At 31.9% G+C, this 51,983-nt stretch overlaps 7 protein-coding genes across 15 annotated transcripts; 3 read left to right on the forward strand and 4 right to left on the reverse strand.

The window, feature by feature from the left end:
- The first annotated feature begins 746 nt into the window (after window positions 1–746).
- Window positions 747–3,836, forward strand: Vgat (vesicular GABA transporter). The gene is made up of 4 exons (XM_076905954.1): window positions 747–1,132; window positions 1,780–2,083; window positions 2,251–2,383; window positions 2,472–3,836. The coding sequence occupies exons 2-4, from the start codon at window positions 1,797–1,799 to the stop codon at window positions 3,654–3,656; spliced, it is 1,605 nt and encodes a 534-aa protein (XP_076762069.1). The 5' UTR covers window positions 747–1,132; window positions 1,780–1,796; the 3' UTR covers window positions 3,657–3,836.
- Window positions 3,837–11,086: 7,250 nt separating this feature from the next.
- On the reverse strand, window positions 11,087–13,390 carry Edem1 (ER degradation-enhancing alpha-mannosidase-like protein 2). Its single transcript, XM_076906016.1, has one exon. It carries the CDS (start codon window positions 13,196–13,198, stop codon window positions 11,126–11,128), a length of 2,073 nt encoding a protein of 690 aa, XP_076762131.1. The 5' UTR covers window positions 13,199–13,390; the 3' UTR covers window positions 11,087–11,125.
- Window positions 13,391–14,169: 779 nt separating this feature from the next.
- Window positions 14,170–19,809, forward strand: Phtf (putative homeodomain transcription factor). 3 transcript variants are annotated; one of them, XM_076906013.1, is made up of 17 exons: window positions 14,170–14,299; window positions 14,388–14,527; window positions 14,662–14,873; window positions 14,969–15,155; window positions 15,354–15,490; window positions 15,805–15,907; window positions 16,001–16,219; window positions 16,598–16,662; window positions 16,819–16,988; window positions 17,208–17,344; window positions 17,460–17,769; window positions 17,840–18,068; window positions 18,140–18,235; window positions 18,321–18,464; window positions 18,543–18,638; window positions 18,719–18,870; window positions 19,785–19,809. In XM_076906013.1, exons 1-16 carry the CDS (start codon window positions 14,274–14,276, stop codon window positions 18,866–18,868), a joined length of 2,421 nt encoding a protein of 806 aa, XP_076762128.1. In that variant the 5' UTR covers window positions 14,170–14,273; the 3' UTR covers window positions 18,869–18,870; window positions 19,785–19,809. The 3 variants fall into 3 exon arrangements, with proteins under 3 accessions (XP_076762128.1, XP_076762127.1, XP_076762129.1); XM_076906012.1 differs by lacking the exon at window positions 19,785–19,809 and adding an exon at window positions 19,181–19,298; XM_076906014.1 differs by lacking the exon at window positions 19,785–19,809 and having other exon boundaries at window positions 18,719–18,875.
- A 1,310-nt stretch (window positions 19,810–21,119) lies between these two features.
- Pasha (microprocessor complex subunit partner of drosha) lies at window positions 21,120–26,458 on the forward strand. Of its 3 annotated transcripts, none has more exons than XM_076905953.1 (7): window positions 21,120–21,254; window positions 22,360–22,780; window positions 23,319–23,402; window positions 23,547–23,931; window positions 24,154–24,431; window positions 24,604–25,040; window positions 25,169–26,458. In XM_076905953.1, exons 2-7 carry the CDS (start codon window positions 22,378–22,380, stop codon window positions 25,499–25,501), a joined length of 1,920 nt encoding a protein of 639 aa, XP_076762068.1. In that variant the 5' UTR covers window positions 21,120–21,254; window positions 22,360–22,377; the 3' UTR covers window positions 25,502–26,458. The 3 variants fall into 3 exon arrangements, with proteins under 3 accessions (XP_076762068.1, XP_076762067.1, XP_076762066.1); XM_076905952.1 differs by lacking the exon at window positions 21,120–21,254 and adding an exon at window positions 21,758–21,963; XM_076905951.1 differs by lacking the exon at window positions 21,120–21,254 and having other exon boundaries at window positions 22,232–22,780.
- Window positions 26,459–26,694: 236 nt separating this feature from the next.
- Window positions 26,695–33,375, reverse strand: Rilpl (Rab interacting lysosomal protein like). Of its 4 annotated transcripts, none has more exons than XM_076905981.1 (7): window positions 33,247–33,375; window positions 32,085–32,438; window positions 31,783–31,924; window positions 31,569–31,696; window positions 30,307–30,677; window positions 30,004–30,099; window positions 26,695–26,992 (listed from the first exon to the last, which is right to left on the reverse strand). In XM_076905981.1, the coding sequence occupies exons 2-7, from the start codon at window positions 32,397–32,399 to the stop codon at window positions 26,893–26,895; spliced, it is 1,152 nt and encodes a 383-aa protein (XP_076762096.1). In that variant the 5' UTR covers window positions 32,400–32,438; window positions 33,247–33,375; the 3' UTR covers window positions 26,695–26,892. The 4 variants fall into 4 exon arrangements, with proteins under 4 accessions (XP_076762096.1, XP_076762097.1, XP_076762095.1 ...); XM_076905982.1 differs by lacking the exon at window positions 26,695–26,992 and adding an exon at window positions 29,377–29,941 and having other exon boundaries at window positions 31,569–31,687; window positions 31,804–31,924; XM_076905980.1 differs by lacking the exon at window positions 26,695–26,992 and adding an exon at window positions 29,377–29,941 and having other exon boundaries at window positions 31,804–31,924.
- Window positions 33,376–36,476: 3,101 nt separating this feature from the next.
- Window positions 36,477–45,394, reverse strand: LOC143429593 (FHIP family protein AGAP011705). 2 transcript variants are annotated; one of them, XM_076905262.1, is made up of 12 exons: window positions 44,923–45,394; window positions 44,576–44,787; window positions 43,727–43,978; window positions 43,312–43,462; window positions 42,934–43,179; window positions 41,912–41,959; window positions 40,353–40,520; window positions 38,971–40,254; window positions 38,689–38,887; window positions 38,161–38,317; window positions 37,897–38,062; window positions 36,477–37,813 (listed from the first exon to the last, which is right to left on the reverse strand). In XM_076905262.1, the coding sequence occupies exons 1-11, from the start codon at window positions 45,070–45,072 to the stop codon at window positions 37,900–37,902; spliced, it is 3,030 nt and encodes a 1,009-aa protein (XP_076761377.1). In that variant the 5' UTR covers window positions 45,073–45,394; the 3' UTR covers window positions 36,477–37,813; window positions 37,897–37,899. The 2 variants fall into 2 exon arrangements, with proteins under 2 accessions (XP_076761377.1, XP_076761378.1); XM_076905263.1 differs by lacking the exon at window positions 41,912–41,959.
- Window positions 45,395–48,643: 3,249 nt separating this feature from the next.
- LOC143429614 (glucose dehydrogenase [FAD, quinone]-like) lies at window positions 48,644–51,439 on the reverse strand. The gene is made up of 6 exons (XM_076905291.1): window positions 51,077–51,439; window positions 50,417–50,852; window positions 49,889–50,268; window positions 49,671–49,741; window positions 49,260–49,536; window positions 48,644–49,015 (listed from the first exon to the last, which is right to left on the reverse strand). Exons 1-6 carry the CDS (start codon window positions 51,437–51,439, stop codon window positions 48,644–48,646), a joined length of 1,899 nt encoding a protein of 632 aa, XP_076761406.1.
- Between the last annotated feature and the right edge of the window lie 544 nt (window positions 51,440–51,983).

Below are 51,983 nucleotides of genomic sequence, written 5' to 3' on the forward strand. Positions count from 1 at the left end.
ATAAATGCATAAGTACGTATCAAAATGTAAATCGTGTTTCACTAACATCCGTTATATTATATTGCATGATAAATGTTATCATTGATATGTTCACATTCTTCGTTACGTATACGTTGATTATCAAAGCTATTATTTCATGTGCGATACAGCAAATATGAAAATATACATCTAAAATTTTTTATTCTTACAATCTATAGATTGTGCGCAATCTTTTACAACAATCGTTTAAATATGCAAAAAAATAATTTCGTTAATATGTACATATATTTAGATAAAAATAGAAATGACCATAATTCCTAGTAATTACTCGTTTTACGAAGTGTTACGTCTAGTTTATTGTACTATTAAGAAGTATTTAGGTAAAACCTAACAAGTGATGAAAAATAAGAATAAGAAAAGCAACGATTGCAAAGCAAAAAATCCTTTCACAAAATTCGCATTTCGTTTCGAAAATTTCAAATGAACAAATATTTTCTTGCGAGTTTCTAGGTCAGTCTCGTCTTATCAAATGCATCCCCTAGAATAACTTTCAAGTCGATCTTCTTAAATACCACCGACCTTTTAACACGAGAGATGCTTAGCTACCTAACAAGCATAAAATCGATTCAGATTTTAGTATATATCAGCAATATTAGTTACTGTTAGTAGTGTTAATTTAGTTACTAATCTTGTCCCTTTAATTCGTCTTATGTAGGGAGACCCGAGTTTTAACTACAGTACTGAAGTGTCGAGAGATGCCTCATGGACCACATCGATCGAGGCTTGCGCGTTCGAGGGATGCTGGCCATATTCTTCTGATCCAACCCCTGACACGCCAACCCCGTAGTCTATGTCGCGATTAAGGGCTCGCGATTAGGGACTGGACGATCGCGGTAGACCGTAGACGACCATGTGGTGTCGTAGTCCACGTAGTTAGACGGTTTCGACCCTTTATTTTAAAACTATTTTCATTCTCCGGACCCGTTGCTTCGGATCCTTTTTAGTTTAAGCCTTCCGCACGGCCTGGGCAAAGAAACCGAAAAACCAAAAGAAAAATCACGAAACGGGTCTCGCGCTGGAGGAAGTTATCCTTGCTGTTGGAATCGTTCGAAGACCGCTAAATTTCCGGGGTGAATTCTGTTCGTCGTACTTGGTAAGTGAAACAAGAAATTTCGTCTCCACTTGGGACTTAAACGCATAAGAAGTTAGAGATGAGTGTCCGTAAAGGGCACGTCTGACGCTTGCTGTTTATGAAAAGCTTCGGAAAGGATTGAATCGATATAAAATTTTGTGGAAAATTTGTTAGAAGATTTGTTTTGTTAATCTTGGGATTGAATTGCACGTGTGTGAAGAACTAACTTTTGCTAAACATTAAATGGAATGCAATTGTGTCGTGTTATATCTATGTACATATATCTAACCGTTCTTTTCACTTGAGCGATTAAAATGACCTGTACAGACTAGGTCAGGTCTTTTGCTATAATTGCTATTATTATTGAATATAGGTTGATTGAAAAACTGTTCAAGGAACAGTGTAAATGTTCTGAAAAAAGTAGAATCGCTAGGAAAATTGCTGAGAGATGAATGCCATAAATTAATTAAACGATAAAAAAGTTATTATTTAATATTAATTAATATAAATTTAATATTATTTAATATAAATTTGTATCCTTTTCATATGATAATTTAAGAAAAAAAAGAGAAATGTAAATAATTCTATAACAGCCATTTGAAAAGGATACACGATCGTGATTATGTAAACTTTAACAGGTATTTCAAAAGCAATTTATCTACTTGCAGAAGCAACGAATTAATCAATGGCCAATTTTCGTGGATTCTACATACCATCCTTAGGAGCAACAATCAACGTTGCCTGGGAAACATTGAAAGCCAAATGGCCGGAAAACAGCCCCTGTATGGAACTTATTCGTGGCAATGGCCCAGGTCGGCAACAAGCTCCAGGGCAAAGTGGGCAAGGACAGTTCAAATCATTCGAAGAAGGTCATGATAATACAGAAATGATGACTATGAACGGAGATCAAGCATATCGGGACCAGAACAACGTAGCCATTGCCGAGGACTCCTTCAGCTATCAAAGAAACGGGTAGAGAAATCACGCTGGAATAGATTAAACACAAATATAATTAATTCTATCGCATTGTTAACCTTCAGTCTATGAATGGAACATGATTAGATAATAATAACATAGAGCATACTTTTAATATCGTTACAAACGTTATACTTTTCTTACTATGTATAATTTAATTCCAGGGACAAAATTAGAACAGGCAGCGTTACTAGCGGTGAATTTAGTGAATACGACGAGGGTGGTGGCGAATTTGGTGGTTCAGGAGTGAAAATAAATGAATGGCAAGCCGCGTGGAACGTTACAAATGCAATACAGGTGGTTATTATTTGACAACGAACTTTTGTTTCCGAAACACACGGTGGTGTGTATGTAGAAACAAACGATTCATTTATTTTACTTTCAGGGTATGTTTATCGTCTCGTTGCCATTCGCCGTATTGCGAGGCGGTTACTGGGCTATCGCTGCTATGATTGGTATAGCGCATATCTGTTGCTATACCGGCAAGATACTCGTTGAATGTTTGTACGAACTGGACACCACCACTGGCCAACGTGTACGCGTACGGGACTCGTACGTGGCCATCGCGAAAGAATGCTTTGGGCCGACATGGGGCGTTAGAGCGGTGAATATTGCCCAGATCATCGAATTACTCATGACGTGCATCCTGTACGTGGTGGTCTGCGGCGACCTCATGATAGGTACGTTCCCCGAAGGCGCGATCGACACTAGGAGCTGGATGATGCTGGTCGGGATATTTTTATTGCCTCTCGGTTTTCTCAAGTCTCTGCAGCACGTCTCGGTGCTTAGCTTTTGGTGCACGATGTCCCATTTATTCATAAACGCTATCATCGTCGGGTACTGCATTCTGGAAATCGGCGACTGGGGTTGGTCGAAGGTGAAGTGGACGATCGACCTAGAGAACTTCCCTATCTCCCTTGGCGTGATCGTATTCAGCTACACCTCGCAGATATTTTTACCCACGTTGGAGGGCAATCTGATCGATCGGTCGAAGTTCGACTGGATGTTGAATTGGAGCCACATAGCAGCTGCCGCGTTCAAGTCCCTGTTCGGCTGGATCTGCTTCCTGACGTTTCAGAACGACACGCAGCAGGTGATCACGAATAATTTACATTCGGCAGGTTTCAAGGGCTTGGTGAACTTTTGCCTGGTTATAAAGGCTGTGCTCTCCTATCCCTTGCCCTATTACGCAGCCTGCGAGCTTCTCGAGAGAGCGTTCTTCAGGGGTAGGCCTAAAACCATCTTCCCAACGATATGGACCGTAGATCGCGAGCTGAAAGTCTGGGGCCTCGCCTGGCGGGTTGGCGTGATCGTTTTTACCATTCTTATGGCGATTTTCATTCCTCATTTCAGTATCCTAATGGGCTTCATCGGCTCCTTCACTGGTACAATGCTGTCGTTCATATGGCCGTGTTATTTTCATCTGAAATTGAAAAGGAACTCCATGGAATGGAGCGCGGTGGCATACGACTGCTTCGTGATTTTCCTCGGAGTGTTGTTCGGTGTGATCGGTGTTTACGATTCGGGCTCTGCCTTGATCAACGCCTTTGAGATTGGTTTGCCGTTTTGAATAGTCAGAGGCTTGTTCGTTCGGCACCCTCAATCTTCGTTTGTCTTCCAGAGGAACAGCAATATTGTCGCGTGTAGATATTTACATCACTGCTCAAGGGAACCATCGAGTTGCAGCTTACGCCGATTATGTAATTTCTTATGTTCACGTTAGATCGGTGACTCACTCAGGTTGATTCACTACTGCATAACTTTATCGCAGTATATATATTTATCGCAATACGATACGCATGTATCGTATGTACCACTGTACAGAACTCGTATTGCTTGTAGCGGCTACACTGGCGATATCCTTCTCTTATTGCATTCCCTTGAGAACACAAGCGTAACCGAACAACGCGATGGTAGCGTCTACATTTCTTTTGCTGGTTTCGGACATTTTCAACGGTAATCGTACAAAAAACGGTATTAATTACGGTCGCGTGTCGTCGCTTAGGATGGTTTCACAGAAAACTATGTGTATCCCCTCGCTCGTTCGAAAAGGCGTGATACACAGATTCGTTTGATCGAAAGCTATAAAAAAGGTTCGAGACGTTTTGAGATTGTATATTTATATTCAACCAGAACTCACACATATCTAGCAAATGATCTATTTAAGGCGTGAAAATCGTAGATGAAAGAAAAAGATAAAAAAAAAAAGAAAAAAAGAGGATTTACTCGCGTGCATTTCGGCTTCGACATTATGTCCTACGTCTTCAATTTCCCCGTAACCGAGAGATCGTTGATATTCAGGGGCTTTCTAGGCAACATCTAGACTGTTTAGAGCGCATTAAACGTGACAATATCTTGTTAGTTGTAAGTGATCGATGTCTTCCAGAATAATTGTATAAGCGAGCAACACACGGTGAAATATTGTACGTATAAGTTAACTACTGTTATGCAGATTTCGGGATTTTATAATCGCATATTGGGGATCTTGTAATTTCTATCAATACGTTGAGTACACGCCGCGCCGAGGAGGCGTTCGGTGTTGTTGGAATTTACAATTAGATGTATTTAGGAGGTGCAACCAGCAACAGGAGGGACAGCGATTGTTTCTTATCACGGTTACTTCAGGATTCTTAGCTGCCAACACGTTATATACTAACAAGTTAGCTTGCTCTAACGTCTCCTCGTTGTGCAAGCGATTGCAAATATGTAACCAGTTATGTACGGATGAGTACAATTAGTTATATAATCCAACGTCTTCCAAGGCCTCTCACAGGTTACATAGATCACACGTTAGTTTAAGCAATATGAATGTAGCTGAAGCATTAGTATCACAGAAGCTGTGAGATGTTCTCAGATTTTTTATCATTTTTATTTAAGTGTCACATATACGCATTAACTTTCACTGTATAAATTGGTTGATTGTTTTTCGGTTCGCACTGGGTAAGAAAATGTATTTGCACGTCGTAAGTACATTTTGTTTTGCTAATTATTTACCAGTGTTAAGTATCAGGGAATTTTTTTTATTTTAATTAATTCAAGTGAAACGTAGGAGGACTTATTTGAAAGAAACTGCAAGATTGTAAGAGCGAAGGTAAATATGAAAAACCGACAGTAATCAAAATCATGTACATGGATGTTTCAAAGAAGATTAATCACTGTTATTTATCAGTAATCATAGTTAACTTATCCACTTTCTTTTTCTTCTCTATTGCAAAAGATAAGTATGCACAAATACTTTTGTGTCAATTGTAGATTTTACTGTTAATTTAATTCAAAAACGATATAATGTTTTTACGATGATAGAGGCTAGGTGATTTTTAGCACAGGTTGATTACTTTTAAATTCTATCGATTACAAATGAAACATTTAACTAATTTCAATTTTTGTACTTGTGTCCCGATTCTTCTGAAGCAACAATGTACGTACGTGTGTGAGACAAAATCGTTGTAATTGGTGAAACTATCGTGTGCGACTATAAACAAAAATGTGATGTGGAAATTATATTAAATATCATTATTATGAAATTAAATTTAAAATATCATTAAGGCGATATTAGTATTAGTTAAGAGAATTTCAAGAGTTCCATTCATTCTGAATCGATTAATGTCAGCTTTCTCATCGTAGGTTACCATTCTTTTAGCTATAGGTCAAAGATAAGAAAAGTAAACTTAAAGAACATCTCACAGTCGCAAAAATGCGTTATTTAAATGAGATACGATAATATTTATAAAACAAGTCTTCCCATGATGTCTTCCACGATGATAATAATAATAATAATAATAATTAACGTAACACGGTCTATTGATCGGAAGAAATCTTTGTCAATGATATTAAACGTTATATTGAGAGTTATAGAAGTTAAGCGTTAATTGTTAAGGCTACGATCAAATTTAACGTATAAGTAAAATCATTCGCATATCATTTGAACTGTATAGTTTTATCCTTTCTTGGGAAATCGTTCTCTATTTTGACACAATCAAACCTAGGTAAAGCGGTAAATTGAACACGATATGTTGCCTTGTTATCTCGAGAAATAAAAGATACTAAAAGTCGCCAGAATATACAATACGAATCTTTTATTTTACAACAGAGATTTGATTATAATCGCCGACCAAATGGAACATTAGAGAAAATTAGACAGAATTTAATGCGCGTGAATATGCGATTACAATTACAGAACGATGTTTTTAATAGGAACGATGAAATTGGGAAATGGTTTGAATAATTGTCATTTTTATTGTGATTGTAACACTCTGCGAACATCCTGCGGAAATGGCAAGTGATAAGTTCCATAAATATAAGGTGCTTATACATATGTATCATTGTCTTCCGTTAAATCGCGAGATATAATAGAACATATTGTTTTCTCTTTCTTTTTTTCCCTGTGTTCATCGCAATATTGTTCGAAACTACGAACAAGCATCAGAATTCTTTGAATTTAATTTAATGAGGAAGAGAAAGAAAAAAAAGAAAGAGGGAAAAGAGGGGCGTAGTCTGACGGTATGCAATTTATAGTAGAAAAGATATGAAATGATTAATGAGTGGTCTTTAAAAGATTACTGATCAAAATTTGAGCCAGTCTGAAGTGGAATTGATCTGCTCCATAAAAGTTAATCATCTTCTTTTTGTAATATTAAGTACTAACCGTACAATTGTACAGAAATCGGAGTTGATCAGTTCGACTTTCGAGTGGCCCATTTTTAAGATCTTTAAAGCAAACAATCGAGTAACGTACGTTTAGTACGGGGCAACAGAAATCTTCATTCGTTCCTCCAGTTTTGGATAATGTAAAATATTGGTGTAAAATTGATTGGTAAAAAGTAAGTAGAAGGTGTATGATAATTAGACATGTCAAATGTTATTATTTCATTTCATTTTCAGTTATCATTGTCTAACAACATCAGATAATAGTCGTGCGTAATAATTTGTAAATTATTATATGATTATTTATTATTTAATATCTCGATATTTATATCTGTATATTATACATTACTTCATAACTGTCTATAAAGTAGTTTCGCGTAAAAGCGCGAAGCTTTCGTGACATGTCGAGAACAACCTCATTAATGTTGTAGTTAAGTATAAATCGTATAGATATTACAAAACAATGTAAAATGGGCTTCTATGCGTATATATATAAATTCTATACCTACACGTGTACAATATGTAATTTATATATATACATATATATAATATATATATATATAAAATGTGACAAATGAAAATACATTATCAAAATTTTACACACCTGCTATTTGCTTTCACGTCCAACTCTTACAATTTTCTAATAGCCCTTATAAAAAGGAAGGAATTCTTTGATTTTAATTTTCTCTTCTCTGCAGAGGAAGATCGTTTAACTGTGAGTTTCTAGATGAAACATACAGTTTTGTCTATTGTATCTCATAAACCTGGATTACTCGTAAAACTACTTTATTAATGACTTAATATAAAAATTTCAACTATTTGCAGTAGAATAGATTATATACTGCATTTATTACAAATATTTTACAATACTGTTATCGTATATCCAGCTGTGACTCAACGTATATCATCCACGTCTTGTTTACCATGAGTTAATTTTATTAAAACGTATAAATTGAAAAAAATGCTCTCATGTCAATTTTAGATCACAACGAAAATGATAATCAATTTCATTGACAGTGTTACGACGTGAAATCTCCGTTTATCGCAACGTTTTATATTCTTACTGTCACCTCTCAAAAACTGCACTTTCTCTATGCAAAAAAAGTATCTGAAATTCATCAAGATGTGACTCCGTTATGCTCTGAATATTCTTTGTCGCTACATAAGCGGTTCGTTCTATTCAGAAATGTCATTATATTTACGACTATTGCGATGAATCTATTGGTAAGTTTGCAAATTGTTAACATTGATAATACTATTTTTTAAATATCAATTATAATATTTTTTTTAGATAATCGCCTATCTATTTTACTTTTACAATTTAATAATTCTTTTGAACGCGGAAAATGATACGGGGAAAACATCCGTACACGATAATGCTGCAAATGTTGGTAAGATCAAAGACAGTATTGTTCACGTAATGTTGTAATACAAATAGTATAAAAATACTGTACATTGGGTTAAACATACAAAATAATTTAAAAATCTTATTTTTTTACATTTTTTGTATATAAGTTCAACTATTATAGTCCATAAATTATTCGTTTCCAGAGTAACTATCTACCGCGTTGAACTTAAACGATTTAATATTTTTTATTAAACGTGTTTCGTTCAAAGTTAAGCCATATACACTTAATACATTTTTTAACATATCCAAATTTTATCATCTCCAGACGATGTGCCTCGTGTAAAAATAAAAGTATTTCGAGGCCCGAGCAAAGAAGAAGATGGAGAACAATACGCTACGTGGGGATTTTGGATAAAACAACCAGCCGCAATGAAATTAGCACGTTAAATATCACTTTGCAACTATACATATATTGAAAATTCTATGTTCATTTCTTTTCGATAAAATGTAATAATCTAACTATATATGAACCTATTAATTATAAAGATATTCGTAAAGAAAAATTGTGAATTAAATCTATCTACAATTATAATACCTAAATATATATATTGTAATATATATGCACTTTAATTACGACTTCAAGTTGCGTAAAAATGTGAAGGAATTACAGGAAATATGATATCTCGAAAATATTGAATAAGAAGTATTCTATCAATGCATGTTTATTATAATGTTAATATACATTGCTTGTCTTCTATTGTTCGTGCTGGAAATACGTGTTTACTTTTTGTACAATGGGTTATTTGGGTTAAGCTGGTTGCCATGATTATCCAAATCTGCCTTCGTTCCTGCACCATGATAGCCCGCTTGGTGACCCGGTCCACTTCTTCCGTGGTTTGGGTTCATTTGGTTACTTCTGTTGTCTTTACCTGCTTTATCCATCTGAATAACAAGTAAAAAATTATAATCATATATATTAGAATGTGCATACGTAATTTATTGTCCAAATCTTGTATAGATTTATGCTTTTATCTTATTTATTTATTTTTTATCCTATTTATTAGGTTTATGGAAAGAAACTTTTTAATAATCAAGAAGAAAACTAATTAGAAATACCAAGAAAATGAAAAAGAAACACCCGTTTTTCCATACAAATTAAATCCGTCAGGGTTCAGATGTCCACAGACATGAGTACTGACAGACGTTTTGGTAGTTCTTTCCCTACATTTATAGTTACTAAAAGAACCATATATATTTCTTTAATTCGTCAGAAAAAATTTTCAAAACTATAGTATCGAAGATATCTGAGGTGCTAATAGTTACTGTCCCACCCTGTATAGATATAAGTACGAATAAAAAATCTATTTCAATGTCTACGTAGATTTACTTTTATGAATGATTCCTTGTTTCGAATCTTAAAATAAAAATTCACTTTCACATATGATAATTAATTAAACTTGAATATTTTAATCTTGTCGACAAGATACAACTCAAAAATTTGCAAAAATAAGAACATATTCAATGGTATATTATATGATAAAAAGTGAAGAACAATTTACAGTTTATTGAAGCTATATACACATTTTTGCAGAGGTCAGATGTTGTTTTAATCAAATTAAATAATTTGTTCCACGCTCTTAAAGATGTTTCAAATAAAATGCAAATCAATGAAAAGAAAAATTTACTTTACTTACGTCGGCTATTCTGAAGAGTGGCAAATTGTTCTCTGCGAATACGTTTTCGTGCTTTGACACAATATGATCAAAGTAGATCGAGTGCTGCATTTATATATCCTGAGAAGAGCCGATGCACTGTACTTTGATCGAAGCATGCGCAAATTACGACTTCCCTAAAGGAAGGGAGTTCCCAGAAAAAGATGTAGGGGATTTCTATGGATGCTTAATTTAAACTTACCGTTAATAAGCTGCCGGAGTTGAATTAATCGGTGCCTTCTGTAGATAACTGATCAATGTTTTTCAATAATATTTTATTAACAAAATGAATATTTCTACAAAGAAAAGATAAATAGGCGTCTTATACATGCATGCATTCGAATGTTAAATTTTGTTGATTTTAATACTAATAGCAATATTAATTGAAAAATGACCCTCATATATATCTTAACTTAAATTGGTTCATTTTAGGTTAAATTATTTTTATTTATGATTTCAAATTAGAGTGTAATACTACTTTTGTTAATATTTATACAGTGCATGTAACATGTAAAAAAATAATGCTTTTTAATATTTTTACTGTTGGCAAGACGATTTGTATTGAATCTCAATGATTTTGACATGACTATAATGGGTGCCAACAGTTTCAAGCCAGTGATTGTCCAATAGGGTTTGGTTCTATTTAGTGATACTATTTCTCATTGGTTAATTGCATAAGTTACGTTAGGATCTAGTACGTTTATGACGTTACTCATACATTAGAAACTACGATAAAAATTATATTTTAGTAGATATGGTAAGATGTAATGCGAATTACAGTAATGCCAATTTATGAGCACTAAATTCTTTTCAAAATTACTAAACTGTATTACATACTTCTTTTTTTTGTTAAGGTTATTACCTGAATGACACAGAAGTGGGAGGATTCAGTTTATTTTACATGAATAACACAGAAGTGGGAGGATTCAGTTTATTTTACAATGCAACGCGCAGTCTTGCTTCATGCTAACATAACAAAATAAATAATACTTCATTTACTAACAGAATAGTAGGAGCAAATATTTCATTTTATATTACAATTTATATTTCTTTCAAATGCTTTTATTGTAACAGTATTTATAATTTTAATTGTAAAAAATGACAAGTTTATTTTACTTCTTAGAATAATGTTTTATATTTTAATTTTAAATAAATATATTTTAATAATTTTAAATAAAATATTAAAATATAGTGACTACATTGGCCACATTATCAGCAATTATAAATTAATAACAAGTCTTAACTTAGCCTGTGTCATAAATTTGGTTTAAAACCTGTATATGCGCACGGATAATGAATATGCACTTTTCATTTGTAACATTATATTAAATAACATTAAAAAAATTCTCCTATAATTGATATACGTTGCAGGAATGATTGAGATTGACAAGATAATAGTTGATAATTTAATCTTGCAGAATCATTTGTAGGGTATAAATTTCTTTTCCTAATGTTCTCAAATAATATTTGTGGTTCAAACCTTGATTTTGTACTAATTTGTTTAACAAACGATTCTGTGTTATTTCTTGTAGTAGGGGTAGAATAATGTCCCTCTGAAGTAGTGTAGGTTTCATATGTGTCAATATTTTCACTGTCATCCGCTTTATAAATTTCTGAAGGTGGTGCAACAACTTGCACTTTCAAGGGCTCTGTATCTGGACTAGAGTTTAGTTTATTCCCTTCTTCATCTATTTTTATAGTTTCATCTGTTTTATCATTTGTAGGTGGTATAGGATTGACTGAGTTTTTATTGATACTCTGCTCTATGTTATTTATAAAAATTTGTCTCATTTCAGACAATTTTACAATTTCAATTGGTTCCTTATCACCCTGTTCATTTTCAATACTTTTTTGTTGTTGCACATTGTGCTCCATAGTCTCCTTTTCTTTTTGATGATTAACAGGAATAAATTTCCATAATTTTGCCTTCTGATCTGAAAATAAATTCTGACTTCTATGACAGCAGTATAGTGCTCCAGGATCTATAGGATGTGCCTCTGTATTAAAAATATATCCACCTGCATCTACAATACATTGACCCCATTGAGTTTCAATAATTTCTCCTTTCTGTCCAGAATTATGAATAAAATTATCAGGGTCAAAGAGAAGATAAAGATATTTAGTTGTTTCTGCCAAAAAGAATGATTCCATTCTATCAGCCTTGCGGTGGTCTCTAACATCATTGATAGTTGCATAACCACATGTAGTTTTAGCACTGTGTTGTAAACTTTTTAATATGTCTACTCCTACTTGAATCAAATAGGGATCTCCTGTTGCTCTGTATAAGTACATAACTGACTCGATGAGCTCTGGCCTTAATGGATATCCTTCTCTGTTAGTACCTGCTTCGGCTTGTGGAATGTTATAAAATTCTGGTGTGAATCCAAATTGTTTCCAAACACGGTGATAATTGTGCAATGATTTCATAGCATCACCAACTTCACCAAACAGGCTTAATACACCAGGCCAATAAGCATCCAAAGATTGAAATACTGGCAAAGTTACTTGACCTTTGGTCATAGAGACCCACAAATGCCAATCTTCTCTGCGAATATACTTCTCAATGGCAGCCTTATGTTCATGGAAAATTGTTGCTAGTAGTGGATCTTGGAATAACAAAGTGCCTTTTGCTAGATACTCAAAATAGGAATCAACACCTGCGCCAATTCCAGAATCCTGAGCTGTCCAATGACCTGTTAGCACATCTACATGGTTACCCACTAATCCAATGTTTGATTTGTAATAGTGTAATGCTTTAATAGCATTCATAGCTACTTCCTCATATAATGGATCCCCAGTTAATCTGGACAATGTTCCAAATTCTAATAAAAATGTACCTATGCCAGCAGTACATGTGATACTCGTTTCACCATCAGGTACTCCATATTTCAAATTAACAGTACCATATGGCATTCCAGTCGGAGTGTCGAAGGCTGCTATCAAACGTTTAGCCATATCTTCCGCAAGGCGCAACAGTGGACCATTGCAAGGCCATCCTGGCTCCAAATCCATACCTGCTTTACGCGACAACAGATGAGCGCTAAGTAATCCTCCAACTACTCTTATGTTGGTCTCAAATACAGATACATTAATGTTAGCCTCGAAGTTTACTCTGGCACTTATAATTTCTGCCACACGTCGGAATTCAGAAAAATTGCCCATTACAGCAAGCGTGTCCAAAGCGTCAATAAGTGTTAGTGAGAAACTACCCCATGTATCGAATCCGTCGCAACTTAACGACCGTAACTCGTCATAGGGGTAAGCATATGTTAAATAACTCGAATAAGCATGATCAAACATAGATCGCACTTCCTCTCTCAGAGCAATTAAATCTTTTTTCTCGTACTCACGCAATCCGCTTACCCACGATAAAAGGCCAAAATATAACCACACATGGAAAAGGAACATTTTGTTGAAGATCTCGTAAATATATGCTCGTAATTTTTAATTAACTGAAATTTTACTAATTACTGAATAAATGTATGTAAAAGTAAAATGATTCTTTTTTAAATGCCGTATTACAACAATGTCAAACATTTTTTTAAAATCAATGTCCGTATGGTACAATACATGGTAACCCGTTCTCATTTATTGTACGTATACCTATGGACCATACCTACATATGTTCATTTATGTTCTTTGAAAAATGTTCAGAAATACGTGTGACTAACTTTTAAAAGGTTTGTCCATATACTATCTAAAAAAAAGTATATTCAAAATAAAATATTTCTATTAAATTTAATCTTCGTACCACTTTGACTAAACTTTATTTTAGGGTAGACTAGGGAAAAATTGTAACAATATAAAATAGAGATACTAAGCTAACAATTGTGAAATAAAAATACTTAATTCTCTCGTTGGAATTTTAGGAATGTACTATGAAATATGAAGTCAGATATAATTCATTGCCTTCGCACAAACTTATTTCATAGAGAGTAAAGAAATGATTAAATTCGACAACCAATGAAAACAATTATTTCCAGTTAATTGTTACAAGATTGGTTATTTCAATATGTTTTATAATATTGTTTGAGAAGAAATATATATGATTATGTGACAGTTTTATACACAACGAACAAATTTAATATAATAAGTATTGCATCAGTGATAATTCGTTCGTGTTCCTTTAAAGATTTATAAATTAGAATCGATGATAATCATTCTATAATTGATTAACGTTATTATTGATGAGCCTCGTATGTCTTATAGGTGTCTTTTGAACACTTTAATTCCAGGCAATGGCGTAAAATTATTGAATGCGTCGTGACATTCCCATTTTATGTTCCCCGCACGGTGGAATATCTTGACTGAAAACGTTACTTGTACATAACGTTTATTATATATTATGGGAGCAATATTTACTTTAAATCTATTAACAAAAGTATACGGAAAATCATCTTCCGTTTGTACGAACATTGTCGATTATTGGTTAAAATTAAAAATTAATAGTCATTCTGTACGACTGCGATAGCGATCGACAAAAATGAAACTGAACGAGCTCGTTTATTGGTAAGAAAGCTTACACTTCGAGGATCACGCTTAAATAAAAATCAACGCTATACGTGAACTTAATATGTGCACGATCTTAATATTTTAGGTATCAGAAGAAGATTGGTACTTATGACAAGCAACAATGGGAAAAAACTGTGGAACAACATATTCTTGGAGGTTTTACACATGTTCCAATGAGAACTGCAAAATTAAAAACAGAACTCATTGATGTAGATCTTGTTCGAGGTAATTAGTATGTTAAGGATATTCTGTTATAATTTATTCATATAAAATTATTTGGTTTCACAATATTTACTCTTATAATTGTTTAACATTCTATTTTATAATTATTTAATCTTATATAATATTAATGCATGCAGGTTCTTCTTTCCCAAAAGCCAAGCCAAAGCATGGGTTGTCAACAGTAGCTTGCTTGGCGCTTCAACGTCTATTATTTCTTCCCTTATATAGAAAATGGTGGATACAACAGACTAGTTTAAAAATTTTTACTTTATTTTTATTACTCTATAGTTTGCAATTGATGAATATGTGTGTATATTTTTGTCATATGGTCAAGGACAATGAAAGTGATGTATGAATTATTTATTAGTATTACAAATATATGTATATAATGCACATATACACGGGTGTACATGTAAATACATATGATAAAATATATATTTACAGATTGTGGCAATGTCAGAAGTACTAGTACCTGCCATTATGATGTTGATATTATGCATTGTTCATTCACACATTGTGTCAACTCATTCAGGGCCAACAGTACCTGATGGGCAAAATAAGCAAAAAACGATCAGACGTTTACGACACACTAGATGTCGGTTAGGTAAATCTAGAACGAGACAAAATTTACGTAAGTACTTTAGTATCATTTGGTATAATTATAGATGGTTTAACAATAATCCTATTTTAAAACAATGTATATATATTAATATCATGCCATAGCTATTATGAATAAACTGAAGAGCTTATAATGATCATTTGTTTTAGTTTATATTTAATATATATTTGGACATAATATTTATTTGTACATAACATATATATTTTATAGGATTGCATGACGATTCTAAATCATCTCAAGATACAGCATCAGAGAAAGCTAGTACAGTAAGTGATGAAGTACTAACATCTGTAAGATTTGCTAAAAAAGTTATAATTGAAAATTCCTTAACTGTTAGTCGGTCACAGGTAATTATGATTTATTATTTAAAAGGCAACCCTTCTACATAGCTGATTTATATTTTGTTATATGAAAACTGTGTTATAAGAAATTACTTACACCATAACAAATTACTATTTATTTTATAATATAAAAACTTTGTTAGTAGGAATTAATTATTATTAAAATTATTTAGACCTGTGTTAATCTCAACGCTGAAACTGAGTTCTTACACCGTTTGCCATGTTATAAGAGAATACTTCATTGTTTGGGAGCGGGGGTTGCCTACTTAAAAAACTAGCTTTGCAATCATACAAAAATATACTATACTTTACTTTTACAGGAATTTGTGACTGCTAAAGTACCCTGTGATAGTGAGCCAACAAATGTGGCTGTGAACAATCCTCTTCCCATGAGTGAAGCTTCAGCTAGTCATACTCAATCAAGTTAATACATTATATACTGTACTAAAATTTTCTGTATTATTGTTTGTTACATGTTTTTGTTTAAATGCAAAACTATACTTTTTCCTGTTACAGACAATGTTCCAGATCAAAATATAAAAAATGTACATCAAGATGATGATGGATTTGAAAGCTTGAATGGAAATGTATCCAGTGATAATGATAAAAGTGCTACACGAGTAACGGTGGATAAACTTCAACAGAAAAGAGATGGATTACTTAAAGACAATGAAGAACGTGTTCTTTGGTTGGAAGATTCTACTAGTCAACAAAGTTTGCAACCAAAGTTTTCAGGTTTGATTTGCAACAAATTTTATTGAAACACTTTATACACTAAATTTAGTATATAATACATGATGTAAAATAATATATAGAATGTTCCGTGCTATAAGAGAAATACGGCAGAGGTGTACTGAAAATGGATAAGTATAGAATTTCCAAGATAGTACAGGGTATTCTGTATATTAATTTAGAATAATATATTTTTATATTCACTAGAATTTCTTATAATTTTCTGACTCTTTTTGACTTTTGTTACTATTTAAGAGCATATTTATTTTACAAGTACTTGGAAATTTATTACTTGTTTTGAACTGCTAACACGCTTTAATCTTTGTTGGAAAGGTAAAATGGCCTATTAGCTAAAATGATTGTCTTCCACTTTCCACGCAGCACCTGAATTGTTGAAGGCAGAAGACAATTCTTCGAATAGTGAACCAGAAACTTCTAATAAAGTGGTATGTATTTTTGTTTCTTTTTTAGTGTATGTAATTTAGCCCTCACATTAACGCATTTATTTCTTAATTTTCCTGTAATTCTTCTCATCATATTGAATAATTATTCCATTTCTGAAGAAATATGAATGTATTCAAATGTTGAGTTATTATTTGAAGGATAAAGAACACTGTCTCATGGGAATGCAATCAAGAGAAAGCAGACAACAATGTGAAAGTGAAGAAGAAGGAGAATGTGAAGAGACAGTTACAAATCATTTAACAGAAGCTACAACATCTGCCACAGAATGGATGGGAGTAACAACAAACAGTGATGAATGTAGCTACAGGTGAAAACTTAAATAGTGTCTTGAGAATAATATTTTGCCATTAGAAACTGTAAGATCAGAGGAAAAAACGATGAAAGTCTAGTATTTATTATTCTCTAAAAAGGAACAAAGCTTCATTTCTAATGCCAATGATTATTACTATAACTCTCTGTTTTATAATAAATATTTATTGAAGTATACATGCACGCGCTTTCTAAAGTACGAAAAATATTTTTATAGTTCAGAACTTGAAGAATCTGATTTACATAGTGAAACTAATAAAAATTATGGAGAGTTTGTGGAACATCCCTTTTCTTGGGAATTTGAGTTACCACCTTCTATAATGCTTAGCTCTAATTGTGCTTCGTACGATCGTGGTAATGTATATTAAATCATATATTAATTATGTAAAATATGTATAATAAGTACAATGTGATGTATAGCCTAAAATTTGTTTAAAAAATAATAATTAAGGGTTTTAACGCATTGTAGTATCATGTACTATATGGACACGACGTGATATAAAAAAGGCTGAACTAACGGTGCTGGACATCAGTTCGGCTATAATCGCTAGAGTAGAATCCATGCCTGAGAGTATGAATTACTTTTATGGAGGCCTAATGCTTAGCGTGGTACTATCTTTAATACCATCTATTAAACGTTTAAGTGACCATGTTGGCGTGGACAATAGTAACAATGCAACCAGTTCCTTAATACCAAATGACTTAACTTACGTCAATTTGGAAACATATAGCGATATTTTATGTAAAGTTATAGATTTGGCATTTGGAACAACTTTATGGTAAATAAAAAAAATACAAACCGCTATATAAAATGTTGAGGAGATTTAATTAAGATAATTTTGATTCCAGGGAACGCATAGTAGTTCTTATATCAGCATTTGAGAGACTTATATTGTCCTGTTTATTATTTTTTCTATTAGCAGTCGCAGAACGTACTTATAAGCAAAGACTTTTGTACGCAAAATTATTTTCACATTTAACATCATCAAGACGTGCAAGGAAATCTGATTTACCGCACTTTCGCTTAAATAAAGTACGCAACATAAAATTGTGGTTAAGTGTTAGGTCTTATTTAAAGGTAAACTGAAATATGCATGCTTTTACTTTTATTATTTAATTATTTGAATAACAAAACTTTCACGGTTATAGAGAAGAGGACCGCAACGTTCCGTAGATGTAATTGTGTCAGCAGTATTCATTGTTACCTTATTATTGTTATCATTTGTTAGCTTGGAGTTAATTAAGGTAAAGAAATAAAAGAGTATATAGAAAATATTACAATGATTTTTAAGCATTTTATATATATATATCAATATTTATGATGTTGCAGGATCTTGAAAGTTTGCATTCCCGATATAATGTTGAAGCATTGTTTTGGAGTTTTTCTCTTGGAATATTTATATTACGTTTTATGACATTGGGTACAAAAATTAATAAAAAATATAGAAACCTTTCTGTTCTGATAACTGAACAGGTAATTTCAGTAAAATAAATTTTACATTTCAAATGTATATTTACATGTTGAAATTTTTCCATTTTTTTTAATTTTTAGATTAATTTATATTTACAAATAGAGCAAAAACCACATAAAAAAGAAGAGCTTATGGTAGCAAATAATGTACTGAAATTAGCAGCAGATTTGATAAAGGTAATACAACGGATTATATTCCCATCATTTTATTTGTAAAGCAAAATAATTGGCCCGAATAATTTATATGTATTTAACAGGAACTTGAATGCCCATTCAAAATATCCGGTTTATCAGCTAACCCTTATTTATATACAATTACAAAAGTGGTATTATTATCTGCTTTGTCAGGTGTGCTTTCAGAATTACTTGGGTTTAAACTTAAGTTGCATAAAATAAAAATCAAATAAAGGTAAAGAGATATTGATATTACATATTTATTTCCGTATAGCTACCTCATGATGTTAAATAATTATTAAAAATGATAGTTTTGTAATTATCCATTATAATATTCTATAGTAGTATTCTGAGTGACGTTTAAAAAATACTAGTTTTTCATTTTTTCATAGTTTATGAATACATATGCATACATATTACATATTACTATTATATTTCTTATAATTATTAGAAATTGTATGTTTTATAGTACCAAGTTGAACTACTAAATTGTTTTTATTTATTGTGGATAAAATGTAATAAAGGTTTACTTGCAACTGTTTCAGCAAATTTTATGTTGCACATTAGGGATTCAAAAAAAGCCGATTTTATAAATCGATCTGGATAAAGATCTAATATAAAAAAAAACCAATGTGCAAGAAATTGACTTTCGGTTTCGGTAAAAGCCAGTATAAATAATAATATATATATACAGGATCTTTATGTACATAATTCTCTTGTACTGGTTATAAAAATTATATATAAAACTGTAGTCCATTTACAGATAGAACAGTAATTATATTAATTTGTTATTAAATTTATTTGTTACTTTAAACAGTGAAAATGTAAATGTATAAGAAAACCGACTAAGAAAACAATTTTTTAGACTGACAAAGATATTTTTTTTTAATGAATTCGACTTTTTTTGAACATACGATCAAAAATTAATGCAAAAAATCGGTTGGAAATTGATATTCCTATCGTGCGAACATATTTTATTAAAGTATCAAGTATTGAAATTATATATAACTCGTATGGAAATGATTTTTATTTTTTGGATTGTTCTACAACCTATGATACTAATAATATAATTAAGATATAATTGTTAATGAAATTTAAAAAGTAAACAAGGTACATATTTCTCAGAATATTGAACTATTATGTAAATAGAACACTGTAAATATTTCTGCACACAGTGCTTTAAATGGAATTCTTGCACAATCACAAATGTGCTCTAAAGGTGAAGTATATGTATTACTTAAAATGAACCACATTTTTCTTTATAAATCTATCGCATGTGAACGATAACAATGTATACAATAATTGTGATTTTTCTTTAGATATATTTAGAGGGTTTTATATAAGCAATATGTTATAACGTGAAAAAGGGGAATAATACCTATGCGAAGAAATCATATAACTATACCTGAGTTAATTTTAAAATGATTTTAAGTGTATTCATGAATGTGAAATAAAATAAAAACAATAAAATATACACTCCCTCTCTTCCATCATTTTTTTTTAATTATATAGAATAATGGAATTACCCCGACAACACAACTTTGCCACTTTAAAAGCACTGTGATGTTACTTGCGTCGCGTGACATTATTATTTACTACATATTGTGCAATTTTAATAGGAAAAGAACTTTTAAACCTTGTCACAGTGCTCTTACTATGACAAAGTTGTGTTGTCGGCATGTATACAATATTTTCATTGTAATTTATTGTATATTTCCCGCTTTAGAGGTAAGAGAGAAAGAAAGATGCTATAAGAAAGAGTGAGATAGATGATGGTGATCCTACTCTAAAACCTCTGGCGCCATCTCTGTGAAAAATGCTTTGTGGAAAGTACTGAAACTAATGCCTGACCAGTTTCAGCGTTTCTCTAAGTGATGGCGCTAGTAGTTTTTCAGCAATTTGCTGTTGTTAATTATGTGCGAGCAGTTTGAGCATTTTTCACAGAGATGGCGCCAGGATTCTAGAGTAGGGTCTTACAGCATCTTTTTCTCTTTTACTTCTGAAGCGGTAAATATACAATAAATTACAATAAAAGTACTAAAATATACAATAAATTACAATAAAACTATTGAAATATAGAAAATTGATGAATGAACGGCATTGGCAGGCGATATCAGCAGTGGAATAGCACTGTGTGCTGTTCTGATGCATTTTGATACGTGTAATCCTGGGGATACCTATTTGAGGTGTTATGTGATTTGCTGTGTTGTCTGGGTAATTATTAAGGGTGTAATAAATATTTTTGGAGGCAGAGTGATGCTATTGAGATAAGTGTTCACATGAACTTTATAGAACATTTTTGATTTGAAAAGGTGGAGAAAAATATTTGATTAACTTTTCTAGATGTAAATAAAGGATTTATAAAATTTATAAAACTTTTATGTCGAAAATATGATCAACACTGAATATGCTGCAGAAATTGGACAAGATTGTATAGGTTCCCTAATGCAACAGAAGATGGCGTTTGATATTTCTTTATATATTTACCAGCCATTATGAAAGTTGCCATTCTATTGTGTTATTGCGTGAACAGAATTGAAATTCTCAATAAAATGAATAATTTTATTTTAAATAATCAAGTGGTTATAATTATCTGTTCTAAATAAAACCGATACAAGAGTCTTGTCTCTGATTAGAAATTTAAAAAAATTTTCAGTTAACAAAAAGTATTTAAGACAAATCGTACCTAACCAAGCATTACTAACTTAATCGTCTCTCAGTGAATTAGTGTGTTTATAATTTACAAAATATAAATAAAGGTATTATTATGGAGTTGTACGAAATTAATGATAATGTATTATGATATCGATTTACAACTATATATTTAAATGTAAAAGTCACATGTATTTGCTGCTATTTTTTATATAAAAACTAAATTTTCCACAGTTCTTATTATCATATTTATAAATGACATTGAGGAAAAAACGCAATAATTATTCATGTGACTATCTCATTTTTTCAGACAATTTTAAACAAATTTATATTTTGAATAAAATCATTTAACATGCACTCAAAATTTTTTAGCTCATAATAAGAATACGACTTAGACAGTTAAAAACTTATAGAATAACATATTAAATGTTATTAGCTTTAAAACTTTTACATAACTATGATACTTTCATGGACATTGTAGCTTAAGTTAATTTAATTGCGAGGTAACTTTCACACGTTACTTTAATATACTTAATTCTTTTTTTTTTTATCATCAAGTTGCCGTCAATCAGTTCGGACTAGTAACAGGTTCAATTTTTCAATGTTGTTCCTGTCTAGTTTCGGAGTCGACCAACGTGTGTGTCAACTACGTTCTGCAATATTCTGACAATGCAATGTATTATTTATATGAATATGTACTTATGGATATATATGTATATATATAATAGGCCCCAAACTGCTAACACTAATGCAAATGTCCAATTTTCGTTGCCACCTTTAAAGTGGTTTCAAATTGATTGGACTTTGGCCCATTGGTGAAAGTGGTGTGGCCATGCGACGCGCTGTATATTATTTAATCCATGGGTTATTATGTATACAGAGTTTGCGTTTACATTCGAACAATTGAAAAAAAAACTTTTGTCGTATGACATTAAAAAGAAAAATTACTCACTCGTTACTGTATATCAAGTTAACTACTCGGTCGAATGCGAACATTTACTTAGGCAAAGCATGCGTTGTAACTATAATTGTATACGTTATTGGTTGATTAGACCTTACAGTATTTTAACAGATCTTTGTTGTACATATAATGGACACGGATAAAGAAGTTCCTGAAGAAATCCCCGAATCAAGTGCGACTTCTCGATATGAAAATATGAGCGAAACAATTTTAAATAATCAACAGAGCATATCGGAGATAAATGCTGATAATCAAAGTAGAATGTCTGATAAAAGTCATTACAGTGATGCAATGGAGGAAGAGACTGCATCTATCGATGATACAAATATATATAATGGTTCTACCACTGAAAACAGTATTATGGAATGTAATACAGACAGTATTGCTGCTACTGATGATTTGAGACAGTTTGACGTTTTGGATGATTTAGAACGTCATCCTGATCAGAACTGTTCCGATATGGATTCTGATACCAATGAAAGTATGGATTCTGATGTACCTGATGAAGAAATTGAAGCCATGCTTGAAGAAGGTAAATTTTAATATTATGAAGCGATAATTGATCATTGTAATACATTTCTTTTTTTTGTATGCTGTTTACAAGGTAAAGTATAAGAAATATTCATAAAGTAATATAATTTGTATTAACTTGAACAAAATTTAGAAAATATATTTAAAGCTTACATGTTTATGGTCCAGTGTAAAAATGTACTCTTGTACATTCAAAGTACTTTGTACATTGTATTATTAACATTGTGAATACTCAGAATCCAAATTGTCAAATTTGGTAATTAAAATATGTATATTTAAAAGTCTATAACTATTAATTTCAAACTCTCTTGATCTGTACATAAGTTAAGTAATGAGTGAGCAAGGATTAAAGTGATCTATGTAAAGAAGGAAATTATGATTGCATTAAAGCATGTTAGATTATAAAATTTGCATATATCAAGCTTAAGAGTAGTGAAAAAAGAGAATTAAGATCACTCGTTATTCATTTTTGTACTTCTCATGTAAATCTTACAGTCGCAGATTATTTTTATTAGTTAAGTATTATGTGCTACTGTTAGGTTTACCAGAAGAATTTAAAGGCAAAAGAAAAGACAAGAAGGATAGTGTACCATATGAAGAGAAAGAAAAGCTTGTCTTGGATGGTAAGCACCTCAATCTTAATATAACATTTTTGTGCAGTAAATTACGCATTTTAATCAGTTCTGATTTTTCGTTCTTTATTACATTACTTAAAAAATAAGATATAATATAAACATTTATTAATAATAATGTAAATTGCTTTGCAGAAATTGGGCATAATCATTTCGATGTGCTTCCGGAAGGTTGGGTACAGGTGACACATAATAGTGGGATGCCTTTGTATTTACATAAACAGAGCAGAGTTTGTACCCTAGCGAAACCATATTTCCTTGGGCCTGGTAGCGTGAGGAAACATGAAGTGCCTGTTAGTGCAATACCTTGCCTTCAATATAAAAGAGCTCTTCACGAAGAAGAGGAAGAAAGAAAGAAGCAAAAGGAGCGTGATCCAAATGCAGAAGTTTGTAGTCTTCCCAGTGCAAAAATCGAAACGATTCAAGAAAATCGAGCGGCTCATTCATTAGATAGTGAACAATTAAGAAATTATTGTCAATCGTTGTTTCGTTTTAAAGCTATTAAAGTAATGAGATTCCAGTAAGTATATACTAAATAATATTCAACAAATACTAATGTTTTCGTCATATGCAGTAGAGTCCTCCTTAACTGCTAACTATGGGTTTAGATTCCCACATCCGGTACTGTCGAATCTTTCAATGAATTCGTGGTCGATTAAAGTGCAATCAGATAAGAGGGAGTCTATTGTACAACAAGAATAGTTTGTATATTTCGTGAAACATATTTAATTACTATATTTAGATCATGGTCAGCAAGAAGAAAATTTACGAAAAATAAAAAACATCGCAAGCAACTGGAGCGACCTACTTTACCCGATGGAACGAAATTAATTACATTTCCAGTAAGTAGTTCTGGTTTAGCAGGAAGTAGTGGTAGCAATACCGGAGATGATAGCAGCGGGCAAAGACCACCAAAACACTGGATAATGAATCCTTCGGGTAAAAGTTATGTCTGTATACTTCATGAATATGTGCAACACGCACTTAAAAAGCAACCAACTTATAAGTTTAAAGAATTAGGTAAGTTGGAATAATAATTAATTTTTTTAAACTGTAGGTTTAGTGCTTTTATTTAGTGTATTAAGAGGGAATTATGCGTACAGTTTCATACTATTCTCATGTTGTGAAGTACATATTAGAAACTAAGAAATATTTAAAGGAAAGATTGAGAAAATTGAATAATTAATTCCAGAGAACGCAGCGACGCCATACTCTGCTGTCGTTTGTATAAATGACATGGAGTATGGAAGTGGTTTTGGTAGTAGCAAGAAACAAGCAAAAGCTAATGCTGCTCGCAAAACTCTCGAGATTTTAATACCTCAAATGAGAGATAAAATTTCTGGCGACAATGGTGGCGATACAGCTTCTGGTAATAACAGTCGAATGATTAAGGCATCTAGAGCGAATTCTGATGCAGATTTATCATTCTTTGATGAAATATCAATTACTGATCCACGAGTCGCAGAGTTTTGCGCGAAAACAACCGAGCCGTCACCCCATGCTATTTTAATCACTTGCCTTCAACGAAATTATGGCCTTGGTGATATGCACATTAATTACTCTGTGAATACATTAAAGCATCAGCGCAATGAATTCACAATGCGCGTTGGAAAACACGAAGCTACTGTCGTAAGTAAAATTATATGGTATTACAAAAATGTATAATTAAAAAAATTACTTAAGTAGCCATCAAGTTTAATTATGAAAGTATGCAATCTGAGAATATTAGAAGAAAGATTAAATTCAAATAATTTTAGGTGTGTCGTAATAAGAAAGATGGTAAGCAACGAGCAGCACAAGCCATTTTGCAACTTATGCATCCTCACATTCAGTCTTGGGGTTCTTTACTAAGGCTGTACGGATCTCGTAGTGTAAAATCATTCAAAGAGAAGAAGCAACTAGAACAAGAAATTACGCTGTTACAAGGGAAAGCTGCGGTTAATCAGCCAAATCACGCTATCCTAAGTAAACTTAGGCAAGAGATGCGTAAACTGGCAGAACAAAGGCAAGCAATACAACCTATTGGTAAGTTTGTACCACCAGATTTGCCAACCGGATCCGCAGCTAACTTGAACAACGTGGATTTATAACGTACATACTAGTCAATGTATCCTATAAATATTAATTTATTCTGTAAGTTTTGTAAGAAAGGATCATCGTTTTGTTTTATATATTGTGTTTCAAACGTACGCGCAAAATACTTACATGTAATCACATGTAATTGCATTATATTGTGTGAGAGATAATGTAGACTTTTAAATGGTGCTAATTCTTATATCCACGCATGTTTAGTACTTCTATACTTTTAATTTTTTTATATACATTCGAATCAAGCATTGTGATTGACTCAGTGATGAACGGTGGTAATCGGGGATGGTTCAAAATAAATGATTGAAATTGATTTTAACGTTTAATCTTCGAAATAAAATTTCTCCAGATTCAACGCGAATAGAGATATCACAGTTGAATGCTACCTCAATTGCCATAAACTTCTCGCACCGCTATAGATTGTTAAATATACAGGATAATATTATCTTCCTTTTTTTTTTTTAATTTGAAAGCTGTTATTATTTGTAGATATAATTTAATATTACGTGTAAATGATTATTAATTGATATGTTATTTGATATAAAGTTATTAAGAAGAAACGATAATACGGGGAACATAATCGTTTATTTTTAAAGAACTGATTACAATAAAGTATATCTCTCAGTTCTATAAATATTAAAGCATCAAATTTGCACATTAATAACAGTTACAATGTATCGAAAAAAGTATTACAATCGTTCTAGTAGAGTTGCTAACAGACTCAATACAATATAAATAAGTTGTCAAATAATGCATAAAATACTTATATATATATATATAATGATTTCCATATATATACATTATTTTAATAATTGTATCTCTTGTTTTCTTTGGCACTTTTATATAATTTTTTTGTTCTATATAATTGCTTTTTTCTAAAAAAAACTATGCGTGCTTTATACAATACTTTATTAATTATTTAACAATGTAAGAGGAAAATTAATAACATAAAATTGAATTTTGTTTTGAAGTTAAAAATTTTCGTCTTAAATGTTACAATGTATATATTCGTAAATTCATGAAAAAGGATTGTTTTCTACTATAAACATTATAGTACTTCAGTAGAAAATACAAACATTTAATACGTTCACTTTTTATATACTATAAATTATAAATTTTATTTGTATTAATTACGTGAATGAAGCCATCGTTTGTTCAATATTACGATATAATATGTTACATATACAAATATTTTCCTATGTGAATTAAAAGTTATTATAATATTGTATTAAGAAATACGTTTAATATTATCTAATGATCTCTATTCAAAATTTTATAATGTATACGAAATTATTTTATTTGGTTTGGTTGACTTCTGTAAAGTCCACTAAAGCCCACTACCTTGAAATTAGGGATGCCGATCTTTAATCAATTTTTCAAAAGATCGATTCTTTTACACCAACAGATTGACCCTTTTCCGGTCAACTTTATCGTGCATCGACTTCTCAGAAGAAAATCGAGTCGATCTTTTGAAAAAACGACTTTTTCGAAACCTAAAAATTAAAAAAAAAAGCAATTAAGTGTCATTCAATATGTTGCTTATTTGTATTTAAAACTTTTAACATAACGAGTTAAAATATATTTGTTTTAAAATATCATTTTTAATACGTTATAATTATCAATGGAAAGATATATGCATTCAACGATGTACATTTTAGTGAATTAAACTTTAATTTGCAGTTTCGTAAAATTGATTGTTTAAAAAAAAAAAAAAAAAAAAATCGGCATTCCTTCTTGAAATTATACTTTTAGAATTTCGGATTCATTGATTGTTTAATATTTGGAATATTCTATAGACAAGGCCTAATAAATTGTATTACACTTTAGACAAAATTGACACATCATTTTATAAATTCCTCCCGAAATTTGATTAACTTAATGCAAGATAAATAGATGTATTTAGTAGGCACATTTTAATAGGACTAGAATTATAATGATTTTAACACAAATTACACTTAAACGGAACATATATCTTTATTATAAAATAAATATGTATCTTCCTTTATTTAAACCCATCCAGCGGACGCGTAACATCATTTTGTGCCGCATATTTAATCCCTTAATAAAAGTGAAAGGAATACTGGCTGCCAATAAAGTAAGATTTTGTCTATAAAACTTCAGACTCTTATGGCACAGTGTACAATTTCCTAATTAAGTCTATTCTTTATACATGTTATTTTCTTACTAATTATTCTGGGATATTCTCAGACATTAACTGTATTTGCTTGTAACAATGATTACTTCATTGTGTCCTGCGGTCTTTAAATATCACATTTTATTTTTATCTTGGTCTGTTCCCTTTGTTCATATCTCTACATTTTTATCCTTATTTTTGTTATGCAAGATTTACCTTTCATTTTATTTTTGTTCTCATTTATGGGACAAACTATGCTATTATTGAATTATAGTAGCATTCATCTATTTGCGCCATGAAATATTGCAACGTGCCTGCCGGAAGGGTCACACAATAACTTAAGTTGCAGATATGTTTTACAGTTACATGTAACTCAAAAATTACAATACGTTCTTTATTAATTTTCAAATCTCATTTTATACATGTTACTAAATTTAAACCCGTCTAATTGGTTGTACATGTGTTTATGTTGTTCAAAAAATACATATTCTTCAAATATCTATTTTTGCGTTTAATAGCATAATGTAAAGCTTTATGTAAAATTTTACAAACGTTCTAGTGAACATTAGAAATTCAACTGTGTTTTGTAACAACTAAATCAGTAATTGCATTTTCTTATGACAATATACATGTTATACTGATATAGATATTTGTAAGTTTAAACTTAGAGTATTTATAAGTAATGTCTCTAAGTCATAATGTGTTCTTCCCAAATATACTAAAATCAATATTAGTGACAGCTATTTTGATGATTTTTTTTTTAATTTTAATTTATTCATATAAGTCACTACTATCGATGTATGTTATTGATTGGATGCAAATGTTTTTTATATCATGAATGTCTTTCACATACAAACACTACTGTTATATATATATATATATCTTTTTGTTAATTCATAATATATTCGTTACGTTCATAATTCTCAAATATTATTTACAATCTACGTAAATGTGATGTTTACATTTATCTTCACATCGACATGTAATGGCACAAATTATTGAAATGTAAACATATTGTAGTACAGATATTTAAAAGTTAATCAAAAAACAATTAATGAAATATATTGAATTATATTTAGACATAAAAAATTGTCGAAATAAAAAGAAATATATAAAAATTGTAAACACTTTCAAAATTAATAATTATTTTTGTTGTATCACCATACAGTATTTTCTATTTATCATAACAGTAAATATAGTTCATATCGATAAAGATGTATTTATTATGCTATCTGTCAATACGTTTGGTATTTCACGCACTTGTAATTACTATGTAATAAATGCAAGAACAAATTATGAAATTTCATATTTTAACAAGATGAAGTTGAACATTTTCTAGGAATATTTGTTCTGTGATATCTATAAATATGCAAGATATTCAGCAATTGTTGGTAAAAAAATTTGAATAGTGAATCTATAGGTTGAAATAAAACAAAGTTCAAGAATGGCAAAGTGGCATTTGTGGTTTCATCATAATTTTCTTGAACCACACTATAAGTTCCAGTTTATGTTTGATACAAATAACAATAAAAATTCGCCAAATACGTGTGTAGTAATGATATAATACTAATTTTGTCAAGATGGAAACTATAAATACAATATCATCATTCTTGATTTTTTCTTATTTTAGCTTATAGAATCACTCCTTAATATTTCTATTAACTATTACTAAACATCCTGTACATAATTAAAGAAGAAAGAAAAATGCATTTCTACACAAGTCAAAGAGACTGTGTAACATCATTTAATATAATACTTATTATCATTACTTGTATTTCATATATATATATTACCAATGAAAATAATGAAACACTACCATATGTATCATTATTAACATTTTTAACTTTGGAGGCACGTCAATTCAATTATCAACATAAGAACCGTGTATATATATGTATATATATATATATATTTAGTTCGTTCTTTAGACCATTTTATAGATAGTAGATACATGTAATGTGTGTTGCAGACACGTGAATATTCATATTTTTATCAACATTTTTATATTCATATTAACCAGTCATTTATTCAATTGTTATTACTAGTAATTTCATAACATTTTTGTTATTTGTTTACTCGTTAGTGCAGTTTTACATACTAGGAAAGAAATGCTACAAGTAAATGCAAGAGCATAACGTTCAACCAATTCTTGTAAGATATTAAAAATTATTTGTTAGAAAATCATTACACAGATTCGTCATATGTACTGTTTCCAGAGAGGGCCATTTTTGATAAACTAGAAAGACTTCTGCGTGGACTACTACCGACTAAAAAACTACTGCTAGACTCTGAGAAAATTTTCCGGAAACTGGAAAGTAGATATTATTGTTAAAAATTAGAATTCTCGATTATTTGCCATGAATTACTTACAATTTACGAATTCCAGATTCAGACTTTTTCCAGGGTGCATCATCTGGTTCGTAAGGAAGAGGGCCTTGCACAGGAGCATCTTTATCATCTTCGACCCTATAATATTACAGAAAGGATGGTATAATTCTCTAAATATTGTAATATTATTATGTTACAGAAATCCTATAATTTATATTAAGTGACTGCATATGACGTCGGTTGGTTAGTACGCAAAACTTCAATACTTTTCTGCGAATTAGTTACAAGTAAATTTAGTATTACAAAAATTATAATATGTTATTATTGCATATATTTGAGACGTACGTTTCAGATTTTGGTCGATATAGCTCTAGCTCGTCTTCCAAGTCTGACACTCTAGCTTTTAATTCATTTCGTTCATGTAAAATTTCTTTCAACTCAGCGGTGGTAAATCTTGGTCTATCAGGATCATCTAAATCATAAACAGCCTTGTTCGTTAAATCTGGATAACCTTGTAATTTACTCAAGTCTTCGTTTTCTTTTTTCGCTAAACCAAGACGAGCTCGGAGATTTATCAATTCACGATTTTGATCTTGCAACTGAGCTAAGAAATCTGCTCTCTCTTCGACCAGACCACGGGCTTGCATTTGTGCTTGACGCTGTTTTCGCTTTAATTCTCGGCCAACAACGCTCAGTTTTTCGACCTGTGCCGTAAGCTGTATAAAATGGAAACATGAATTAGGATAAATATATCATATATATAGGAGCTTGATTTCACTTAGAGAAACATCTGACTTTTAAAGTATCCTCGTTGCTTTTAGAAATACAGGAGAAAGAAAGTATTCTGCTCATAGGGACTAAATCAAGGGTGTCCAACCTTTTTGTTTTCCTGGGCCAAATTGGAAGAAGACATGGTGTTTTGGATCAGAAATGTATTAGAGCTATTCGTTTTTTACTTTACCGCTGTTCACTATTAATTGACTTTTTTTGTTCCTCGGATTCACCCTATTCCCCATGCATTCTTCATGCATCTACATGATCCTGTCGTCAGGTCCTGTTGCTCGGTTCCAAACACTCTTCTCTCGAACCCAATCGCACGCAGTCACTTTATTTCTTTCCAAACACTCTTCTCTCGCACCTCGACCTTTCGAATTCGATCCCACGCAGTTACTCCACTTATTCCGCAAAATAGAATCATTCACACCCTACAAATCATTCCTCTGAAAAATGCTTCAGTAACTTTAAATATTTTTGGGCCGCATTAATACGGCGGGTTGGACAGCCTTGGACTAAATATTGTATCTAAAATTTGTCTCAAAATTATATTTTCCGCGACTCTAAAATTATTCGCATTTTTTTAAATGAAAATGTATATAGTTTATATTAACCCTTTGCAGTCTGAGATATTTTCAATATTTTTCCTTAATCGATTGATATTCAATAACTTTTTTTCGAAATCAGTCAATAAAGTTAATATTAATATAAAAGAATGTATGTTTCATGTTTCAAATCTGCATTTGATCCCAAGGAAATAAAATGTGTCTAGCTCGATATTGGATTGCAATGGGTTAATCACAAATTATGTATAAATATAAGTACTAATTTACATTTTCTATTTCTGTATTCTTTTGCAACAATTCTTTGTCCCTTCCTCGAATTTGTTCCCTTTGTCTATCTATCATAGATCTTAAATGTTGCAATACTGCTACATCAACTTCTTGGCTAGCTGTAAAAGCTGAAAATATATTTATGTAACTATTGAAACTTATATGTAACAGGATGTTTGTAGCATTGTGTTAGTAGGAAAGAGGTTGTTAGTACTTTGTTTACTGCTGTACTGACTGTCACTACGTGATTCTTGCAGAGCTTCTGATAATCGTCTATTTTCTTCTTGCAACCTTGTAACCATTTCTACCAGGTCACGGGACTCTTGACGCCAGTGTTCTTCAATTTGTTCCAGTTCCTGTACAGCATAATGATACATATTTCAATAATTACACAGACTACATAAAATATAAAATTTTAATTGTAACACATCCATTTTTATTTTGGAGTGTCTAATTTTAATACTAATTTTAATACTGTAAGAGTAAAATGATGTTTAATATTCTTAAATAATATACCTTTTCGAATCTTTGTCTATCTTCAGCTTTTCCAATTTTATCACTTTCCAATTGTGAAATCTTTGATTGTAATTCTTGAACTGTGGTATTTTCACGCTCATTTTTGGTCGCAAGATTTTCTAGCAATTCTAACGCATGTATCACTTTTGGCATCAAGTTAGTCACAGATTCTACTCCATACGAATCTATAAGTTTCTCGCATTCTTTTCCAATTTCAGATGCGATATCATAAACATCTACAACTGATATGTCAGATACTACTGCATATTCCTCCATGTTATTACAGGTTGTATAATTTCCCAAACAAAAAGGCATGAATACTTCTTATATCAAAGTATGTTGTTCATAAATGTGCTGAAATTGTAATAATATATTTTAAGGAATCTTGCACTACTTATAAACCATTATTAAACTGAATATATAAATATCAAGGTACTTTCAATTGACACTTTGAGTGCAGTGTTCGCTTATATTTAAATAATGGTTTGAACTTTTTAAATATCTATAACCATACTAGAAATGAAAATAATAAAACCATAATTTATGTGTAGTCACATAGTATAATGTAATATAAAGATGATTGTCATATCTCTAGATATTTTATAGATATATAGAGTAACATGGTATATCATTTAGTACTCTAGCGAAGCTATGATAGAATTAGTAATATGGTAATTTATGTTTATCATTTCAGCACCTGCGCAAATTGGCTAGAAAGTTAAAAAATGATATTAGTGTTATAAAAGAGTTTTCTTTGATAAGGTGTATCAACTACTACGATTAAAAAAAAAATTTTAATCTACAAAAATCCATAAAAATTGTAAATATCTGATGATATATTTAACGCACAAAGGTGAAAAACTATATAGAAAAAGGGTGCACCTACCAGTTGCATTCAATAAATTGAATAAAAAGGAAATTCTAATTAGTTAAAATTCTGATATCATTTTTATGATAATTCAAGCCGACTATATCACGTTCAATTATACCAAACCTTGATATCGTTTGCAAAAACTGAACGAGAGCTATGATATGTATGCATGTAGGTGAATTAAACAGATTGTGACCAGTTAAGCTCATCCACGCTTGACAAGTATTCGAATGCAGTTTCTTTAAAAGTGAAACCTTGTACGAATAATTTCATCTCGTATCCACCACTTACATTCACGTAAGAAATTACATCCTCTCTGGCTGCACTACGATTTCAGGAACACCCTGTATAATCATATATCCAATTTACTTTACAATTACTAACATATACAATTTAGTGATAAGATATTGGGCGCATAGTTTAGATTCGAAGATTATGGGAACAGCTCGATAACTGTAAGGACTGTCAATCGCGCGTTTGCCGATTTTCTCGCACTCAAAGTGTTAATTAAGACAACGTACAGGCGTATTATATTAACCTTTAACACCTTGACATGTGTTACGAGTATCGAACAATCAAATCCAACGAAATTTATGTCTAATTGAATCTAACAAGATGCGGTAATTGAGATGTTAATATTGTAATATTGCTTATACCTAATATAATATATACCTAATATATATGCGTTTTATATGTGAATCTAGATAGATATTGATAAATTTAAATAACATCCGTCGTGCAGTCGGATTAATAATCGGAACGCACACATGGATAACAATTAACGTGCTTGAAAGTATGAAATCATGCGGATTAATCACAGTTGTAATGCTTGTGTCAAACTCTGTGCACTTTAGCACTATACGGCTGCTATACTGGTGCGGATAGACAATTCTATTTTTAATGTGGTTACACATATACGTACACGTACATATAGATAACTTATTATTATAAGCACGGATGGATACGGCTCTAGACTTTTTCTGGTATAACAAATTCGAACAAGCGAAATCAGAATTCGAGAAGTTAAATATCGACAACCTAGTGATTCTTGATTGTTACTAGTCCTTTTTATCTGGTTGTACAATATTCGCGACTGCATCTATCGACAAATGTTGATCGAAGCGAGACAGAACGATTGGACCTTTTAAATCGAACGTATCCCAGTCGACAGTGCGCGTTTGGCATTAAATTTAAGACGCGTTACTTCGATGTTTTATTTCACATCAATAGAAATAGTAATGTAATAGTAACAAAATTGATAAACAAATATTTTCAATTTGTACTTTTTTTTTAAAGAAATACCCCCTTTTGAAACACTAGTTGTTAACAATTTATTTTATTAATTATGGAACAATTTTAAGTAAATATATAATTGCATCAATTATAATGTGTTTCTAGGAACTTAAATTAGGAGTGCTGATGATATGTTATTTTGCGTTGATAAATACGGAAACGCAGACAAGAGAAATAATTAATAACGCCTGTTTTTATTCCATCTTCGCTCTATGGCGTTCTAAAAGAAAGTGAAAGTTTCTTTTAAAATAAAGAAGGAACGCTTTCTGTAAATGTTTTTGTTTTTACTAATTATTAATGTAAAAATAACCAATATCTTATTTTTATCATTTCTTCGTCAAAGTACGCAAGGGAATAATTAGTGGCGCCATTTTCTCGCGCAGGGCTAAAACTTTCGATTAGTTTGAGCACTTTTCACTGAGATGGCGCCAACCTTACCGTTAGAGGTAAGAGAGAGAAAGATGTCAGAAAAAAGAGTGAGACAGATGATGATGACCCTACTCTAGAACCCCTGGTGCCATCCCTGTGAAGAGTGCTCAAACTGCTCGCACATCGTTATCGACAGCAAAGTGAACTACTGAAGAAGTAGCGCCATCTCTGAGGAAAGAACTGAAACTAATGATCGATCAGTTTCAGCACGCCTCCAAGAGATGGCGTTAGTAGTTCTTGAGTAGTTTACTTCGCTGTCGATAATTGTGTGCGACCAGTTTGAGCACTTTTTACAGAGATGGCGCCACGAGTTCTAGTGTAGGGTCGGTAGCATCTATCTCACTCTTTCTTATAGCTTTCGTATATATCTTTCTCTCTCTCTTACCTCTAAAGCGGGAAATATACAATAAATTACAGTAAAACTATTGAAATTTACATCCTGACAGCAAAACTTTGTCACAGTAACAGCACAGTGACAAGGTTTAGAAACTCTTTTTCTACTAAAATTGCACGATATGTATCACAGTACTTTTAGAGTGACAAAGTTGTGTTGTCAGAGAATGCTTATAATTTTAGTATCAGTTTTAATTCAAACATTTTCTATGTAACACAATGATATACATTTTATTTTATGTTACATTTGTCATGTACACTTTCCTAAGATTAACATTACTTTTTTAAAAATTTTGTACGTATACATGTATACATACATATGCATACAATTTTGATAATAGAAATAAAATTACCTCGTTAAAGAGAAACCAGTATATAATAAATAAAAGCTTTCTTGGTGATTACTAGGAAATCGCAAATAATATAATTTATTACAATAAATTTTAACATGTTATTTTATAACAAAATATAGTATATCTTTAAAAAAAGGTAAAACAGAAATGCAAATGTATAATTTCATGTGTGTATAGAAAGTAACTATAGAATTCAATTAGTTCGTTATTACAATTTTTATAAGAAATAATGGAGAGATATACCTTTCAAACAGATTCGAGATTTACAAAAGTTAGCATAATTAGAGCTATAAAGTTAATGCATGGAAAATTAACTTAGACATTTAGAAATTATGCTATTGAAATTATATATATGCAATTCTAAATAGCTTAGAACCTTGAAGAATTACCAGGCTACTTTAATATATAAATTCACCAACAAATTTAAACATAACAATAAAGTAGATAGTGAAATATAATAATAATAAATATTAGATTATTATTTGCAATAAATCGCCAAGTATATTAATTTTGTTTGAAAATACTGCATGTATATTGCACAAAAGTATATATAATAACAACATTTTTCCATGTTTTTGATGAAATATTTGTTAGAAAAGATGGAATTTGGATTAAAAGCTGTTACGATGGAAACATTATTAATTTGTTATCATAAATAATTTTGGAAAATATTTTTCATACTAGTACAATTGTTAATGCTATAATAGTATAGAATCAACTACTGAAAAAGAATTAAATAAAATGATATTGTTTCAACATGCACTATGTTCAAACATTAGAAGCACACTTTATTGTAGCGATACAAAATTGTTAACAATTATTAATAAAACCGATATATGCATTCCAACGTTTAAATCGAAAACGAAGCTGAAGCATCTCAATAAGGACAATCTTTTAATAGCCTAGTTTAATATCACATCGCGGCAAGTATTTTATACTAAATACAAGTTTTAAAGTGATCAAAAAATACATTGTTTTTCAATGATAAGCGAATACATCGTTACAATTTTTCTTCCCGATGCGTGTCTTGCACTTTCTCACTTCGTTAACTGATTTTTATTATCATAACGTGTTAAAAATTACACTCGTCTCGACAACGATTCCAGTATATGTTAACAAAAATTGAGCTAGAACAATTCTCGCATTAACAATTAAGTTTTGATATGTTACTTATGAATACGTAGGCAAATATTTCATAGATGTGCAATACCACATGATTATTGGCAAGTATTAATTTCTCTTTGTTCATCAATACCGTAAAATAAGTAATTATGCTAACGTTTTATCATGAACATCGAGAAAGTTAGTTTTTTTTTTTATGTTCAACACAGCATATACTGAATAAAAATTTAATAATCGGTATAGCTGAATCAATATAAAACCGTATAATAAAATGTTTTCATCTAATATTGCAATAGTAATAATTGAGAATACCAGACGAAATTATTAATTACAATCGGTGTTGAGCTTACCACGTTCAACTTCAGCCGGATATATTAAAAAATTCATAATTTGTGACATAATTTTCTTTCCCTTTCTCTATATATGTATTGTTTGTGTTACATATTAAGTTTTTAAATTATATTTGAGAATATATATTATGCAATAATTGTGATTTCGTCTATGTATTAGATTAAGTACACTAAAGACAGGCTAAGTAATTATCATACATTATGCATTGCAAGTTAGCGCAAAAAATGTATAAATATTTTCATGTGCGGTATTCATTTCATTAAAAATAAAATTAATTTGTCACAATAATTATTTGATCGTTAAGTTTTAAAAACATTTGGAACAATTTCCAAAGTGTTAATTATATTGTACAACATATTAAGGTAATTACTTGGCACTTTTCTTTACTTATAATCTTGAACTGTTGCATACAATTTAAATATAATTGCAAATAAAATTGAATTAGGTTTTGTAGTATACATAGTAAAAAGTTATTAAATTGTTCGTAATAATGTAATATGTATATATCGCATAGGAAATTGCTCTAAATGTCAGTCTTCACGATATTAGATTGAATCGATATATATATAATTTAAATATTAATAATTAGTATTTTAAAATTGCGTCTATATTAAATAAAACATTTTTATAATATTTTTTCAACACAATTTCAACGTAACTAATGTTTAAAATTGCAAACTTCAACAAAAAAAAAAAAAAAAAAACGTGTAAATGTACATTTTTTGAAGCTAATCCCTTAGAACTACCTATCTACAACTGCAAAATAAAATAGATATCGATACCGTTGTGTCTCTGTAGCAATATTCTATATACTATCTTTACATTCTATTTAACAACTCCGGATAAACATTTTAAACGCTAATAATCTGATTTATGTTATGCAAGCCTAGCAGTATATCACATATTTTATTGAAACCCTGCAATTAAAAAATATTTTAAATGTATCATTACTCTCTGTTGTCAACTGAATGTTTAAATTCCTGTGCTTTAGTTATCTTACATATTAAACTTTAAACTCCAGATTACTTGTGAGAGACATAATGGCATGCTCCTGTGTAATAGCAGCTAATTCTTTTAACCATTCATCTAATACAACTGCGCATAAGACCACATTTTGTACTGGACTTATTTCATTTGGGAATCCCCAGGACGTTTTTGTATAATACCTAATTTATAAACAAAATTTTGCGTGATATTATAATTTCTCATTATAATACATTGCAGCTAGAGTAAAAAATATTAATGATAAGAGGAATATATTTACCGGTATCTAGATCCATGTCCCATCGTTTCTAATTGATTTTCTGATATACTAGTTGATTGATTGACTGTATTAATTAAATTATTTGGACCAGAACTACCACTAGATCTTCTAAGCATTTGTGTAAAAGAAGATGTTAAACTCCATCTCTTACTTTCACCTAAAAATATGATTTTTTAAAAATGTCTTCGAAACGTGATATTTATATATTATGTGCACTGATGAATGATGACTATACCTACATCTTTTGAATACTTCCAGATTGCATGGACAATTATTAAGGGTTACATGATATTAACTTGTAAATAAACTGTGAAATGGAACTTAGGGCAAAAGTATATTGAGTTGCTTTAGTTAAATAATGTAATGTGTGATTTGACTAAATTAAAGGCAAACTGAATGATATAAATTATTATCATTCGAAGCATTGCACTAAATTTTATTTATTTCGCCCTTAATTCTGTTGAATCAACCATATTATTTAACTAAAATAATACATATTTTAAAAATAATCAAAAAAATGAATCATACCTCTTGAAAATGGTTCTCCGCTTAAGGAATTTCTTTTAACGGGTGCAGAATGGGCAGCAGCTTCTAATGCATTCTTTCTCGCATTCACTAGTTTATCCTCACGGTTGATTAAAAATAGCCGAGCTTGTTCTACCAATACGTCTATATTATTGTGTTGTGAGAGAAATTGATCTATTTTGTGCTTCAATGATGCGAGTACCTGAGGATAATCGATTATTTTCATAATCTTGCATATTATTTACACGATAACTTTGCAACAAAAGTGTTTGTATAATTACAAACCTGAAAAAGTGACCTAATACTAGGTTGAAATACTAGAGAGTGATTTAAGAGAAATGATTGTAATAATGGCTGAGGATATATTGCCAGTCTACTAATAAGACCAGTTAGATGTAAATTAACATACAAGTTATTACTTGTCATGCATTCGAGTTTCCGTAAAAGGACGTCTAAAAATATGCCGACATTAGGTTGCCCGTTAAATACGTCTTGACGATAACTTTCTTTGCTCTGTTTATTCGCTGTTAATTCCTCCGATGTGGTCGAACTTGATTCTACAGTACTATGGAGAAATACACCTTGGTCTTTGTTCGATTCGATTTCTGTTTCCTCGTGCTCGCTTATTCGATCCTCGCTAGGCTCGTTGTCTGGTGTTGATTGTGAAGAACCTTTAAACGCGAAGCTTTCGTAACCGCTACTCTCCCCTAATGATAAAAGTGAATTCATGGCGGTGTTAGAATCATCAGTACCACTGTCAAGCTCCTTTTTATCCATTAATGACATCTCCTTAACAGACTCTGATATTTCAATATCTTCATTTAACAATTCAGCAATATCAGCATCCAATTTCGCTTGTTCGTCTAATGATAACTCTATACCTGTCGTTACAACGGGCACATGGTTCGGTTTTACCTCTTTCTCTTCGTCATTTGCATTCTTTCCATCTAATAAAGACTGAATATTAACTAACATATTGTCTACTGACGAGTTTTCGTTGATTTCGTTGAAAACCGTCGAATGCTTTAAAGTTTCTAACGATAAAGCTTTAGTCACGTCGGTTCCCTTTTGTGTTTGGTCTGCCAACGTATTGTCATCTATTAGAGTAGTTGCACTGCTAGTCGTACTGTCTTTTGGCAATTCTCCGTTGTATTGATACGACCAATTAGAACAGGCTATTCGACAAGCTCTTATTTTCTGTCGAGCGTCGCATAAATATGCATGGTAATTCCCATACAAACTGTCCGATAATCTAACACCATAATTTACGGATGCAGGCAATGATTTTAAAGAGTCAGACGTAGTATTCGAATGTTTTTCGTACGTCGTACTGTTAGGCAAAGAGTTGAACTGAGAATTTGCAGATGCTAATGGTGAACAGCAACTTGGTGTCAAGGAGAGAAACTTTTCAGCTGCTCGTCCGAAGGGGTCTATGTCCCTTAGCCTTCTACGTTGAGAAAGCATCACATGAGAACACGGACTCAATGCGCCCAGACATAATTCTAACATGATGTCCTCGCAATTTAAATTGACCAATGTTTCAAATAGTGCCAATGTTACTATACATAACTAGAACATTAAAGTAAGGAGCTGTTACAATTGATCCTTATATATCATGCATGTCTGCAACAATGACTTAAAGAATAATAAAAAAATGACAAATATACCCGTGATCTGGAAGATATCCTTTGAATAAGGCTGTCCAATATTCTGCATTCATCATAATTGTCTTCAAGCAAAAATCGGACAAGTGAACGTAAGAGACCAGGTTCGGTTACAGAACGAAGGAATAGATCAAAATAAGCTGTTGCTGCAACTAATTCATCCACCGTTGTCTGTAATTTTACAGTATTAGTTACCTATAACTTTAATTTCATGTATGCTACATCATTCTTATTATTGTTAGACTAATTAAAGATTAAATACGGAGTTCAAACACTAAAAAAAAATCACTTTAGAGTATGTGATTTAGTTTATATAAAATATATACAAAATTTTTAAATAAGCAATTGTTAATAAAAGTGCTAGTGAATTCTATTTAAATCATTTCTAAGAACAATCTAGTATTTAAGTTTTACTTTGTGGTAAAAGAAGGATATTAGTATTTTTACAAATAACTTTAAACAGTAAATTACTTTAGTTAAGAGGAAACATTCATTTACTATTAACATCAAATAATTATGCAATAATTAATAAGCATAAAATTTCTGTCAGATATAAGTGCAATTACTTATGCAATTAATCTTACAAGAACTATACAATTTTACTATTATGCATTCTTTAAAACACATATAATAATTTATTTGACCATTTAAAAATGAATTTTTAATAAAACTTTCTTATTATTTAAGTACAATGATGTAGCGCAAGAATGAGTTGATAATAATTTTAGTATCAACAAAAAATATATATTTTACGTTATGCTTTTATAAAATTATAAATACTAAAGATTACATACCATACAACTAATAAAAAGCAACATATCTACGGTATATTTACGATTTTACAAAAATAATATTTAAAAGCGTCAATAAAAATTATATACAAAGAATATAGTTTTCATGAATGATAGGTTTTAAATTTGTTATGTATGTAAGATCGATAGGCATAAATATTTTGGATATACAAGCTGTCCCAAAACGGGTAGTACAGCCAAAGCAAGAGGTAAATCTACAGGTCAAAATAAATAAAATTACGGAGCATATTTGATATATGTTTTTAAAAATTTGGTCTTAAGTAAAAGAAGCATTAAAGTTCAGTTAAAAATTAGGCAAGTGTATTTAAGAAAATTACAAACTAGATTTTTCGAAAAACAAAGTCCTCAATGAATAAATTTTATTGTACATTTTTCCCTCATTTTTGCGTGTAGAATAATTTCCTGCTTAGTTCTATTACCAATTCTGGGATACTATATATAACATGATATAATTTATATGGTTTATGAGACAGTTAAAAGCTATATGTATGAAACGTGTACTGAAAGTAAGCAAAATATTTCAGTGAAAGCATAAGTCTGTATTATTTTATATGTCACTAGGAAAATTTATATACGTAATATTTTATTTATTACTAATTGATTTAAGTTTATTTGGATCGGTAAGGCATATGTTGTAATGAATTATATTACAATACATGACTTATACCATTAATTGCAAACTTATGCTTTACTGAAACTTGAAATGCTGATTAAAAATTGACAGCACTAATTATAGTGTTTCGTACTAACCCGCTGTTTTTGTGCATCTAGCTGTTCTATGGTCAAACCAACAGAATCCTGAGCATCATAAAAATGTCACCGGATAGCCACCAACAACCACATCGCAACATAAATGATTTGAAATTTGATTAGCATTATTACTAATACCTAATTAGTACTAGGTATGAATGTTTACATTTACCATCACCGTACTGATAATGTTATATGCATTTATGAAATGAATATATGTCTATAAAAGTCTGTTAAGTAAGAATTGTTAATAAATTTTCCGCTCTATTGAATATACTAATTAAGTATTATTTAGTTGGTGGTTCTTTAAATAAATAGAAAATTAGGATGAAATGAGATAACTGAGATTCAGAAGAAACAAAGAAAATTTATATGATTAGCAGATTAAAAACATTATAAAAAAATTATTCCATAGAATAGAAAGAATAGATGCATATATGTATGTCTAACAATAATATACTTGTGAATTATACTTTACACTTATATATATATGTAAATAAATAAATTGCAAGTACCTTCTTTCACCACATATACGTGTAAAGTAAAAAAAATATTAAAATGCATTATAAAAAAAAATGCAGAAATACATAGTAATTATCTATTCACTCATACAAAGTATATATATTGTAACTTGTAACATTAAATTGAAAGGTAAGCAAACGTTTTCATCTCAAAACAATTGCAGTTTGTCCAACGTTTTTTGTCTCACTTCCTAGAATATTTTTAATCCTTAATTGGATAACGAGGAAACATTACCTAAGAGACCAGAAGTTTTACTCATAATTAACTCATAAAATTGTTAGATTAGCTAGCAATTATTCTGAATGCTATTCGACTATGTTTGGTATTTAGCATATTCTGTTTCTAGTATGAATTAAATGAATTAAAATTCTTCATATGACTTAAAATGCATTATTATCTGCAGATGGAAATTATACAATTTTTGTAGAATTATGTGATAAAAAAAAACTTTGAGATCAGAAGAGAAGAACCACGCTAATTTATAAGGTATTGATACTCACCTGCAACAAAGCTGGTCCCATTACAGGTACCAAAAAACCATGATATAAAAATTCAAGTAATTGCTTTTGTACTAGTGGATGTGCAACTTGCGCAACGGCATTACAGAAGTCTAATGAATTCATTAGATGTAGTAACGCTGGTAAATCATTAACATCGTCTGGAGTTAATCGGTGCCAATCGTCCGTTTCAATATCTAATTTTCTTGGCAGCACTGAATATAATCCACTTAAACCTGTGGCTAATACCTGATTACAAATAAATATTTGATTAGTATTTTTGAAGTAGAATAGAATGAAAACAAATCAGAATGTAATAAATGAAAGAGATGTTTTATGTATAAAATTACATATATTCTTTTTGTTTAAAAAGTTACATACAGGGCATATGTTAGAATGATCAGCAATGTATATTCCGACTTCATCATTTTTCTTGGAAAGGGACATGCATAGTAACATGGAATCACGTGCTTGTTGTCCTACTCCACCTTCTCGGTGCACATATGGTATTAATAATGTAAAAATAATAAATCTAAAAAAATTGCAGTCATATTATATACTTTATATATATGTTATACAATATACACGTATATAATAATATTAATTATGTCTTAAATAATACATGCATAATTTGTGCAATAGAACCTTGATTAGCCAAACTAATGCGATACTGTAGAAATACATAAATATCGATCCAGTCAATCGATCATTCCATTCATTAATAATCAAGGTTTTACTCTATGTTATGCATATATGTAAGTCTACTAAATCTACTGTATACATATGGTCTACCAACTTGCTTTTCCCTACTGCCGTTGGATGAAAAAATAAATCTAGTAATGCCATGTTTTGCATTAAAGCAACACATAATTGATTTAATAACACTACTAATTTTTCTTCTACTTCTAAAAGCATAATATCATTCGCACAATCTTCGAGTAATCGCAACAATGGTCTGGCAACTGGTTCATGGGCAAGAAGAGCACCACTATGTGATACTAAAAGTTCGTACAGTTTCAATTGTTCCAAACGGACAGCATTATTAAATCTGTAACATTATATTTCCTTTGATAGAATGAATCAACAACAGAGTATATATACTAAAGATTCCATATTCGATTATTACTACACTGTAGATGTTCGTGTACTTATGGAAAATGTAAATGATTGAAACAGTAGAGAATACATATGTTACACAAAAATATGCAAAATAGTTTACATAAATTATATTCAGTAAACATAATATTTAGAATGTGAAATGACTATTCATTTAGCTTCATTTCTTTTGGTATGTTACTAAGATATACATAAATTGTACAAACATCCATACTATAATTATTATAATAATAAAGCTCGCCACCACTTAAACAGCGCACTAAATCGATTACTTAATTTCATTCCACATTCTTTAGCCTATCCAAAGTATCCATTTTGCATATTTCAAAGTCTCTGGTATTAGGACATGGATCTTTAAATATTTTCTACGATCAATACATTAAACAGAATAAATGAATATTTCAAACAGGTGCGTGTTGTTCAAATTGAAAATAGATTGCAGGTATAACGCACGTAAATCAGTATATTACAGGATATGCTGTACGAGAATGAGAGACTGAGAGAATGTTATTAAAAATTTACCGCATACCTTCCGCTGTACTTGTTCCAATCGTAAAGTTTATCAAGAAGGTTTTCGCTTAACAGATATTCCAAACAAGGTGAGTGGGTCGCCGTCGTAGATTGTCGATAGTTATTGTAAAAGTTAGAGTCCCGTAATTCTAAGACTAACAGCGTTACCATCTGATCTACGTGATTGACAACTCCAAGAACGTCATCTTGATTGCGTATTCCCTTTGGCGGCTGTTCAGGATTGCGATAAGGTGTCTCATTAGTGTATTATTCAGAGCGTACCGTTGAAAACTGTTTGCGCAAGGGGCAATAGAAGAGAAAGAAAAATTGTCTAACTCTCATAAACATCTTTGCAATCGAACTCACAGATGTACGCAGGATGATCTCGTACGCTTGTTGCCAGTGTTTACAGAAGCTGTCATAACATGCTGACGGATCGGCGTCTTTTGGCGGTGAGTCCCTGGAACGTTGCTTGCTGAAGCTAGTTCTAAGCGGGCTACTTCGTAACCAACTCATCTTTCTCCCCCGTTTATACCCGTTCCGTTTTTACGTTCATCAGAGATCTGAGTTCGCGCATCGTTCCGCTTTCCAGCCTTTCATATTATCAACTGTCATAAAAAAAAAAAAAAGCAAGGCGTTCCTTTACCTTCCTCGGCTTTTCGACTAACCAAGCTCCCCTGTCAAGCTTGTCCTACTTGTTACTGTAATCGCCTACCTAGACGGCAAGGACACGGCGATAACGTGAATCGCATATTTATTAAGCGACTTGCGCATTACAAATGTTTCAACTGATACGCGCGGGTGCGTGCATCGCGGGCAACAATTCGTATGCTCGACAAACGACGACCGATCCGGTGTATGTGCATGTATTTTAAGTACCACGCCAGCCCATTACGAACTCTCCATATTTATTTAACCAAGATCTGGAGATTAATTCTGGCGTTCGTTTTCTTTTCTTTCTTTTTTTTTTTTTTTATTACTGCTCGTATTATTCCAGCTCCGTTTACGGTGTGTTCGTAGCTCGCGACGCAACGCGCTCTATCCGCGCGTTCGCGATTTTAAACCATCCCACCCCCCTCTCCTTGTTTCGAGGATTCTGATAATTCTCGGTTAAAAGGAAATTTACATTTTAAATAAGTTAAAGTTGCGGAATGCACGCGTTAATGTCTACATTTTATACAGTAGCTACGAATTCGTGAAATATGCGGATATCGTATAACGATAAACTAATTCCAGCAACAGCTGATAAATACAAATTAGGAGTACGAATGTAGATAAACACAAAATAAAACGACGCGTTTTAAGTTTCGTTGAATACAAGCTCGACCTTGAATAGAGTTAGTGCAATCTAGTCTAACCTAGATACAATTGTTTACTTTGTCGTAACAGTATGCCGTACGATGGTGGTAGTGGTAAACAGTTTCTACTCTATGTACATTAGAGTGATGTATGGTTAACCTAACTTTGTAACGAATTTTAAATTGTACGCGTGTATGGAAACAAAGTAATTATATCTATTATCAATATATTACTAACAACAAGAGTAAGAATTACGTTAGGTTATAAATGACAAATAGAAGACGTATTTAAAGTAAGAGGTTAAAAATAATTATGTCGTTAAGAGTATATAGTTGGCTGTATTCCTAGTATATTTAAACACCGGGAAGCGTGAAGTTAAATGTTTAAAAAAATGATGTGAAAAATTAGAAAAAGGGATAACCAAGAAATATTTTTGTGTTCTCTGCTGTAACATTATAAAATTGTTATATAATTAATGATAGTTTAATTGATTTTTGAAGGACATACATGTGTTCTTAATATGCTAGAGAGAGAGAGAGAGGGAGAGAGAGAGAGAGAGAGAGAGAGAGAGAGAGAGAGAGAGAGAGAGAAAGGGAGAATTACATTTTTGAAAGAATATTAATTAATTATTTAATATAAGTCAATTTTGATATAACTCAATTCTGTTTGTTTATTTCCAGTTTCATGTTAAACAAGATTGTACTTAAAAATTATTTACAAAACTTTGCGATGTTATGTTCAGTAAGGTTTATTACTTTCGTATTCAATGGGAGCACTTCACTCTTAATTAAGAACGAGAGTAAAGTAAGCCAGTGCATTAAAAATAATTTGTTATGGCGGCGGATGATAAACGTTGGTACGAATTGTTCGAACAAGCTAGAAACAGAAGTTAATAAACCTAGAAAGAAGACTGAAAGAGAGGTCAAAATTACGCTTATATATCCAGATGATTCTATGACTGTGACTTTCTATGATAGTGCTCTAAAGATAGCTAAGCGACGGAATTTGCAGTTAGTACAGGTTACAGAGGAAGATCCAAATACTGGCAGAGAAGTTTATAAACTTTTACATACTGTAACACTTAGTAAGATTATAGATGAAAATAAAAAGGATCTTGAACAATTGCAAAAGAGGCAGAACCTCAAGGGCACCAAGTTATTTACTATAAAAGCTGCAATTTGCGAACACGATTTGAATACAAAAGTCACTAACATAAATAAGGTATTAAAGAAAAATTATACAGTTAAAGTACTACTTACTCACCCAAACGGAGAACAGGTGAGTAAATCATTGTTATTCATACAGATTAGGAAAATATTTCGATACTGATGTAATTTTAATTTGTACTTTGGATATATGTACAAGAGTAAACGTTTAAATGGGTGGGAGAGCAGAAGAGGAAATTTTAATGTTATACAAATATTTATATGTATTTGGGTGACACATTATCTTTTGTTACAGGAAAATGTATTAAAAATACTCAAGGATAAAGTGGAAGGAAAGGTGAACAACGAAGAGAAGAGAAACAATGTTACTGCACTAACATTTTTTCCATTGGATGTTCCAAGTGATTCTTCGAAAAATGATAACAATACTGAATAAACCTAAAATGGAGGAAATAAAATATAAAAACAACAAAATTTGTTGTTATAATTTTGCAAAGTAGTACACTTTAATATATATTAAATATTACTGACAAAGATATTAAAAAAAATATTACTGAAATATAAAATAAAATATTACTCAAATATTACTGACGTGCATTGTGTGATGTGAGTATTAGTAACACAGTTATAAAGAATGAACTAATGTTATACGTATAATACATTATACATATATTATGATAATATATTATCACACCATTAAAAGTCCTTTAAACAATCAAATACATCTAATATATTATATTAGTTTGTTGATGCACCATTAATATTTATTTAGAATAACAGATAGACAAATTCAGCACTTACCTAGACAACACAGCGATTGGCGCGTCAATGAATCCGGTCACAGATGGCTACGGATCTGCCGACATTCCTTGGAAGTGGCAATGCAGTGCCGATATGATATCGACACCATCTTGCCGTGTGTTGCTTGTGTAAGTACTTTTCCAATGCTATCAGTAAGCCAAGCATAAAATTACTTCAAACTCTGGATACTTGAGTTGATCACGATTTGGGGATAAATTTTGATGAGAAGAAATTTGAAGAGATGAAGTGAACGTATTACACTTCAGAGGTGGCAGATAAGGGATGGTGTCTGTGAAGATACCTTATCATTCACACATGATAATCCCCCCTTTCCCTTTCTCAATCTGTACATAATGAATACATTACTACAGAATAGACTGTGAGATATAACATTAAATAATAGAAATAAGAAAAAGGAAAGGTCTGTTCACATCTAATTTTATGATCAGTTTATTATCCGTGGAGCTATCTTAGAGTGCTAAAACAGGTCGCACACTGTTACCGACAGCAAAGTAAGTTACCGATAGACTAGCATTACCCATCTTTTTAAGTATGACAGAAACAGAGTTCGAATCAGTTTAAGCACTTTTAACAGCGATAGTAGTCGACAAGTACAGGAAAAGTAGTATATAAGGGGCATTGTCGTTGCTAGTAACACTAAATTGATACCAGGATTCCAAAGCTTTTGGATAACGAAATTGTATTCTTTATTTCTGGTAAAAGATTAGAACATCTCAATAATCGACATTCCTTTATGAAACACAAACAGCGGAGAAAAATTGATATCTCGTAATTAATAACAGTTCAGAGGGCAGGCGGAACTACGGGTTACTCTGCCAATCCTCTTTAATCATATCAGCGCCTTTCTCTGCGATCATAATGGTCGGTGCGTTTGTATTTCCAGAACTAATTGTCGGCATAATGGAGGTGTCAATTACTCGGAGACGGGATACACCGTGCACCCTAAGTCTGGCGTCGACCACCGACATATTATTGCTGGCTGGGCCCATCATGCATGTTCCACACATGTGATAAAACGTCGTCGTAAAGTACCGCGCAAGACAACGCCAGTAATCCAGTGATGGATACTTAAGTGACGAGCATCCAGGGATCTTGTTCGGATTTCGCTGCACTTTCAGCTTCCTCATTGCTGGCGTATTCATTATGTTATCAGCAATTTGCATCCCTTCTGCCTGCGTTCAAACATATACGAACATTAATAACGTTAATTTTATTAATCTGTGGAGCGAATGATATAATATTAGCCTGGCCACGTTGCACTATTCCAGACAATATTCGACTTAAAAACCGAATGCAAAGAAATCGTTCATTTTCGCTATCGAGTAACGGTAGCGAAGCCAAAGATCGATGAACTTTTATACAAACTATAATTGGTTAAAAAGCATAAGATTGTTAATAAATATCAAGTGTTTATACCAAAACGTCAAGGTCATGAGGATCGGTGAGGTAATTAGCGACGAAGATCGGAGAATCATCGGGTTCCGTCGTTCGTAATTTCATGTAGCCTCTGCTTCGTGGTCTTATCAAGGTCGGAAACAGTGCGTACGAGTTATGGAACTCGATATTTTTAATATCCGCCATGAAATAATCGTCCAGTATGCCTACGTCTTTTCTTTCAAAAATACCGCCATCCGTATTTGGAACTGCGACGCTGAACGTGATCTGTATATCTGGATAAGTTTCATTTGCGTACCTGAAGAGAAAACATGAGATGAACGATCGCACCACGGCTATCGCAGTATCGTCACAACTTTTTACATCCCTCACCGCTTATTCTTATAAAAAAATACTTTAAAACCGCATTAGATTTGCGGTTTTAAGATTAACAACAGAGTAGAAGATGTTAGAAACATCAAAGCCAGTGCAAGGTTAATGTTTGGAAGCGAATCCAAGTATCTCTGCTCGGGTATGAAGTTTCAAATCAGATGAAGCGAAATAAAGAACTCGGAGAAAGTCATCCAGACAAGGAGAAGCGAGGGCCAGTTGTACGCAAGCGATCGTTTAGTAATATATAACGGGGATGAGAATACTTATTTGGTGTAAACGAAACCCGTGCTCTCGGTTATGAGGTTCGTGAACCACGCTTTGTGCTCGACAAGTTCCGTCACTGCGGTAAAGTTTGTTAGCAACCGTACGTTAAAGACGAAAGGTTCGTCGCCCTCATAGTCTTCTGGTGGAGACAACAAATATATTAATCCGACTAATGATACATGATCCTGAAGATTTTGCCCCACGCCGGGAGCATCGTGGATCAAGGAAATGTTTAATTGATCCAGATGGTCCCGCGGGCCAATTCCGGACCGCATTAACAGTTGCGGTGATTGCAGCGAGCCAGCTGATAGGATCACCTCGCGATCCGCTTTCACTGTGTAACGTTTCAATCCGGAACGAAATTGAACGCCGTGAGCAATTTTTGACTCTCCATCTGAAATTTAACGATTATTCTTACTCGATACATTCTCTAGTAGTAGTTGCATGACAGAAGAGAAATAGTTTCGTGAGATGTGAACAAAAGTGTAGATAATCTGTATATAGTTTAATTGAATTATAAAACGGTGTAACGTAACACTTGCCTTCGCGTATCAGTACTTTCTCTACTAACGCTTCGAGGATGATATGCAGATTATCCCTCTTCCAAACTGGCTGAAGGAAAGCCTTCGACGCGCTGCAACGGAATCCGTCCCTTAACGTTCCGGTCGTGTAGGCGAATCCAGTTTGAGTGGGTCTGTTTACGTCCGTGATATTGTAACCCATCTCGGTGACCGCTTTTAAGAAGTATTCGGTCACAGGGAAATGGTAGTGGAAACGTTCGACGGTCAAGTATCCGCCAGTGCTGTGATAAGGTGAATCCTGGTATTCCTTGATTCTCATGTCTTCAGACTTTTTGAAATAAGGTAACACGCTCTCGTAATCCCAGCCTGGATTGCCCAGCTGCGCCCAACCGTCGTAATCGTGCTTGTTGCCACGGATGTACATCATGTAATTCAGTACACTACTTCCCCCTAGTACCTGTGGAGCAATTATTACTTCTCCTTTCGTTTCAGAATCGTTTAAATATGCCGTTGTGTATTTTTTGCTTTGAATGCTATATTAACTTAGCAATTTACTTAAAAAATGCAAGGTGATAGGATTATAGGGTGTTCAGACCAAAGGGTTGGTAAATAGGAAACCAATTTATCGACATTTATCATAATACGAGTATGTACATGAGAAAGTGAGAAAAATGTTCTTACCTTGCCACGTGGCCAGGAGCACTCACGATTTTTTAGTGCTTTGCAATAATCATGCGCCGGTTCTGTCTTGAATCGCCAATCGTACGAACTGCCTAACAAATTCAGCATCAATATTGGTATTTCGGATACGTAAGGTTCGTTTTTGCCAGCTTCCAGTAGTAGCACCGTCCAATTTCCATTTTCCGACAAACGATTGGCTAGCACAGATCCAGCGGATCCACCTCCCACTATTATGAAATCGTAATTACTTCGAAGGCTGGACAGAGGTGTCGGTACCACCCGTATCTCGTCATCGAGGAGGCTCGACCGGCAAATTTTATTGGATACAGCAAGAATCAAAATGACCAGTTGTCTTAGTCGCATCGTGGAGAGACAGATCTCCCGTAATTACTTTTTTTTTAGCTGTTCGAGCATCAGATGACACGACTGCGCTTTTTCTGTTCTGCGTCCACAACTATCTTGCTGTGTCCTGACGATCACAGCAAGAGCTTGGTTCTTGTCGATGCGCGTCTTAGGTAAATTAAAAATATTTAAATAATATTTTTATATGATTTGAACACACTGATGTCGCTGTTCATGCCCAGAGGAACGTCAGAATGACACTCAACTGAAATGAATAAGACTTGTTCCATATAAATATCGCATACATTTTTACGCCATTCAAGGTCAAATAGTAATTGTAGATTGCCTTTGTCTAGAACAATGCTAAATATATATATTAAGTATTTGCATCGAGTTATAAATGTACAAGGTGATTCACTACCCGTGTGACAAATTTTTACATATGATACCACACCTCTGAAATGCACCTCTGAAACTGCTGTTTCCCTGAAGAAAAATACAAAAATTCCAATTTTCGCTGCCATTTCTGCAAATCGGGCCTAGGTATATATGAACTTTCTTTGTT

This window comes from Xylocopa sonorina, chromosome 12, assembly GCF_050948175.1.
Source record: "Xylocopa sonorina isolate GNS202 chromosome 12, iyXylSono1_principal, whole genome shotgun sequence".
Taxonomy (NCBI): domain Eukaryota; kingdom Metazoa; phylum Arthropoda; class Insecta; order Hymenoptera; family Apidae; genus Xylocopa; species Xylocopa sonorina.

Excerpts from the sequence above, each read along its gene's own strand:
- LOC143429614 (XM_076905291.1), bottom strand. The coding sequence starts at position 51,439 with ATGCGACTAAGACAACTGGTCATTTTGATTCTTGCTGTATCCAATAAA. Across the intron at positions 49,537-49,670 it reads CTAACATCTTCTACTCTGTT|GTACGCAAATGAAACTTATC; the intron begins GTTAATCTTAAA and ends TTTTCTCTTCAG. Across the intron at positions 49,016-49,259 it reads CTCATGACCTTGACGTTTTG|GCAGAAGGGATGCAAATTGC; the intron begins GTATAAACACTT and ends GTTTGAACGCAG.
- Edem1 (XM_076906016.1), bottom strand. The coding sequence starts at position 13,198 with ATGTTCCTTTTCCATGTGTGGTTATATTTTGGCCTTTTATCGTGGGTA.
- Pasha (XM_076905953.1), top strand. The coding sequence starts at position 22,378 with ATGGACACGGATAAAGAAGTTCCTGAAGAAATCCCCGAATCAAGTGCG. Across the intron at positions 23,403-23,546 it reads AGAAAAGCTTGTCTTGGATG|AAATTGGGCATAATCATTTC; the intron begins GTAAGCACCTCA and ends ATTGCTTTGCAG. Across the intron at positions 25,041-25,168 it reads GAAAACACGAAGCTACTGTC|GTGTGTCGTAATAAGAAAGA; the intron begins GTAAGTAAAATT and ends AAATAATTTTAG.
- Rilpl (XM_076905979.1), bottom strand. The coding sequence starts at position 32,399 with ATGCCTTTTTGTTTGGGAAATTATACAACCTGTAATAACATGGAGGAA. Across the intron at positions 31,925-32,084 it reads ATAGACAAAGATTCGAAAAG|GAACTGGAACAAATTGAAGA; the intron begins GTATATTATTTA and ends TATGCTGTACAG. Across the intron at positions 30,100-30,306 it reads TATCGACCAAAATCTGAAAC|GGTCGAAGATGATAAAGATG; the intron begins GTACGTCTCAAA and ends GTAATATTATAG.
- Vgat (XM_076905954.1), top strand. The coding sequence starts at position 1,797 with ATGGCCAATTTTCGTGGATTCTACATACCATCCTTAGGAGCAACAATC. Across the intron at positions 2,084-2,250 it reads TTCAGCTATCAAAGAAACGG|GGACAAAATTAGAACAGGCA; the intron begins GTAGAGAAATCA and ends ATTTAATTCCAG. Across the intron at positions 2,384-2,471 it reads ACGTTACAAATGCAATACAG|GGTATGTTTATCGTCTCGTT; the intron begins GTGGTTATTATT and ends TTTTACTTTCAG.
- LOC143429593 (XM_076905262.1), bottom strand. The coding sequence starts at position 45,072 with ATGAGTTGGTTACGAAGTAGCCCGCTTAGAACTAGCTTCAGCAAGCAA. Across the intron at positions 40,255-40,352 it reads GGATATCTTCCAGATCACGG|TTATGTATAGTAACATTGGC; the intron begins GTATATTTGTCA and ends TTAATGTTCTAG. Across the intron at positions 38,318-38,688 it reads CGGAGAACCATTTTCAAGAG|GTGAAAGTAAGAGATGGAGT; the intron begins GTATGATTCATT and ends TCATATTTTTAG.
- Phtf (XM_076906013.1), top strand. The coding sequence starts at position 14,274 with ATGAAACTGAACGAGCTCGTTTATTG. Across the intron at positions 14,300-14,387 it reads CTGAACGAGCTCGTTTATTG|GTATCAGAAGAAGATTGGTA; the intron begins GTAAGAAAGCTT and ends TTAATATTTTAG. Across the intron at positions 16,989-17,207 it reads AGTGATGAATGTAGCTACAG|TTCAGAACTTGAAGAATCTG; the intron begins GTGAAAACTTAA and ends ATATTTTTATAG.